General features: G+C 39.9%; 3 protein-coding genes across 3 annotated transcripts; 1 reads left to right on the top strand and 2 right to left on the bottom strand.

Moving 5' to 3' along the window:
• Positions 1 to 8,352: 8,352 nt before the first annotated feature.
• On the bottom strand, positions 8,353 to 21,122 carry LOC145866978 (uncharacterized). Its single transcript, XM_082971034.1, has 2 exons — positions 21,116 to 21,122; positions 8,353 to 9,415 (listed from the first exon to the last, which is right to left on the bottom strand). The coding sequence occupies exons 1-2, from the start codon at positions 21,120 to 21,122 to the stop codon at positions 8,484 to 8,486; spliced, it is 939 nt and encodes a 312-aa protein (XP_082827160.1). The 3' UTR covers positions 8,353 to 8,483.
• A 5,849-nt stretch (positions 21,123 to 26,971) lies between these two features.
• On the top strand, positions 26,972 to 31,555 carry LOC145867029 (uncharacterized). The gene is made up of 2 exons (XM_082971075.1): positions 26,972 to 27,628; positions 30,194 to 31,555. The coding sequence occupies exons 1-2, from the start codon at positions 27,286 to 27,288 to the stop codon at positions 30,808 to 30,810; spliced, it is 960 nt and encodes a 319-aa protein (XP_082827201.1). The 5' UTR covers positions 26,972 to 27,285; the 3' UTR covers positions 30,811 to 31,555.
• Positions 31,556 to 47,049: 15,494 nt separating this feature from the next.
• Positions 47,050 to 56,931, bottom strand: LOC145866977 (uncharacterized). Its single transcript, XM_082971033.1, has 2 exons — positions 56,878 to 56,931; positions 47,050 to 48,593 (listed from the first exon to the last, which is right to left on the bottom strand). Exons 1-2 carry the CDS (start codon positions 56,929 to 56,931, stop codon positions 47,670 to 47,672), a joined length of 978 nt encoding a protein of 325 aa, XP_082827159.1. The 3' UTR covers positions 47,050 to 47,669.
• Positions 56,932 to 57,230: the final 299 nt, after the last annotated feature.

Here is a 57,230-nt window from a genome sequence, read left to right as displayed (position 1 = left end):
AATTTCTTACGTTTTATATGGATTCTGTGAATATATGAAAATATGATGAATTGTATGTGTGTATAATGATTAATAGAGATTTGATGAAGTAATACTGGGAATATAATTAGATACAATTTAAACAACCCATATGTAGATGAACGTAGGTTTTGAGTTGGAATCTTTAATGGATTATTTGATAAAGATGAGGTTTAAGCATTATTAAACTGTCTACAAAGTCTGGGCAGTTGTCTCAGAAACTGATGGGAGTGTGTCCACTTTAGGGTAAGTTGCCCTAAGGATGAAACTATAAAACGTCCGGGTACCTTAATTGAAATAAAACTGCCCTTAAGGCGTAGGGTTCTTCCCAGTATGAGAGGAGTTGCTAGATTTATTGAATAAACCTTTTTCCATAAAGTTAGAGTGAACCAAGGTGTCTGACTAGCTGTTGATGTTGAAGAAGTGTCCCGTAAAGGTTCCTGGAGTTTAGGGGTTCTTCAAATTGAACATTGAAACTGTGGGGGATATATATAAGTTCCTCAAAGAACATTTTGGGGTTAATTTTTTTAACTCTCGGTCCACCCTCCCTGCATTATAAAAACATATTTTAATAACAATATTGACAATATTGATTTAAATAATTCATTGTTTATTTAGTGGCACCACAAATGTGAATTCATATTTACAAAACACATAAACAAATTGCAACATTTCTGCAGACATGTCAGACCCTAATAAATAATACATTTACTTTGTATAGTGATTTTCATGCCATTTAAAATATATAAATAATAATGATGTACAATAAAAATAACATTAAAAATGAATCATAGGTCAACTAACAATATTGTAGACTTGATGCTAAATACAGATTTTTCAGCTTTAGTGTGTATATCGTATCCACTTAGTTATGTTAGGAAGTTTTCCATCTTTATGACCGGCCCTGGTAACTTCACCCCAACTTCTCTGATCCCCAGAACACAGTAACTTCACAACATAAGTGTTTTTCTGACATTTTTGGGAAATGTAAGGGAAAATAAAACATCCAGCCGTAGCAGAGCCCCAAGTCCCATGGGGACGTCCTCTAGGGCGTGGATGTTCTCCCCATCAAAGGCCAGCGGGATTTCACTCTCATGGTGAAATGGATTTCCACCGATGTGCAGTAAAGGAGTGAAGAGCGGTGAAATCTGTGTCAACAAAAGTAAGAAAAGATTAATACACAAACAATTAACAAAGAACATAACAAATGTTCAGCTGTAGTTTTATATAAGCATGCACACCTATGTTTATGAAGAAACAGATGATTGGTGCATAGACATACCTTGTCACGGACATAAAGGCCACTCGGGTCCTCATTGAAGAGGTAGGGCAAGAGCAGAATCGCTGCTGTGGTCTCCAGTCCTAGTAAAGTAAAGCAATGATCTTACTACACTTGCTAATTTTACTAGAAAATACATTAGAGAAAAGGAAGGAATAAGAGCAAATCCCTCTTCTGTATTGTCCTTCAGGGACTGTCAGAATAGCAGGATGATGTCCTCACCCCTGCCTCGCCTCTCTACCTCTGATAGTCCTTGAATTATCTTTTTGTCTATATCCATTCCATGGACTTGATTCATTTCTGAGAAGATCATTTGCACACATTTGTATGCTAATAGATTTCAGTTTGTATTGACTGCTATGTAGGTTAAATGTACACTTCAAATGCAGCTGTCCTACAACATATCTGTACCTTCTTCTTGATCCCAATTGCATTGTGTCCATGTTCTGTCCTATAAGAATTTCAAAGGAAGAGAAAATGTGTCAAAGAATAGTCTTACAAGCATTAAAAGATATGTATAAAATAAATATTGAAATATAAATATTGAAAGATATATGGCATCGACATACAATGTAATGTAAAATAGAAGAACATATTGGAGAAAGCACTAGCCAATACAGTACTGCCATACAGTAACAGTACTGCCATACAGGCATAATATCACATTTCAAGATAGCTAGGGTTTGACCAACTATTTGTTTGCATAACCTATATAATATAACAAAGAAGCTATGCTATAATATTAAGTTTATACTCTATATGATAAGAGCATACTGCTGTGTGAGAGGAAGGGTCTCATGGGATGTTGAGTCATATGGAAAGAATGCAGATGCTGTAAATCAGGGATGTGGAAGAGCTTGTTAAAAGATAAGGGCAGGATATGGGTGAAATGTATATGCAGAGGGGTGTCGGGGTTTTAGAGAACTGTGCATTGTGCAGTCACAAGATAAATCGACTGCCAAAGATAATAACTACGCCCGGCAACAGGAGGCGTCTCGAGGTTGGGACCAACCTGCACGCCAACAAAAGGATGAGTAACTTTAAACCACGCTCATCCTCCCTCTGACAGGCCAGCAGTGAGCGGGAACTATCTCTGTCAGAGTATTTAATGAAAAGCAAAGGATGTGTAACACAGTTCTCTGTTTTGCCCTGCGAGGTGTTACAGGGAGCCCGTATAGACGAACCACCTATTTACCCTTCAAGTGTTTGCATTAATTAAAGTACAAAGAAATCAGAAGTTACTATGTGCTGACTATTTTGTTCTGATACCAGATTCGAATTGACGTGACCCGACACAAGATATCTTTGTACACAAATTGTTCAATATTTTATCAGGCTGACTTGAAAGATTATACGCAACATTTTGCTGCGTGGCAATACTGTGTTTGGATTCTGAAGGGCATTCATACAAGAGAGGTAGTCTAGACACTGTATTAATACCATTATGCATTTGAATCCCATCTACAGCTACCATCTAAGATATTAATTTCCCTCCACAAGGGGGCGGACATGTAACGTTTCCCAAATGGGATAGTATTGTACATGTAACGTTTCCAAAATGGGATAGTATTGTACATGTAATGTTTCCAAAATGGGATAGTATTGTCCATGTAACGTTTCAAAATGGGATAGTATTGTACATGTAACGTTTCCAAAATGGTATAGTATTGTACATGTAATGTTTCCAAAATGGTATAGTATTGTACATGTAACGTTTCCTGAATGGGATAGTATTGTCCATGTAACGTTTCCAAAATGGGATAGTATTGTACATGTAACGTTTCCAAAATGGGATAGTATTGTACATGTAACGTTTCCAAAATGGGATAGTATTGTACATGTAATGTTTCCAAAATGGGATAGTATTGTCCATGTAACGTTTCCAAAATGGGATAGTATTGTACATGTAACGTTTCCAAAATGGGATAGTATTGTACATGTAACGTTTCCAAAATGGGATAGTATTGTACATGTAACGTTTCCAAAATGGGATAGTATTGTACATGTAACGTTTCCTAAATGGGATAGTATTGTACATGTAATGTTTCCAAAATGGTATAGTATTGTACATGTAACGTTTCCAAAATGGGATAGTATTATCCATGTAACGTTTCCAAAATGGGATAGTATTGTACATGTAACGTTATGCCCCCTTGTGAGTTAATAGTATTGCATGCTGTAGCAGCCTATATAAAGAGGAAGACCTCCATTGACGATTCAGTTCGTTGTAACATCTCGTCTGGACAGGTCACCGTCCTTAGTTAGTTAGTTAACGAAGCTAACGTTAGTAGAAGCTGCTGCAGCTCCAATACAGTATGAGTTGAGACGGTGAACTGATGTTGAATTACACCTCTGTTGCTAGGCAGAACTTTAGTCACATGAGTTCTTCCTCACTTGACCTGACCTGACCTCAGCCTAAATTCCTCACTCCTCCCCACCTCACGGCTGTCCTGTTGACTTGTTCCAGACTGTGGCCCTTCTCCTCCCCACCTCACGGCTGTCCTGTTGACTTGTTCCAGACTGTGGTCCTTCTCCTCCCCACCTCACGGCTGTCCTGTTGACTTGTTCCAGACTGTGGTCCTTCTCCTCCCCACCTCACGGCTGCCCTGTTGACTTGTTCCAGACTGTGGTCCTTCTCCTCCCCACCTCACGGCTGTCCTGTTGACTTGTTCCAGACTGTGGCCCTTCTCCTCCCCACCTCACGGCTGTCCTGTTGACTTGTTCCAGACTGTGGCCCTTCTCCTCCCCACCTCACGGCTGTCCTGTTGACTTGTTCCAGACTGTGGCCCTTCTTCTTCCATAGGATCCCTGACGTCTAACAATAACACATTCTGACAGAATGTAAACGTTCTACATTCCCCTCAAACATTGACATGAATAAGGATATTTCATATTTTCAAGTTCAGAACCCATCACCTGCTATGTAAAAGAGAGAAGAATGCACAATGGTCAATGCTATCTGGGATCCTTGGGACATCCCTATCCTAAACCCTAACCTTAACCCCCTACCTTAACCATTTTAAATGTCAACTTCAATGGGCTAGGGACGTCCCTCTACCTGAAAATACATGATCTAAGTGATTGATATTTGGTATTCAGCCGTCATAAAGCTTTATTTACTTTAATGAACTACTAAAATAGTGACTTTGTCAGACAGCATAGACAGCAGCTCTACACTTTATTGACTGACTGATCCATTCATCCTTCCATCCCTCCTCAGCCTTCCTCTCCTCTGAAGACCCAGTGAGGGTGGAGCTCAGTCAGAGAGCTGTTGAGGGACTGGTTAGGCAGAACACTTCTACAGCCAGAGAGGTGAGAGGTCACACATGGTTTAGATGGTAAATATTTATGTCCCCTTAGCGATTCATCACGTCAGCAAAAGGGAATATGTTCCATCATCTATATTTATTTACATTAGTGCAAATTGTCCACTGATATGGGTGTAATTTCTCACCCCTTTTGGCTGTATGAAAGTTAATTTCCCCTCAGACACACACATTTGTTCTTTGATATTATGAAGGTCATTTGTGTCAAATGTACTTTTCCCCTCATTCACCCCATCTCTTTACATTGCTTATGTATATTCAGTGGCCTAACTGCGTCCAGACTATGTCAAAGGCCCATCCTGGTAGATCTGAACCTAATGCAGCTTGGAGTGATCGGATGACAGAAGTCACATTTAGGTGCCAGGTGTAACTGAGGCCATAGATGCTCCATATCCATTACTTTGAGTGTTTTATATAATATAACTAAATGTGTTTCTGTGTTGCAGGGGCAGTCAAGAAATGGAACAGCAAGGCCACAGAACATGACATAAGCAGAGCTGTGGGAGACCACCTCAAGCCCCTGGTAGAGCCGGGGGTGGTGTTTACCACTCCACCACACCTTCAGCAGGCTGGAAAAGTGGGATTGATACGGTTTTTCATACTAAGATGGACCAAGAGTCTGTTGATTGGTCAGTCATTGGGTTAATTTGTTGAAATCAAATCAAGCTTGATGCAATATCCAACCCAAAATATAACTTGTTTTTTAGGAGGGGCTCTGAAAGACACTATGGGGGTGTCCACTGAAAGTTGACTAGTAACAACAACTGGGACCTAAAAGACACCCACCATGAGACCCACTAAATCTGCCCAAGAGGCAAACAAAAGAAAAACCCACACCAAACTTAAAGACAGGAAGTAAACCAAAAAGGTGGAGCAACTAAAGGTGTTGACTCTCCACATGTATCAAGACAACTGGAGCACTGGGCCAGACACTCTTAAATAGAACCTGGACCAGCTCAGGTGAAACACCTTCCCACTAACGAGATGGACAAGCCAGCACAGGTGTAACACATACTGACTAACGAGGTGACACCAATCAGTGCGTCCTACGTGCTAACGAGCTAGACGTGCTAACGAGCTAGACGGGCTAACGAGCTAGACGAGCTAACGAGCTAACGAGCTAGACGAGCTAACGAGCTAGACGGGCTAACGAGCTAGACGAGCTAACGAGCTAGACGTGCTGACGGAGCTAGACGGGCTAACGAGCTAGACGAGCTAACGAGCTAGACGTGCTAACGAGCTAGACGTGCTAACGAGCTAGACGTGATAACAAGCTAAAGTCCAACCTCAAAACATAAATGGAAAAACCAAAGCCTGTAACACCTTCTCCCTTTAAGACAACAAATATATCCTATATTTTGTTGGAAAAGTTTGCTCACCACCAAAAGAAAACAACTTCCATTTCACATTATAATCAACTACAATGCTTCACCTTCTACAATATAATCATGGTGTCTACTGGCTGTCAACAATTAAAAACAAGAAAAAACACGTATTTCTAAATAATAATATACAATCGTACTATTTTTTTCTCCTTTTTCTGTCTATAGAATCCTAAAAGTCACTAGCTTCTAGAACTCTCGTCTTCCTAATACTCACTAGCTTCTAGAACTCTCGTCTTCCTAAAACTCACTAGCTTCTAGAACTCTCGTCTTCCTAAAACTCACTAGCTTCTAGAACACTCGTCTTCCTAAAACTCACTAGCTTCTAGAACTCTCGTCTTCCTAAAACTCACTAGCTTCTAGAACACTCGTCTTCCTAAAACTCACTAGCTTCTAGAACACTCGTCTTCCTAAAACTCACTAGCTTCTAGAACACTCGTCTTCCTAAAACTCACTAGCTTCTAGAACACTCGTCTTCCTAAAACTCACTAGCTTCTAGAACACTCGTCTTCCTAAAACCCACTAGCTTCTAGAACTCTCATGTTCCTAAAACTCACTAGCATCTAGAACTCTCGTCTTCCTAAAACCCACTAGCTTCTAGAACTCTCGTCTTCCTAAAACTCACTAGCTTCTAGAACACTCGTCTTCCTAAAACTCACTAGCTTCTAGAACACTCGTCTTCCTAAAACTCACTAGCTTCTAGAACTCTCGTCTTCCTAAAACTCACTAGCTTCTAGAACACTCGTCTTCCTAAAACTCACTAGCTTCTAGAACACTCGTCTTCCTAAAACTCACTAGCTTCTAGAACACTCGTCTTCCTAAAACTCACTAGCTTCTAGAACACTCGTCTTCCTAAAACCCACTAGCTTCTAGAACTCTCATGTTCCTAAAACTCACTAGCATCTAGAACTCTCGTCTTCCTAAAACCCACTAGCTTCTAGAACTCTCGTCTTCCTAAAACTCACTAGCTTCTAGAACTCTCGTCTTCCTAAAACTCACTAGCTTCTAGAACTCTCGTCCCCTTGGAACGAGCCCAAACAAAAATCATCTCAAATACGGAAAAACATGCCGTATAACAAAACTCAAATCAAATTGTACTGCGCCGAATACAACAGACCTAACAGTGAAATGCTGACTTACGAGCCCCTAACCAACAGTGCAGTTTCAAAAACATACAGAAAAGAATAAGAGATAAAACTCATCTCCAACACGGAAAAACGTGTCAAAATAATATGTGATCCATGGTAACACACTGGTTAAACGCAAAACACAAATCTTTTTGACTGCCCACCCTTGAGACAATCAGCAACCAAGTTGTCCTTACCACGGACATGTCTGATTTCAAGAGGAAACTCCTGCAAACATCCGTAGTAACTTTCCACCTCACTGCGGAGCTTCTCTCTCTTTTCAGGGTTCACTAGATAGGCATGTTGTTGGATCGGGGCCCAGTCCCCAATGTCATGCTCTAGTACATTTGGGTTGGCACATCTGAGAATGAACCCTGATATTCTAAAAACAGGGCAACAATGTCAATATAATTGTACCAAAAAAATTGTCAGTTGGTTGCACAAATAATTATGATTACTAAATGTTACATGAAATGTAAATATGAAATAGCCCCAATGTCAAAACACAGTTTTAACGTGTCCAAATCAATAACCAATATGCAGAAACAGTTTGGGATAAAGTGAAAACCTAAACATAACATGTGCTATTTACACAAACATCTGCCACAATAATCATATTACTTGTATTTTTTTAAACAAGCACCTTATAAACTGTACAAGCAGCAATAAATCACTGATATCCATTAGGGGGGAAATCAGGTTGAATCTGCTCTTCAAACTAACACAACAAAACAAAAACACATGGAAATGGGAGATATATTTTACCTCACTGGTTAGAGGACAACCTGCAGAAGACAGTCAGCTACATTTTGGAGTGATGCATTTAAATTTAGGGTCCCTAAACAAAGGAACGCAACACTTATTTTTCATAACTCATCGATATCACGATGAGATCAATTGTGTGACAGAAGGGAGATGAAGTTGCACGTCCTGTTAAAACTAACAGCTCAAAAACCACACGGAATCTGGGAATAATGTGTACATCCCTGGTTAGAGGACAATTTGTAGAAAACAGCTAGCTACATTTTGAAGTGTTGCATTTTGATTCCAGTGGGTCACCAACATGGTAAGTGTAACACAACTCTTTTTTTGTTAGTCACTTTTTGTTAAATCTCATAAATAGTACTCTTCCATTTCAGAGCCTGGATTTTCCCTCTGAGGCTAATATCCATATCATGTTGAAATCAATAGAACAGGGGACACACGTTTAGGGTTCTACATTGTGACATTATTAAAATACTCCTTCTACAATGTTAAAACATTCTACATTGTGACATTAATTCATTGATATCATGAAACAACTCCTTCATGTATGTATTTTCTGATATTTGATCAGAGATCTTTTATCAGATTATCTCTGGTCACAGCTATGAGGTTTCTCTCCTGTGTGTGTTCTCTGGTGTTGAGTCAGAGAGCCAGAATCAGCAAAACTCTTCCCACACTGATCACAGCTATAAGATTTCTCTCCTGTGTGTGTTCTCTTGTGTGATGTCAGATTGCTAGATTTACCAAAACTCTTCCCACATTGATCACAGCTATAAGGTTTCTCTCCTGTGTGTCTTCTCTGGTGTAATATCAGACCCCCAGACTCAGTAAAACTCTTCCCACATTGATCACAGCTATAAGGTTTCTCTCCTGTGTGTCTTCTCTGGTGTAATATCAGACCCCCAGACTCAGTAAAACTCTTCCCACATTGATCACAGCTATAAGGTTTCTCTCCTGTGTGTCTTCTCTGGTGTAATATCAGACCCCCAGACTCAGTAAAACTCTTCCCACATTGATCACAGCTATATGGTTTCTCTCCTGTGTGTGTTCTCTGGTGCACTGTCAGATTGCTAGATTGACCAAAACTCTTCCCACATTGATCACAGCTATAAGGTTTCTCTCCTGTGTGTCTTCTCTGGTGTAATATCAGACCCCCAGACTCAGTAAAACTCTTCCCACATTGATCACAGCTATATGGTTTCTCTCCTGTGTGTGTTCTCTGGTGCACTGTCAGATTGCTAGATTGACCAAAACTCTTCCCACATTGATCACAGCTATAAGGTTTCTCTCCTGTGTGTCTTCTCTGGTGTAATATCAGACCCCCAGACTCAGTAAAACTCTTCCCACATTGATCACAGCTATATGGTTTCTCTCCTGTGTGTGTTCTCTGATGAATTTTAATGCCTGTTGATGAGGTGAATCTCTTCCCACAGTCAGAGCAGCAGTGAGTTCTCTTCCCTGTGGATGTCTGCAGGTGTTTCTTGAGGTGTTCTGATCTGGAGAGACTCTTCTCTGCCTCTTCAGCATCATGATGTTGTTGAGGCTCCCCAGAGGATCCACGATAGTCACGTCTCTCTCCTGTGTGAACAACAAAGTCAGACAGATGATTAAAGGCCCACAACAGCGGTAATCCACTGTAAAAGGTGATGCCAACAGCGTAGCCATGATGTTGGACAACAATTGACGTCTGTAATGAATGTTACAATTATTTGATATTTGCCTTAAAATGAGCAAGAATAGTCATATTTTGTCTTGTTTTCACATTCGTAGTAACATCAATGATTGTAGGCTAGAAATAAGTTATTCATGTTGTTGAAACTCTAAGCAGTGTGCCAGACGACTTTTGGTCTCCAATATAGGCCCCTTTCTGTATTTGCTAAAATTGCGGCACGAGGGCAATTTGATTGCAGAAACTCCTCCCTGCTAATGAGGAAACCACTAGTTATGGATGTAGTATATCTGGTAATGAGGAAACCACTAGTTATGGATGTAGTATATCTGGTAATGAGGAAACCACTAGTTATGGATGTAGTATATCTGGTAATGAGGAAACCACTAGTTATGGATGTAGTATATCTGGTAATAAGGAAACCACTAGTTATGGATGTAGTATATCTGGTAATGAGGAAACCACTAGTTATGGATGTAGTATATCTGGTAATGAGGAAACCACTAGTTATGGATGTAGTATATCTGGTAATGAGGAAACCACTAGTTATGGATGTAGTATATCTGGTAATGAGGAAACCACTAGTTATGGATGTAGTATATCTGGTAATGAGGAAACCACTAGTTATGGATGTAGTATATCTGGTAATGAGGAGACCACTAGTTATGGATGTAGTATATCTGCTAATGAGGAAACCGATAGTTATGGATGTACTATATCTGCCTGGAGCAAAAATGGTGAGCAAAGATTTTAGTTTTTCACAATGTATTCTGAATGTGAATGGGGGAGACTCAGGGGAGTAACCTCCATTTCCAGGTTGCTTATGAGTACATTTCACACTACTTTGGATTATAATTGTAAGGCTCATTTGAATGTCCTGTTTAATAAAATGTTTGCTAAAGCATTAATAATTATGTGTAATTATTGAAGAACTGCGTTAATGACAGTATCCATTTGGGTGTTGTCAATAAAGTTCAGATTTTATTGATTTATTTAACCAGGTAGGCCAGTTGAGAACAAGTTCTCATTTACAACTGTGACCTGGCCAAGATAAAGCAAAGCAGTGCGACACAAACAACACAGAGTTACACATGGGATAAACAAGCATACAGTCAATAACACAATAGAAAAATCTATATACAGTTGTGCAAATGGAGTAAGGAGGTAAGGCAATAAATAGGCCATAGTAGCAGAGTAATTACAATTTAGCAAATTAACACTGGAGTGATAGATGTGCAGATGATGATGTGCAAGTAGAAATACTGGGGTGCAAAAGAGCAGAGAAAGTAAATAAAAACATGGGGATGAGGTAGGCAGTTGGATGGACTATTTACAGATGGGCTGTGTACAGCTGCAGCGATCGGTAAGCTGCTCAGATAGCTGATGCTTAAAGTTAGTGAGGAAGATATATGTCTCCAACTTCAGCGATTTTTGCAATTCGTTCAAGTCATTGGCAGCAGAGAACTGGAAAGAAATGTGTCCAAAGTAGGTGTTGGCTTTGGTGATGACCAGTGAGATATACCTCTTTGAGTGCGTGCTATGGGTGGGTGTTGCTATGGTGACCTGTGAGCTGAGTGAATGCGGCCTAGCAAAGACCTATAGATGACCTGGAGCCAGTGGGTTTGGCGACGAATATGTAGAGAAGGCCAGCCAACGAGAGCATACAGGTCGCAGTGGTGGGTGGTATATGGGGATTTGGTGACAAAACGGATGGCACTGTGATAGACTGCATCCAGTTTGCTGAGTAGAGTGTTGGAGGCTATTTTGAAAATGACATCGCCGAAGTCAAGGATCGGCAGGAAAGTCAGTTTAACAAGGGTATGTTTGGCAGCGTGAGTGAAGGAGGCTTTGTTGCGAAATATGAAGCTGATTCTAGATTTCATTTTGGATTGGAAATGCTTAACCTGTTGGGGCTAGGGGGCAGTATTTGCACGGCTGGATAAAAAAATGTACCCGATTTAATCTGGTTACTAATCCTACCCAGTAACTAGAATATGCATATACTTATTATATATGGACAGACAACACCCTAAAGTTTCTAAAACTGTTTGAATGGTGTCTGAGTATAACAGAACTCATTTGGCAGGCAAAACCCTGAGACATTTTCTGACAGGAAGTGGATACCTGATGTGTTGTATTACCTTTAAACCTATGCCATTGAAAAACACAGGGGCTGAGGAATATTTTGGCACTTCCTATTGCTTCCACTAGATGTCACCAGCCTTTACAAAGTGTTTTGAGTCTTCTGGAGGGAGATCTGACCGAACAAGAGCCATGGAACGATGATGGCCCATTAGACACCTGGCGCGCGAGTTCATGTTGGGTACCCTCGTTCCAATACGTTATAAAAGAGAATGCATTCGTCCACCTTGAATATTATTCATGTTCTGGTTAAAAAAGGCCCTAATGATTTATGCTATACAACGTTTGACATGTTTGAACGAACGTAAATATATTTTTTCCCCTCGTTCATGAAGTGAAGTCCGGCGGGCTTAGATCATGTGCTAACAAGACGGAGATTTTTGGACATAAATGATGAGCTTTTTTGAACAAAAATACATTCGTTATGGACGTGTGATACCTGGAAGTGACATCTGATGAAGAGAATCAAAGGTAATGGATTATTTACATAGTATTTTTGATTTTAGATCTCCCCAACATGACGGCTAGTCTGTATCGCAACGCGTATTTTTCTGGGCGCAGTGCTCAGATTATTGCAAAGTGTGATTTCCCAGTAAGGTTATTTTTAAATCTGGCAAGTTGATTGCGTTCAACAGATGTAAATCTATAATTCTTTAAATGACAATATAATATTTTACCAATGTTTTCTAATTTTAATTATTTAATTTGTGGTGCTGACTTGACTGCCGGTTATTGGAGGGAAACGATTTCCTCAACATCAATGCCATAGTAAAACGCTGTTTTTGGATATAAATATGAACTTGATAGAACTAAAAATGCATGCATTGTCTAACATAATGTCCTAGGAGTGTCATCTGATGGAGATTGTAAAAGGTTAGTGCATCATTTTAGCTGGTTTTATGGTTTTGGTGACCCTGTCTTTGAATTGACAAAACATTACACACAACTCTTGTAAATGTACTGTCCTAACATACTCTAAATTTATGCTTTCGCCGTAAAACCTTTTTGAAATCGTAAAACGTGGTTAGATTAAGGAGATGTTTATCTTTCAAAGGGTGTAAAATAGTTGTATGTTTGAAAAATTTGAATTTTGACATTTATTTGGATTCAAATTTGCCGCTCTTGAAATACACCTGCAGTTGATGGAGTGCACCACGGGTGGGACGCTTGCGTCCCACCTAGCCCATAGAGGTTAACTTCATCGGGGTAGGGGGCAGTATTTTCACGTCCGGATGAAAAGCGTGCCCAGAGTAAACTGCCTGCTACTCAGGCCCAAAAGCTAGAATATGCATATAATTAGTAGATTTGGATAGAAAACACTGAAGTGTCTAAAACGGTTTGAATAATGTCTGTGAGTATAACAGAACTCATATGGCAGGCAAACCTTAGAAAAATCCAACCAGGAAGTGTGGAAATCTGAGGTTTGTAGTTTTTCAAGTGATTGCCTATCTAACACCCAATATACAGTGTCTATGGGGTCATATTGCACTTCCTAAGGCTTCCACTAGATGTCAACAGTCTTTAGAATGTTGTTTCAGGCTTCTACTGTGAATGGGGAAAGAATAAGAGCTGATTGAGTCAGGTGTCTGGCCGTCAGCCATTATTTTAGTTACGCACGCAGCCATGAGCACAAGCTCAGTTCTCTTTCCTTTATGAAGACAAAGGAATTATCCGGTTGGAATATTTTTGAAGATTTATGATAAAAACATCCTAAAGATTGATTCTACACATCGTTTGACGTGTTTCTACAAACTGTAATATAACTTTTTTGACTTTTCGTCTGGACTTTAGTGCGCGCGCCTTCTGCATTTGGAATAGTGAACCTAACGCGCGAACAAAATGGAGGTATTTGGACATAAACATGAACTTTATCGAACAAAACGTACATGTATTGTGGAACTGGGATTCCTGGGAGTGCATTCCGATGAAAATCATCAAAGGTAAGTGAATATTTATAATGGTATTTCTGACTTCTGTTGACTCCACAACATGGCGGGTATCTGTATGGCTTGTTTTGGTGTCTGAGCGCTGTACTCAGATTATTGCAAAGTGTGCTTTCGCCGTAAAGCTTTTTTGAAATCTGACACAGCGGTTGCATTAAGGAGAAGTATATCTTTAATTCTATGCATAACAGTTGTATATTTTATCAACGTTTATGATGAGTATTTCTGTAAATTGATGTGCTCATTCATCGGGGGTTTTGGAGGCAAAACATTTCTGAACATTACATGCCAATGTAAAATGGGGTTTTTGGATATAAATATGAACTTTATCGAGCAAAACATACATATATTGTGTAACATGAAGTCCTATGAGTGCCATCTGATGAAGATCATCAAAGGTTAGTGATTAATTTTAGCTGTATTTCTGGTTTTTGTGACGCCTCTCCTTGCTTGGAAAATGGCTGTGTGGTTTTTCTTGTCTAGTTGGTGTCCTAACATAATCTTTCGCCGTAAAGTGTTTTTGAAATCGGACACTGTGGTTGGATTAATGAGAAGTGTACCTTTACAATGGTGTATAATACTTGTATGTGTGAGAAATTTGAATTATGAGATTTTTGTTGTTTTGAATTTGGCGCCCTGCTATTTCAATGGCTGTTGGCGAGGTGTGACGGTAGCGTCCCACCTACCCCAGAGAGGTTTTAACATGCCGGTACATACTGCTGTAATAACATGCAAGCAAATTGTCAGCCAAAATATCGTGTACGGTAACTTACTTGAAAAGAAATGTCTTTATTACATTGCTTAACATGTTCTTAACATTTGTCATAATTAGTTAAAGCAATGAATTTGTTTCGGCTCTCGTTGGACTTCGGCTGCATATTTTCCGCCATTTTCTTCAAATCTGAAAATGATGTGAAGCTACGTCCATTTCCTGAAGAATTGCATTATGGGCCCTAAAGTACTGCGTGTATACGTCATATTTTGGCGAATTTAGTACGACATCCGGGAACTTTTGGCATACTAACTACATCAACGACATCATAACCGCCATCGATAAGAGACATTACTGTGCAGCCGTATTCATCGACCTGGCCAAGGCTTTCGACTCTGTCAATCACCACATTCTTATTGGCAAACTCGACAGCCTTGGTTTCTCAAATGATTGCCTCGCCTGGTTTACCTACTACTTCTCTGATAGAGTTCAGTGTGTCAAATCGGAGGGCCTGTTGTCCGGGCCTCTGGCAGTCTATGGGGGTGCCACAGGGTTCAATTCTCAGGCCGACTCTCTTCTCTGTATACATCAATGATGTCGCTCTTGCTGCTGGTGAGTCTCTGATCCACCTCTACGCAGATGACACCATTCTGTATACTTCTGGCCCCTCTTTGGACACTGTGTTAACCTGTTAGTGCTAGGGGGCAGTATTTACACGGCCGGATAAAAAACGTACCCGATTTAATCTGGTTATTACTACTGCCCAGAAACTAGAATATGCATATAATTATTGGCTTTGGATAGAAAACACCCTACAGTTTCTAAAACTGTTTGAATGGTGTCTGTGAGTATAACAGAACTCATATGGCAGGCAAAAACCTGAGAAGATTGCAAACAGGAAGTACCCTCTCTGACCATTCCTTGGGCTTCTTGGCTCTGTTTAAAGAAAATGTAGGATATTTGCTGTAACGTGACACTTCCTACGGCTCCCATAGGCTCTCAGAACCCGGGAAAAAGCTGAATGATGTAATTCCAGCCGCTGGCTGAAAAACTTTAGCGCGTTTGGATGGAAGTCGATCAGAGGGCCATCAGACTGAGGCTCGTGCACGAGGGGATCCCATGCTTTTACTTTCTCTCTCTTTGAACGTAAACACGCTTTCCCTGTCGGAATATTATCGCTTTTTTACGAGAAAAATTACATAAAAATTGATTTTAAACAGCGGTTGACATGCTTCGAAGTACGGTAATGGAATATTTAGAATTTTTTTGTCACAAAACGCGTCGGGCGCGTAACCCTTATTTACCCTTTCAGATAGTGTCTTGAACGCACGAACAAAACGCCGCTATTTGGATATAACTATGGATTATTTGGGACCAAACCAACATTTGTTATTGAAGTAGAAGTCCTGGGAGTGCATTCTGACGAAGAACAGCAAAGGTAATAACATTTTTCTTATAGTAAATCTGAGTTTGGTGAGTGCTAAACTTGCTGGGTGTCTAAATAGCTAGCCCTGTGATGCCGGGCTATCTACTTAGAATATTGCAAAATGTGCTTTCACCGAAAAGCTATTTTAAAATCGGACATATCGAGTGCATAGAGGAGTTCTGTATCTATAATTCTTAAAATAATTGTTATGCTTTTTGTGAACGTTTATCGTGAGTAATTTAGTACATTTTTAGTAAATTCACCGGAAGTTTGCTAGTATGCTAGTTCTGAACGTCACATGCTAATGTAAAAAGCTGTTTTTTGATATAAATATGAACTTGATTGAACAAAACATGCATGTATTGTATAACATAATGTCCTAGGGTTGTCATCTGATGAAGATCATCAAAGGTTAGTGCTGCATTTAGCTGTCTTTTGGGTTTATGTGACATTATATGCTAGCTTGAAAAATGGGTGTCTGATTATTTCTGGCTGGGTACTCTGCTGACATAATCTAATGTTTTGCTTTCGTTGTAAAGCCTTTTTGAAATCGGACAGTGTGGTTAGATTAACGAGAGTCTTGTCTTTAAAATGGTGTAAAATAGTCATATGTTTGAGAAATTGAAGTAATAGCATTTCTAAGGTATTTGAATAACGCGCCACTGGCTGTTACGTAGGTGGGACGAAATCGTCCCACTGGCCCTAGAGAAGTTAACTAACCTCCAAACGAGCTTCAATACCATACAACTCTCCTTCCGTGGCCTCCAACTGCTCTTAAACGCAGGTAAAACTAAATGCATGCTATTCAATCGATCACTGCCCGCACCTGCTCGCCCGTCCAGTATCACTACTCTGGACGGCTCTGACTTAGAATACGTGGACAACTACAAATACCTGGGTGTCTGGTTAGACTGTAAACTCTCCTTCCAGACTCACATTAAGCATCTCCAATCCAAAATTAAATCTAGAATCGGCTTCCTATATCTCAACAAAGCATCCTTCATACCCTCGTAAAACTGACCATCCTACCGATCCTCGACTTCGGTGATGTCATCTATAAAATAGCCTCCAAAACTCTACTCAACAAACTGGATGCAGTCTATCACAGTGCCATCCGTTTTGTCACCAAAGTCCCATATACCACCCACCATTGCGACCTGTACGCTCTCGTTGGTTGGCCCTCGTTTCATACTCGTCGCCAAACCCACTGGCTACAGGTTATCTACAAGTCTCTGCTAGGTAAAGCCCCGTCTTATCTCAACTCACTGGTCACCATAGCACCACCCACTCGTAGCATGCGCTCCAGCAGGTATATCTCACTGGTCACCCCCAAAGCCAACACCTCCTTTGGTCGTCTTTCCTCACAGTTCTCTGCTGCCAATGACTGGAACGAACTGCAAAAATCTCTGAAGCTGGAGACTCATATCTCCCTCACTAGCTTTAAGCACCAGCTGTCAGAGCAGCTCACAGATCACTGCACCTGTACATAGCCCATCTGTAAACAGCCCATCTATCTACCTACCTCATCCCCATACTGTATTTATTTATCTTGCTCCTTTGCACCCTAGTATCTCTACTTGCACATTCGTCTTCTGCACATCTACCATTCCAGTGTTTAATTGCTTTATTGTAATTATTTGACCACCATGGTCTATTTATTGCCTTAACTTACCTCATTTGCACTCACTGTATATAGACTTTTTGTTTTCTTTTGTTCTACTGTATTATTGACTGTATGTTTTGTTTATTGCATGTGTTGTTGTATGCGTCGAATTGCTACGCTTTATCTTGGCCAGGTCGCAGTTGCAAATGAGAACTTGTTCTCAACTAGCCTACCTGGTTAACAATTTGACCCCCACAGGAAATCTTCACTGGCAGTTATAGAAAGACCCATTTACTATATAACCATTGATTCTTGAAGAATATAACTTATAAATGCCTCAAACTGTATTACCCCACCAGAAACCAAAACATAAGCTTGTATAACGCCACTGTTTGTTAACAAGCACTGTATAGCTGTGAAATCTTGTTTAAAATGATAATTTTGACCTTATGGATGTCATGGATGGCCAGTGCTTGTATTTATAGTGTAGTCAATTCAGGGGGTAGTCCTGAGCTAGACTCAAACCTGGGTCCAGTAACTGTCAAGCCAACACCTTATAACTGTTATGTCAAGATGTCTGAACTTCTTGAAGAGGTCTCTAGGTGTTGGGTTACGGTTTCTACAATAGCTTCCTCTATGAATTTGAGAGTGATTACATTTCTCCAGCCCCCATCCCTCAGCTGTTTACCAAACCAAGCCTCTGGGCAGCCATTTTGTTTCTGTTTAAAAACTAGGTTGTCCCTTTAAACAAGCCACACAATCAACCAATTAATCTGCAGTTCAAACAATAACAAAGCTGTAATTCCACCACTGATTTGGTAATAAGATGATGATGGGGCTGGAGAAATGTAACTAATCTCAAATTCATAGACAGACCTGCGGATGCAAAGACTGACCATCCATGATATCAACATTATAGTTTTAACCATGTTGAGGCTATACAGTATTGATTTACATTGTTTCTAAACATTGGAGTAAAAAAAGCTTATTTGGGGTTCTGATGGGGTACAACAGTTGAACTAAGCTCATGAGACGTGTGTTATATTCTTCAAGAATACATGGCTATAAAAAAATCATTAAAAAGTCTAAATATGGATGTAGCTATTGCATATTTCCCCTTTAACACCAAACATCAGTTCAACAACTGCAGAGTTTGTACCTCTGTTTTTAAGACAGTACTTACTAGTGTTAATCAGGGAACGGTTTCTCAAAACCATCTTATGGCTAAGTTCACCGTTAGAACCATTGGACGCCTTAAGATGCGTTTGGGAAACCGGGCCCAGATGTCCAGTTTCCTCCTCTTCATCTTCTTCCAATGTGACAGTCATCTCCCCCTCCTCCTCTTTCACCCCATAAACTGCATCCTCCTCTTTCTCTTCCTCCTCGTCTTTTACTGTAACATCCTCCTCGTCTTTCACTCTGAATGCGACTTCCTCTTCTTTCACTGAAACGTCTTTCTCTTCTTCTTTCACAGTTACAGCCTCACCCTCTACTTGTTTTTGTATTGAAACAGCCTCCTCTTCCTTCTCCTCTTTCACGAAAACGTTCAGCCACAGTCCCTCTTTCTCCGTCCAGCAGACCTCTTCTTTAGCAGGAGGAGAGTAGCTTGGTGAGCTCATGGTCGGGGATGTTAGCTAAGCTAATGCTAACTTAACCAGCCCGCTAGCTGATCAATAACAAAAACACCGTAAATATGAAATTAAAACGGATAACTAACTAGACGACAGAAGTGGGTTTAAAACACAGTGGCTAATATACACTAAAGCATCTAAAGAGCTTTATTGGTTCGGCTATTTTGTCTAGCAAGCTACCGTGGTGGCTGAATAACTGTTGTTGCTGTTGAAAGAAGCGTTCCGTCCACTACATTATACGTCACACCAACAGCATCGCCTTAAATTCCCAGACCGCCATCTGCTGACTGGAGTGGGTAACGCAGTAGAGTAAAATGTATACTTTATTTTCAGACAAGTTTGATTGTAGGAAGATTTTTTTACTCACCAGTGTAACAACACAGTGTGGTTAAAGACTTAGTAAGCTAGTTGTAGTCACGATCTGGTTCCCTATAAGGACAAACAGTTATGTTTTTTGCGTTATTACAAATGTATTGTAATGAAACAGCAGGGAGCAGGTCTCGAACCCTCGACCTTCAAGCCCGAAGTCCAGCGCGCTATCGACTGTGCCGCAAAAGCTCGAACGGCAGAGTCAATATCCGTGCTTATAAACCCAGGGTCGTTACAGTATTAACTTATTTAGGGACATCTTCTAAACTACCCACAATGCACTATTTTCCAACGTCATATGTATTATCAACTCTATGCTACCGGGTTTGTATGCCAGTGTAACGGTGTAATGAAGTTACATTTAAAACATTTATTTAACCTTTATTTAACAAGGCAAACCAGCTAAGGACAAATTCTTATTTACAATAACGGACCCGTGTCTGTAGTTTTGATCCCGGGTCTGTAGTGATGCCTCTACCACTGAGATGCAGGACCTTAGACTGCTGCTCGTGTGTTTACATTACATTCAGTGATAAAGGTATGGGATTCTGGGTAATCCACAGCAGATTTATGGAGAATTTGAAAATTGGGTGGTCCTGGGATAGAAATGTATAAAGTTGACATTAGATCATAAAATCCACCTTTTAAATCATAAATTAGCAATTTATGTTTTAGTAACTTCTGTTGTTGGTTTGGCCTCTCTTTATATGTTATTTGCCGAATCTCAGTTTTCCATGTGGGTTTTATGCTGAAGTTCCCTCTATCAAGTTGGTAGCAAACTGGAAAATGCATCTTCTTCAGGAGTGCTATTTATATCCTGATCATTCATCCACACTGCATCTTCTTTAGGAGTGCTATTTATATCCTGATCATTCATCCACACTGCATCTTCTATAGGAGTGCTATTTATATCCTGATCATTCATCCACACTGCATCTTCTATAGGAGTGCTATTTATATCCTGATCATTCATCCTCACTGCATCTTCTTTAGGAGTGCTATTTATATCCTGATCATTCATCCACACTGCATCTTCTTTAGGAGTGCTATTTATATCCTGTCGACTACTGATCATTCATCCACACTGCATCTTCTTTAGGAGTGCTATTTATATCCTGATCATTCATCCACACTGCATCTTCTTTAGGAGTGCTATTTATATCCTGATCATTCATCCACACTGTGTGTCTCATCAATGCAGGTAATTTATGACATGTATAAAGTATGTGTTTTATAAACTCATGAACACCAGCCAGTTTATCAGCCCGGTTCTGTTAGTTTAGGTGGATTATACTTCTTCACCACCAGAGGGGGACGTTGAGTAATATTTCAGGTTAATTTGATATATTTTGATACTAAAATGGATGACAGTTTATTCTGATGTTGTGAATATGAGATTACACATGGAAACTATGTATTTATTTTATTATAGTAAATTAGGAATTATTAGGAACTGTTAAATCCACTATATGATCATAATAACTTTGACAGACATCTTGATAGTTTTTTGTTAGTATATTATAGGGCAGATTTATGGAGAATTACTATGGGATTGCTATTTATATCCCGTCACTACTGATCATTCATCCATACTGTGTGTGTCCCATCATTGCAGCTTTGGAAATAAATGAACTATCCATCCATTGCTCCTTCCTGTGTTGACTCACTGACTTGAGGGACGGGAACAGGAAGGTCGATATCTAGCTCAAGCTTCACCTCATACCTTTCATGAACTGTGTGGTTGTGTTATCTAGAGGGAAGCCGTTAGCACGGTAGGCTCTGGTGCCTTCTTGCTGTGGGCTCAAATCGACAGAGGAAATCAACCTGCTTGCTCCTTTTTGTTTTGACAACTTTTCATTAGGGATGTTATGTTTGATACCGGAGCTACGAGGCCTGCGTCCAAATCGCTAAGCAGTAAACTTCAAAGCAGTGTACCGATGCCTGTATCACTTTATCAGCAGCATGTCATCAATGACGTCTGAAGCTTCATTTGATCAAACAACCACCTGATTGGTTTGGTATTGGGCCTGTTCGACATTGCAGGCGACTGCCGACTGACTGATCTACAAATCCCATTACATCATAAATAACTACTCATTATTATTTATAAATCAGTCACCATTTACCCACAATGCAGCATGGATTTTATGCTCTCGAGCACGGTGAGTGGTTTAGTAGATGACATAAAGGCTATGCTGCTACGGTGTGGGATACCATCTATAATAATGACATAAAGGCTATGCTGCTACGGTGTGGGATACCATCTATAATAATGACATAAAGGCTATGCTGCTACGGTGTGGGATGTCATCTATAATAATGACATAAAGGCTATGCTGCTACGGTGTGGGACGTCATCTATAATAATGACATAAAGGCTATGCTGCTACGGTGTGGGACATCATCTATAATAATGACATAAAGGCTATGCTGCTACGGTGTGGGATACCATCTATAATAATGACATAAAGGCTATGCTGCTACGGTGTGGGATGTCATCTATAATAATGACATAAAGGCTATGCTGCTACGGTGTGGGACGTCATCTATAATAATGACATAAAGGCTATGCTGCTACGGTGTGGGACATCATCTATAATAATGACATAAAGGCTATGCTGCTACGGTGTGGGATACCATCTATAATAATGACATAAAGGCTATGCTGCTACGGTGTGGGATACCATCTATAATAATGACATAAAGGCTATGCTGCTACGGTGTGGGATACCATCTATAATAATGACATAAAGGCTATGCTGCTACGGTGTGGGATACCATCTATAATAATGACATAAAGGCTATGCTGCTACGGTGTGGGATGTCATCTATAATAATGACATAAAGGCTATGCTGCTACGGTGTGGGACATCATCTATAATAATGACATAAAGGCTATGCTGCTACGGTGTGGGATACCATCTATAATAATGACATAAAGGCTATGCTGCTACGGTGTGGGATGTCATCTATAATAATGACATAAAGGCTATGCTGCTACGGTGTGGGATACCATCTATAATAATGACATAAAGGCTATGCTGCTACGGTGTGGGATGTCATCTATAATAATGACATAAAGGCTATGCTGCTACGGTGTGGGATACCATCTATAATAATGACATAAAGGCTATGCTGCTACGGTGTGGGATACCATCTATAATAATGACATAAAGGCTATGCTGCTACGGTGTGGGATGTCATCTATAATAATGACATAAAGGCTATGCTGCTACGGTGTGGGATACCATCTATAATAATGACATAAAGGCTATGCTGCTACGGTGTGTCATCTATAATAATGACATAAAGGCTATGCTGCTACGGTGTGGGACACCATCTATAATAATGACATAAAGGCTATGCTGCTACGGTGTGGGATACCATCTATAATAATGACATAAAGGCTATGCTGCTACGGTGTGGGATGTCATCTATAATAATGACATAAAGGCTATGCTGCTACGGTGTGGGATACCATCTATAATAATGACATAAAGGCTGTGCTGCTACGGTGTGGGATACCATCTATAATAATGACATAAAGGCTATGCTGCTACGGTGTGGGATACCATCTATAATAATGACATAAAGGCTATGCTGCTACGGTGTGGGATACCATCTATAATAATGACATAAAGGCTATGCTGCTACGGTGTGGGATACCATCTATAATAATGACATAAAGGCTATGCTGCTACGGTGTGGGATACCATCTATAATAATGACATAAAGGCTATGCTGCTACGGTGTGGGATACCATCTATAATAATGACATAAAGGCTGTGCTGCTACGGTGTGGGACATCATCTATAATAATGACATAAAAGCTGTGCTGCTACGGTGTGGGATACCATCTATAATAATGACATAAAGGCTATGCTGCTACGGTGTGGGATGTCATCTATAATAATGACATAAAGGCTATGCTGCTACGGTGTGGGACGTCATCTATAATAATGACATAAAGGCTATGCTGCTACGGTGTGGGATGTCATCTATAATAATGACATAAAGGCTATGCTGCTACGGTGTGGGATACCATCTATAATAATGACATAAAGGCTGTGCTGCTACGGTGTGGGATACCATCTATAATAATGACATAAAGGCTATGCTGCTACGGTGTGGGATACCATCTATAATAATGACATAAAGGCTATGCTGCTACGGTGTGGGATGTCATCTATAATAATGACATAAAGGCTATGCTGCTACGGTGTGGGATGTCATCTATAATAATGACATAAAGGCTATGCTGCTACGGTGTGGGATGTCATCTATAATAATGACATAAAGGCTATGCTGCTACGGTGTGGTATACCATCTATAATAATGACATAAAGGCTATGCTGCTACGGTGTGGGATACCATCTATAATAATGACATAAAGGCTATGCTGCTACGGTGTGGGATGTCATCTATAATAATGACATAAAGGCTATGCTGCTACGGTGTGGGATACCATCTATAATAATGACATAAAGGCTATGCTGCTACGGTGTGGGATACCATCTATAATAATGACATAAAGGCTATGCTGCTACGGTGTGGGATACCATCTATAATAATGACATAAAGGCTGTGCTGCTACGGTGTGGGATACCATCTATAATAATGACATAAAGGCTATGCTGCTACGGTGTGGGATACCATCTATAATAATGACATAAAGGCTATGCTGCTACGGTGTGGGATACCATCTATAATAATGACATAAAGGCTGTGCTGCTACGGTGTGGGATGTCATCTATAATAATGACATAAAGGCTATGCTGCTACGGTGTGGGATGTCATCTATAATAATGACATAAAGGCTATGCTGCTACGGTGTGGGATACCATCTATAATAATGACATAAAGGCTATGCTGCTACGGTGTGGGATGTCATCTATAATAATGACATAAAGGCTATGCTGCTACGGTGTGGGATACCATCTATAATAATGACATAAAGGCTATGCTGCTACGGTGTGGGATGTCATCTATAATAATGACATAAAGGCTATGCTGCTACGGTGTGGGATGTCATCTATAATAATGACATAAAGGCTATGCTGCTACGGTGTGGGATGTCATCTATAATAATGACATAAAGGCTATGCTGCTACGGTGTGGGATACCATCTATAATAATGACATAAAGGCTATGCTGCTACGGTGTGGGATACCATCTATAATAATGACATAAAGGCTATGCTGCTACGGTGTGGGATGTCATCTATAATAATGACATAAAGGCTATGCTGCTACGGTGTGGGATACCATCTATAATAATGACATAAAGGCTATGCTGCTACGTATAAAATGTGTCTGTTCTAAATGCTGTGATTTTCCCAGCCATCATTCTGTATGTCTCTTCTGATCTGCAGTCATGTTTTAGTTGGGTTTTGTTAGTTGGGTTCTAACTGGTCTCCATTAGTTGGGCTCCAGCTCGCTGACCATAGCCGTGCTGATTGGCTGCGCTGGTTAGGCTAATAGCTCCAGCTCACTGACCATAGTGTCACGAACCGGCTCGAAGACCGTAACAAAAAGTGAGACAACGTGGAGATAAAGAATAACTAAATATATTTATTAACTTAAGTAAAGTAAATACAATGAACAATGGTGTGTGTTTAGTCAGTAGTGTAAGTGAGTGGTCGCGTGTATACATGTGATAATGAGGGGTGTTGAAAGGTGCCAACGCAGACACCCAAAATCTGTCTGTGTCTGCATGGAGAGAGTCTCCTCAATGAACGGGGAAGAGGTGCATTTATCCTGGGACACACCCATTATGTATGTATGTAGTCTGGTGATATACCAGGGACTGGGGATGCAGTTAGGTTTGTATGCAGTCTGGTGATATACCAGGGACTGGGGATGTAGTTAGGTTTGTACAGTCTGGTGATATACCAGGGTCTGGGGATGTAGTTAGGTTTGTATGTAGTCTGGTGATATACCAGGGACTGGGGTTGTAGTTAGGTTTGTACAGTCTGGTGATATACCAGGGACTGGGGATGTAGTTAGGTTTGTACAGTCTGGTGATATACCAGGGACTGGGGATGTAGTTAGGTTTGTACAGTCTGGTGATATACCAGGGACTGGGGATGTAGTTAGGTTTGTATGTAGTCTGGTGATATACCAGGGACTGGGGATGTAGTTAGGTTTGTATGCAGTCTGGTGATATACCAGGGACTGGGGATGTAGTTAGGTTTGTACAGTCTGGTGATATACCAGGGACTGGGGATGCAGTTAGGTTTGTACAGTCTGGTGATATACCAGGGACTGGGGATGTAGTTAGGTTTGTACAGTCTGGTGATATACCAGGGACTGGGGATGCAGTTAGGTTTGTATGTAGTCTGGTGATATACCAGGGACTGGGGATGCAGTTAGGTTTGTATGTAGTCTGGTGATATACCAGGGACTGGGGATGCAGTTAGGTTTGTATGTAGTCTGGTGATATACCAGGGACTGGGGATGCAGTTAGGTTTGTATGTAGTCTGGTGATATACCAGGGACTGGGGATGTAGTTAGGTTTGTATGTAGTCTGGTGATATACCAGGGACTGGGGTTGTAGTTAGGTTTGTACAGTCTGGTGATATACCAGGGACTGGGGATGTAGTTAGGTTTGTACAGTCTGGTGATATACCAGGGACTGGGGATGTAGTTAGGTTTGTACAGTCTGGTGATATACCAGGGACTGGGGATGTAGTTAGGTTTGTATGTAGTCTGGTGATATACCAGGGACTGGGGATGTAGTTAGGTTTGTACAGTCTGGTGATATACCAGGGACTGGGGATGCAGTTAGGTTTGTACAGTCTGGTGATATACCAGGGACTGGGGATGTAGTTAGGTTTGTATGTAGTCTGGTGATATACCAGGGACTGGGGATGCAGTTAGGTTTGTATGTAGTCTGGTGATATACCAGGGACTGGGGATGTAGTTAGGTTTGTATGTAGTCTGGTGATATACCAGGGACTGGGGATGTAGTTAGGTTTGTACAGTCTGATGATATACCAGGGACTGGGGATGCAGTTAGGTTTGTATGTAGTCTGGTGATATACCAGGGACTGGGGATGTAGTTAGGTTTGTACAGTCTGATGATATACCAGGGACTGGGGATGTAGTTAGGTTTGTACAGTCTGATGATATACCAGGGACTGGGGATGTAGTTAGGTTTGTACAGTCTGATGATATACCAGGGACTGGGGATGTAGTTAGGTTTGTACAGTCTGATGATATACCAGGGACTGGGGATGCCGTTAGGTTTGTTTTCCTCTAGCTACTCTCCAGTTTGCTCCCAGCAGCGTTCATAGAACATAGATCCCTGTTCAACTAGGCTGCAGAGTTCCTAGTTTGACAGATAATTCAACCAGTGTGACCAGTGGGTTTCTTTAAATGAATGAATATGAAACTGCCTTAAATACAGATGTGAAGCACAGTATGTTTTAAATTCTCACTCAAAATATGCACTGCTCTATTTGAACGTCTCAATATAATATTATTATTTAATGAAAGGAATAAAAATACATTTGTATGCAAATAAAAATGTATCTTAACTGCGTTTCCCTCCAGTCCGCAGACGGCGATGTGCGTCTTTAAGGCGATGCTGCAGCGTGACGTATAATCTAGTGGACGGAACGGATCAACAACAACGAGTCAGCCACCTTGGTAGCCAACAGCCGAAACATTTAGACTGTTTCTGTGCATATTTGCCTCTGTGTTTTAAATATACTTCTGACATCTAGTTAATAGACACCATTTAAATGTTATAGGTACATTGTTAGTCAACTAGCTGGCTTGATAAGTTAGCCTAGCACTAAACTAGTCGCTCATGCTAACTAGCTAGCTAGCTAACATCCCCGACCATGAACTCACTGATGTATTCCTCGCCTGCTAAAGAAGAGGTCTGAACATGAGCTCCCTAAACTACTCCCCTCCTGTTAAAGAAGAGGAGGTCTGCTGGACGGAGAAAGAAGCTCTGGGGCTGAACATTGTCGTGAAAGAGGAGAAGGAAGAGGAGGATGTCACAGTAAAACAAGAAGTAGAGGGTGAGACTGTTACTGTGAAAGAAGAAGAGAAAGACGTTTCAGTGAAAGAAGAGGAAGACGCGTTCAGAGTGAAAGAGGAGGAGGATGTTACAGTAAAAGAAGAGGAGGAAGAGAAAGAGGAGGATGTAGTTTTTGTAGTGAAGGAGGAGAAAGAGGGAGAGATAACGGTCATATTGACAGAGGAGTCAGGAGATCTGATTACCACCAGTAAGTACTGTCTTAAAAACGGGCTCTAACTCTCCAAAGGTTTTGAACGAACGTGTTGTTTTAAAGCAGCATGCTACTGAAATTCTATACTTGAAGATGTTGTTCTGTACTATAGGAATTCATGTTATAATATAATGTTAAAGCTACATTTTAAAATTGATGATTAAAGCCCTGAATGCTGATTGGCTGACAGCCGTGGTATATCAGGCCGTATACCACGGGTATGTCATGTATTTTTACTGTTCTAATTATGTTGGTAACATGTTTATAATAGCAATAAGACACCTCAGGGGTTTGTGATAGATGGCCAATATACCACGGCTAAGTTCTGTATCCGGGCACTCTGTGTTGAGTCGTGCTTAAGAACAGTCTTTAACCGTGCTATATTGGCCATATACCACACTTCCTCTGGCCTTATTACTTAACTGTAACATGTGTATACCATCAGAGTCCCCCCACCACAAAATCACAACTTAATTGTCTCACAGAATGGCAAACATGTTATAAATGAAATTTTTGACGTGTGTCCATTGTAGGCCTTGCGTAGAGTGTGTATACCCGCAAAAAGCAGATTTCTAAATAATGTTGGAGAAATACATAAAATAAGTGTCACGTCCTGACCATAGTAACTGGTTATTTTCTATGGTAGAGTAGGTCAGGGTTTGACAGGCGGTGTTTTGTGTTTTTCTATGTTTTCTATTTCTATGTGTTAGTTCTAGGTTTTCTATTTCTATGTTTTTTTGGGGGGTTGATCTCCAATTGGAGGCAGCTGGTCCTCGTTGCCTCTGATTGGAGATCATATTTAAGTAGGGGTTTTTCTTCCTGGGTTTTTGTGGGCAGTTGCATTCTGTTTAGTCTCTGTACCTGACAGAACTGTAAGTTGATAATATCCTTTTGTTATTTTGTCATTAGTGTTTTGAGTAAATAAATATAATAATGAACACTCAACACGCTGCGTTTTGGTCCCCTCTATACGACGCCCGTTACAATAAGAAGCATTATTGAAATGAAATGGACACGTGTTATGGGGAGACTGAACATATTAGCAAAAGGACAAGCGTTTTGGGGAGACTGAAAATATTAGCAAAAGGACAAGTGTTTTGGGGAGACTGAACATAATAGCAAAAGGACAGTTTGTAAGTCTTCAAAATAACAATTTTGAAGGAAAGGTGTGGCTAAACAAAAAAATATAATTTAGAGAGATAGTAATGTCCATTATTACTTTAGAGATGAAGTGGGACACCAACAAAACGTTATTAACAATGGATCAACTGCAGCCTATAACACTGACTGGAATAGTAATATATATTATTATAGAGCTCTGATCAGCCTATAAACATGATCTATTATTATAGAGCTCTGATCAGCCTATAACATGACATTATCTATTATTATAGAGCTCTGATCAGCCTATAACATGACATTATCTATTATTATAGAGCTCTGATCAGCCTATAAACATGACATTATCTATTATTATAGAGCTCTGATCAGCCTATAACATGACATTATCTATTATTATAGAGCTCTGATCAGCCTATAAACATGACATTATCTATTATTATAGAGCTCTGATCAGCCTATAAACATGACATTATCTATTATTATAGAGCTCTGATCAGCCTATAAACATGACATTATCTATTATTATAGAGCTCTGATCAGCCTATAAACATGACATTATTTATTATTATAGAGCTCTGCTCAGCCTATAAACATGACATTATCTATTATTATAGAGTTCTGCTCAGCCTATAAACATGATCTATTATTATAGAGGTCTGATCAGCCTATAAACATGACATTATCTATTATTATAGAGCTCTGTTCAGCCTATAAACATGACATTATCTATTATTATAGAGCTCTGTTCAGCCTATAAACATGACATTATCTATTATTATAGAGTTCTGCTCAGCCTATAAACATGATCTATTATTATAGAGGTCTGATCAGCCTATAAACATGACATTATCTATTATTATAGAGCTCTGATCAGCCTATACACATGACATTATCTATTATTATAGAGCTCTGATCAGCCTGTAAACATGACATTATCTATTATTAAAGAGCTCTGCTCAGCCTATAAACATGATCTATTATTATAGAGCTCTGCTCAGCCTATAAACATGACATTATCTATTATTATAGAGCTCTGCTCAGCCTATAAACATGACATTATCTATTATTATAGAGCTCTGCTCAGCCTATAAACATGACATTATCTATTATTATAGAGCTCTGCTCAGCCTATAAACATGACATTATCTATTATTATAGAGCTCTGATCAGCCTATAAACATGACATTATGTATTATTATAGAGCTCTGATCAGCCTATAAACATGACATTCCCTGAGAGATTAGATTTGGAGCTCTTCATCATTTGTTTTTAAATCTCACCGTCACCAAGTTTATTATTAATGATGTAATGTTGTGAAAACTGACCTCAGGGTATTGAGGGATCTAGTCTAGATTAAACCTCATAGGAAGACATTTTTATTTAATGCAGGTTTCATTCAGGTCTCTCTGTTTAACTAGATACTCTGTTTGTCTTTTGCAGGAGAGAGACCAGACTCTGACAGCAGGAAGAGTTCCTCAGGGGAAACAGACCCAGAGACACCTAACCAACACCACTGCTCCCACTGTGGAAAGAGTTTTAGGTGGTTAGGGAGCCTGAAAATGCATGAGAGAACACATACAGGAGAAAAGCCCTACCACTGTTCCCACTGTGGAAAGAATTTTACTCAGTTAGGAGCCCTGGTTGGGCATGAGAGAACACACACGGGAGAGAAGCCTTACCACTGTTCCCACTGTGGAAAGAGTTTTAGGTGGTTATGGGTCCTGAAAAAGCATGAGAGAATACACACGGGAGAGAAACCTTATCACTGTTCTCACTGTGGAAACAGTTTTAGGTGGTTAGTGAGCCTGAAAACGCATGAGAGAATACACACAGGAGAAAAGCCTTTCCAATGTTCCCAGTGTGAAAAGAGTTTTAGGTGGTCGGGGAGCTTGAAAAAGCATGTGAGAAAACACACAGGAGAAAAGCCTTTCCAACATACTAATACACAGGAGGAGAAGACATACCACTGCTCTCATTGTGAAAAGACATTTTCCCAGTCAGAGGACCTGAAATCACACGAGAGAATAGAGAGGCTGTGTTCTGACTTGTGTTTCTGACTGAGAATTTGTCCACGGCCAGGATTCATAGGGCCAGGGTGTCCGCTATGGACGCCTGGAAAAAATCAGCAGTGGACATTTCTGAACGTTTATCCAACAGACCTGTACATCCATGAATGGATCTCTATAATGTGTAACTATTTCTGATGTATGTGTTGTGATGAATTGTTTAATAGATGTACTATGTTAGGTATATTTATCTGTGGTTTAATTTCAACAGATTTTACTGATGCTATTAGATTGCTGTGTGGGGGGAGTTTTATATATACAGTGCCTTCAGAAAGTATTCACACCCCTTGACTTGTCCCACATTTCGTTGTGTTACAGCCTAAATGTAAAAAATATTTTTATTTATTTTTATTTCACCTTTATTTAACCAGGTAGGCCAGTTGAGAACAAGTTCTCATTTGCAACTGCGACCTGGCCAAGATAAAGCATAGCAATTCGACACATACAACAACACAGAGTTACACATGGAGTAAAACAAACATACAATCAATTATACAGTAGAAAAATCTATATACAGCATGTGTAAATGAGGTAGGATAAGAGAGGTTAGGCAATAAATAGGCCATGGTGGCTAAGTAATTACAATATAGCAATTAAACACTGGAATGGTAGGATGTGCAGAAGATGAATGTGCAAGTAGAGATACTGGGGTTAAATGGATTCAATACCCCATAATGTCAAAGTGGAATTATGTTTTTGGAAATGTTTACACATTTAATTAAAAGCCTAAATAAGTTCAGGAGTAAAGATTTTGCTTAACAAGTCACATAAGTTGCATGGACTCACTGTGTGCAATAATAGTGTTTAACATGATATTTGAATGAATACCTCATCTCTGTTCCCCACACATACAATTATCTGTATTGTCTCTCAGTTGAGCAGTGAATTTCAAACACAGATTCAACCACAAAGACCAGGGAGGTTTTCCAACGCCTCGCAAAGAAGGGCATGTATTGGTGGATGGGTAAAAAAAAGCAGACATTGAATATCCCTTTGAGCATGGTGAAGTTATTAATTACACTTTAGATGGTGTATCAATATACCCAGTCACTAACTCAGTTGCTGGAGAGGAAGGAAACCGCTCAGGGATTTCACCATGAGGCCAATGGTGACTTTAAAATAGTTAGTGTTTAATGATTGTGATATGAGAAAACTGCGGATGGATCAACAACATTGTAGTTACTCCACAATACTAACCTAAATGACAGAGTGAAAAGAAGGAAGCATTCCCAGTCAGAGGACCTGAAATCACATGAGAGAATAGAGAGGCTGTTGGCACTAAAGTAATACTACAAAAGAATGTGGCAAAGAAACAAACTTTATATCCTGAATACAAAGCGTTATGTTTGGGGAGGGTTTGGAGGGTTTGGCTGGCCGGGACGTCCTTGTCCCATTGTGCTCTAGCGACTCCTTGTGGTGGTCAGCATGCACGCTGACTTCGGTCGCCAGCTGGACAGTGTTTCCTCCGACGCATTGGTGTGGCTGTCTTCCGGGTTAAACGAGCAGTGTGTCAAGATGTGCAGTGCGGCTTGGCAGGGTCGTGTTTCAGAGGACACATGGCTCGACCTTCGCCTCTCCCCGGAGTCCGTAGGGGAGTTGCAATTGGATATCATGAAATTGGTGAGAAAAAGGTGTAAAAGTACCCAAAAAATATATATATATATACACTCGTACTGAAATTTGATTTTTCGATGACCTGGCAGATGTGAAAACCATGTAAACACCTGCAAGACTTCGGTTAGAAGTGAATCACCTGCCTGGACATCCTAAGAAGCACCAGAGACCTGCATTTTGAAGTGGGTTTAATAATACTTGTGAAAACTGACTTCAGGTGATTGAGGGATCTAGTCGAGATTAAACATCATAGGAAGTTTTATCATGTGGAGGTTTCATTCAGGTCTCTGTTTAATTAATTATATAATCTGTTTGTCTTTGACAGGAGAGAGACCAGACTCTCCTTCTGACAGCAGGAAGAGTTCCTCAGAGAAACCAGACCCTGAGATGTCCAAACCAGCAGGACGACATCACTGCTCCCATTGTGGAAAGAGTTTTACTCAGTTAGGGAGCCTGAGAACACATAAGAGAATACACACTGGAGAGAAGCCTTACCACTGCTCCTTGTGCGGAAAGAGTTTTAGGTGGTTAGGGAGCGTGGAAAGGCATGAGAGGACACACACAGGAGAAAAGCCTTTCCAATGTTCCCATTGTGGAAAGAGTTGTACACAGTTAGGGAGCATGAGAGAATACACACAGGAGAAAAGCCTTACCAATGTTCCCATTGTGGAAAGCATTTTGCCCAGTTAGGAAACCTGAACCAGCATGAGAGGATACACACAGGAAAAAAGACGCACCACTGCTCCCACTGTGGAAAGAGATTTACCCGGTTAAGGTACCTGAAAGAGCATGAAAGAATACATACAAATACACAAGAGGAGAAGACATACCACTGCTCTCATTGTGGAAAGACATTTTCCCAGTCAGAGGACCTGAAATCACATGAGAGAATAGAGAGGCTGTGTTCTGACTTGTGTTTTTGACTGAGAATTTGTGATTTTGTTTGGACTGTCAGACTTGAGTTCACTTTGTGTAATGTTAGTGCACAATTTTTTTATTGCGATTAATCCATTGTCTGAAAGCGTTGAAAATACAGTGAAAACATCCAAAATACATCCTGTATACCGCTAAAATCTACAATGCCATGTAAAAACAAGATGACATTGAGGTTAAATAAAGGGTGCTTTACCAATGTAACATATTTTGACACGTCCACTGTGGGGCTCTGCAGAGTCATAATATCCATAACAACTACAGGTCAAACAGGGAAATGGTTTGCATCGTTTTTCCACCATTCATTTTCCCCTTAGGGCTGTGTTTTGTTTAGGCTCACCGTGGTGTGACGTTTTGATAACCATGTAAATCTCTCTAGGTCACGGTGACTGATGACACACAGTGTGTTGTGAATTTATTGTAATGTTTTTAAAATGGTATAACTGCTTTTATTTTAGCTGGACCCCAGGCAGGAACTAATGGGGATCCATAATAAACCCCAGGAAGAGTAGCTGCTGCCTTGGCAGGAGCTAATGGGGATCCATAATAAACCCCAGGAAGAGTAGCTGCTGCCTTGGCAGGAACTAATGGGGATCCATAATAAACCCCAGGAAGAGTAGCTGCTGCCTTGGCAGGAACTAATGGGGATCCATAATAAACCCCAGGAAGAGTATCTGCTGCCTTGGCAGGAACTAATGGGGATCCATAATAAACCCCAGGAAGAGTAGCTGCTGCCTTGGCAGGAACTAATGGGGATCCATAATAAACCCCAGGAAGAGTGGAAGAGTAGCTGTTGCCTATATTTGTCTCTCTTTACTCTCGGATTCTAAAATGCTAATTAGCGTCAAAGTAGACGACATGCAAGACTACAAATCTCTGCAAGCTCCTGCATGTCATCTCTAGTGTGCTGCAGAGATGGTTGTCCTAGAAGGTTCTCCCATCTCCACAGAGTAACTCTGGAGCTCTGTCAGAGTGAACATCGGGTTCTTGTTCACCTCCTTGACCAAGGCCCTTCTCCCCCGATTGCTCAGTTTGTCCAGGCAGCCAGCTCTAGGAAGAGTCTTGGTGGTTCCAAACTTCTTCCATTTAAGAATGATGGAGGCCTCTTTGTTCTTGGGGACCTTCAGTGCTGCAGACATTTTTTGGAACCCTTCCCCAGATCTGTGCCTCGACACAATCCTGTCTCAGAGCTCTATGGACAATTCCTTTGGACCTCATGGCTTGGTTTTTGCTCTGACATGCACTGTTAACTGTGGGACCTTACATAGACAGATGTCTGCCTTTCAAATCATGTCTAATCAATTGCATTTACCACAAGTGGACTCCAATCAAGAAACATCTCAAGGATAATCAATGGAATCAGGATGCATATGAGCTCAATTTTGAGTCTCATAGCAAAAGGTCTGAATACCTAAGTAAATACATTTGCAAAAATCTCTAAAAACCTGTTTTCACTTTGTCATTATGGGGTATTGTGATGTCATTATGGGGCATTGTGATGTCATTATGGGGTATTGTGATGTCATTATGGGGTATCGTGTGTAGATTGATGAGGGGGGGGAAAGTACATTTTAGAATAAGGCTGTAACAAAATGTGGAAAATGTGAAGGGGTCTGAATACTTTACTTTTCTACCACAGTTTTGTACATGATCAAATCAAAGTTTATACACTGTCATGTGATACGTGATATAGAAAAGTCCAATCTTAGGAGAGTACATGGGAGGCACTATACTGTGTGTCTGCAGGTGTCTATCTGGTCAAAACCACTGATACAGGTGCCCCTCCACCCTCTGGTGGGATGGATCATGTCTACAGAGAAACCTAGATTCAAATACTTAGATTTGTGTTTATTGGGTATATGTTGTGAAATTGTTAGATATTACTTGTTAGATATTACTGTACTGTCGGAGCTAGAAACACAAGCATTTCGCTACACCGGCAATAATATCTGCTAAACATGTGTATGTGACCAATAAAGTGTATGATAAAATGTGATTCGATTTTTATTTGAAATAAACGTCCTATTTATCAAAGGTGCTTTTGGCTGGGGTCAAAATGACTCCAAAGGATTTGAATTTGTTAAAAGTCCATATTGATACAGAAACACTAAACCATGATTTAGATTTATTAAGAACAAGTTGATTGACAAAGTCATGAAAAATTTAATAGAATTGAATAAACCACATTTTGGCTATGATAAACCACATTTTGGCTATGATAAAAGATATGCCTCTGGGGTCAAAATGAACTATGTCAGAAGTATGGTTCAATGCAAATTTGTAGTGGGTGTAAAGTTTGTTTTAAATTCTCACTCATTAAACACGAATCAATCAACACATGCTTCTCTTTGAACGACTTAATATAATATTAAACTTTCCTGAAATAAATGAAAAATAAACGTTTGGTTCCTCAACTGCGTTGCCCAGTCCAGTCAGCAGATGGCGATGTGCGTCTTTTAGGTTCAGGCGATGCTGCCAGTGTGACGTATAATCTAGTGGACGGGACGCTCCTTCAACAACAACAGCTAGTCAGACACCTCGGTAGCTTTCTAGCAAACATAGCTACAACATTCACGCTCTTTACACTGGTTTTGGTGTATATTAGTCGCAGTGTTTTAAACACACTTCTGTCGTATGTACTTGTTGGACCATTTAATTATATATTTACGTTGTTTGTCAGCTAGCTGGTTTGCTAAGTTAGCTTAGAACTAGGCTAGTCGCTATTGCTAGCTAGCTAACATCCCCGACCATGAGTTCACTAAGCTACTCTCCTCCTGTTAAAGAGGAGGAGGAAGCAGTTTTTGGAGTGAAAGAGGAGGAGGGGGAGATGACTGTCACATTGGAGGAAGAAGAGGAGGTTGGAGATGTGTTTAACACCAGTAAGTACCGTCTCTGCAGTCGTTGAACCAATATGCAGTAAAGGGGTTCTACACTTTAATGTTGTTCTGTAGGAATGGCTGAAGCTTCACTGTAACGTGTAGAACATCAAGAGTGGACCATCAACAAAACGTTAAAATTGATCAAATGCATCCAATGACAATGCCTGAAATACTGTAGTCCTCAATATCTCCTATTAGATTAGCCCAAGATGTTCTCTTAAAGGGGCAATCAGCAGTTGTTACATCCATTTAGGGACTTATACATTAATGATATGTACCCATCTGTTTCTTGAAGAAATCACTTATAAATGCCTCATGAGCTTAGTTCAACTGTCGTACCCCATCAGAACCCAAAATAAGCTTTTTTTACTCCAATGTTTGTCAGTAAATATAAACAAACACTGTATATCCTCAAAACATGGTTAAAACTAAAATGTTGATATCATGAATGGTTACATTTCTCCAGCCCCATCCCTCAGCTTTTTACTGAAACGGGCAGGGAGTACGCTTTGTTATTGTTTCTACTGCTGATTGCCGCCCCTGTTACTCCTCAAGGTCCAAGGACTGTATGTTATTTTCAGAGGTAGACTGGCTCTGTTCAGGTAAAATAGCCAAATATTCCATCAAGATGTGAATCGATTCTCAATTGCAATACGTTTCTAGAAACATAAATTGCTGTACTTTCATATCACATCAAAATAATTTCACATATACTTTCATATCAATTCAGACACAAGCTTGTCCTGGAGCTCTACGGACAGTTCCTTCGACCTCATGGCTTGGTTTTTGCTCTGACATGCACTGTCAACTCTGGGACGTTATATAGACAGGTGTGTGCCTTCCAAATCATATCCAATCAATTGAATTTACCACAGGTGGACTCCGAACAACTTGTAGATACATCTCAAGGATGATTAATGGAAACAAGATGCACCTGAAAGCAATTTTGAGTCTCATAGCAAATGGTCTGAATACTTCAGTAAATAAGGTATTTCTGTTTTTTACCTGTTTTAACTTTGTCATTATGTCATTATGGGCTATTGATGACACCCCTCAGATACAAGAGCCTAACCATCAGAAAAAAACCTCTTCCTTAGCCTACTCCTCCCGCTGCTGCTGGCCTTCGTACATTCTGATGTTCTGCTCCTAAAGTTTCTGGTAATAGGCTACACCAGCAGTCGTTATGCTCCTATAGTTTCTGGTAATAGGCTACACCAGCAGTCGTTAAGCTATAGTTTCTGGTAATAGTCTACACCAGCAGTCGTTATGCTCCTATAGTTTCTGGTAATAGTCTACACCAGCAGTCGTTATGCTCCTATAGTTTCTGGTAATAGGCTACACCAGCAGTTGTTATGCTCCTATAGTTTCTGGTAATAGGCTACACCAGCAGTCGTTATGCTCCTATAGTTTCTGGTAATAGGCTACACCAGCAGTCGTTATGCTCCTATAGTTTCTGGTAATAGGCTACACCAGCAGTCATTATGCTCCTATAGTTTCTGGTAATAGGCTACACCAGCAGTCGTTGTGCTCCAATAGTTTCTGGTAATAGACTACACCAGCAGTCGTTATGCTCCTATAGTTTCTGGTAATAGGCTACACCAGCAGTCGTTGTGCTCCAATAGTTTCTGGTAATAGACTACACCAGCAGTCGTTATGCTCCTATAGTTTCTGGTAATAGGCTACACCAGCAGTCGTTATGCTCCTATAGTTTCTGGTAATAGACTACAGTCGTTATGCTCCTATAGTTTCTGGTAATAGGCTACACCAGCAGTCGTTAAGCTATAGTTTCTGGTAATAGTCTACACCAGCAGTCGTTATGCTCCTATAGTTTCTGGTAATAGTCTACACCAGCAGTCGTTATGCTCCTATAGTTTCTGGTAATAGGCTACACCAGCAGTTGTTATGCTCCTATAGTTTCTGGTAATAGGCTACACCAGCAGTCGTTATGCTCCTATAGTTTCTGGTAATAGGCTACACCAGCAGTCGTTATGCTCCTATAGTTTCTGGTAATAGGCTACACCAGCAGTCATTATGCTCCTATAGTTTCTGGTAATAGGCTACACCAGCAGTCGTTGTGCTCCAATAGTTTCTGGTAATAGACTACACCAGCAGTCGTTATGCTCCTATAGTTTCTGGTAATAGGCTACACCAGCAGTCGTTGTGCTCCAATAGTTTCTGGTAATAGACTACACCAGCAGTCGTTATGCTCCTATAGTTTCTGGTAATAGGCTACACCAGCAGTCGTTATGCTCCTATAGTTTCTGGTAATAGACTACAGTCGTTATGCTCCTATAGTTTCTGGTAATAGGCTACACCAGCAGTCGTTATGCTCCTATAGTTTCTGGTAATAGGCTACACCAGCAGTCGTTGTGCTCCAATAGTTTCTGGTAATAGGCTACACCAGCAGTCGTTATGCTCCTATAGTTTCTGGTAATAGACTACAGTCGTTATGCTCCTATAGTTTCTGGTAATAGGCTACACCAGCAGTCGTTATGCTCCTATAGTTTCTGGTAATAGACTACACCAGCAGTCGTTATGCTCCTATAGTTTCTGGTAATAGACTACACCAGCAGTCGTTATGCTCCTATAGTTTCTGGTAATAGGCTACACCAGCAGTCGTTATGCTCCTATAGTTTCTGGTAATAGACTACACCAGCAGTCAGCAACCTTTTCCATTTGGTGCCAATTTATCTGACCATTTCTACTGATCTGGTGCCAGTTATGATTTTCATATTTTCATTTTCGTGGAACAGTTTCATTTTAATTCCTAATAGTATCTCAAAATCATTGTCTGTGATTAATCTACATTCTATCTAAATCTAAATATAAATTATACAAATCTAAAAGTAACTTTTATTGCCAACTATGTAAAAATAGCCAACAAATAAAAACATTGCAGACTGCAGTTAGAAAATATCCTGATCAAAATAAATACCTTATAAATCACATTGGCTGCACATGGCCTGTCTACAATGATTTTGAAACATTGTATCTACTATCAACTGGGTAGCCTGAAACTGAAGAAGGCAAGCTTGCAACATTGTATCAAATATTCTGGGCCCACAGAGTTTCCTGCACCAGTGAGTTTGGGACAGACACAGCTGTAGGCTATTAGACTAATCCTACTTCTATATGGGTAACCAGGTAGACTAGTCCTACTTCTATATGGGTAACCAGGTAGACTAGTCCTACTTCTATATGTGTAACCAGGTAGACTAGTCCTACTTCTATATGTGTAACCAGGTAGACTAGTCCTACTTCTATATGGGTAACCAGGTAGACTAGTCCTACTTCTATATGTGTAATTAGGTAGACTAGTCCTACTTCTATATGTGTAACCAGGTAGACTAGTCCTACTTCTATATGTGTAACCAGGTAGACTAGTCCTACTTCTATATGGGTAACCAGGTAGACTAGTCCTACTTCTATATGGGTAACCAGGTAGACTAGTCCTACTTCTATATGGGTAACCAGGTAGACTAGTCCTACTTCTATATGTGTAATTAGGTAGACTAGTCCTACTTCTATATGTGTAATTAGGTAGACTAGTCCTACTTCTATATGTGTAACCAGGTAGACTAGTCCTACTTCTATATGTGTAACCAGGTAGACTAGTCCTACTCTATATGTGTAACCAGATAGACTAGTCCTACTTCTATATGTGTAACCAGGTAGACTAGTCCTACTTCTATATGTGTAACCAGGTAGACTAGTCCTACTTCTATATGCGTAATCAGGTGTGCGTCCTTACTCAACATTGACAGGAGTGTTTCAAACAAAAGACAATTAATAAATTGACAACAATCTTGCGGGGTCAGGTCTGGGTGGTCTGCCAGGGGCCGTTTCATTTAGTATCCGTTTGGGTCAGTTGGGGAATGATTGTATTTCCCCATAGTATGTTGTACCGAAGTTGACCGACTGAAAGGGAGTGTAACTTTATGACTATAATTACTGTTCCCTGAAGGAGGGAAATGAGGTACAACACCTGTTTGGCTCCACCCCTTCCTGGGTCTTTGAAGAGCGATATTAAATTGAATATGACCTAAGGCTCGTATTTCTGTGTTTATTATATTATAATTAAGTCTATGATTTGATATTTGATAGAGCAGTCTGACTGAGCTGTGACTGAGTGGTGGTAGGCAGCAGCAGGCTCGTAAGCATTCATTCAAACTTTACTGCGTTTGCCAGCAGCTCTTAGCAATGCTTGAAGCACAGCGCTGTTTATGACATCAAGCCTATCAACTCCTGAGATTATGCTGGCAATACTAAAGTGCCTATAAGAACATCCAATAGTCAAAGGTATATGAAATACAAATGTATGGAGAGAAATAGTAATATAATTCTTATAATAACTACAACCTAAAACTTCTTACCTGGGAATATTGAAGACTCATGTTAAAAGGAACCACCAGCTTTCATATGTTCTCATGTTCTGAGCAAGGAACTTAAACGTTAGCTTTTTTACATGGCACATATTGCACTTTTACTTTCTTCTCCAACACTGTGTTTTTGCTTTATTTAAACCAAATGGAACATGTTTCATTATTTATTTGAGACTAAATTGATTTTATTGATGTATTATATTAAGTTAAAATAAATGTGTTCATTCAGTATTGTTGTAATTGTCATTATTACAAATATATATATTTAAAATCGGCCGATTTAATCGGTATGTTTTTTGGGGGGGGTCATCCAATAATCGGTATCGGCGTTGAAAAATCATAATCGGTCGACCTCTACTATGTTATTGTTTGTTAAACACTTAGTGTACAAACCCTCATTGTCAGGCTGATGTTAAAGCTAGCCAAAGATAATTTTACTGGTTGAAGTGTTTTTTAAGTATAAAGCACTTGATTTGCGACAATAACACAAACATATTAAGCAGGAGATTCAAGCGAGCCTTACAATTATAATCCAAAAGTAATGTGAAATGCACTCATAAGCAACCTGTAAATGGAGGCTATTTTTGCTGTCAGCCTATGAGAACTCCCCTGAGTTTTCCCCCACAGTGCTGAATTAGTGAATAGACACAGAGCTTAATGTGAGTTTCCTTGAGTAGCACTCCTGATCTTGTGCTGTAATATTCAGAATACATTGTGAATATCTAAAATCTTTGCGCACTATTTTTTGCTCCAGGCAGATATACTACATCCATAACTAGTGGTTTCCTCATTAGCAGATATACTACATCCGTAACTAGTGGTTTCCTCATTAGCAGATATACTACATCCATAACTAGTGGTTTCCTCATTACCAGATATACTACATCCATAACTAGTGGTTTCCTCATTAGCAGATATACTACATCCATAACTAGTGGTTTCCTCATTACCAGATATACTACATCCATAACTAGTGGTTTCCTCATTACCAGATATACTACATCCATAACTAGTGGTTTCCTCATGACCAGATATACTACATCCATAACTAGTGGTTTCCTCATTACCAGATATACTACATCCATAACTAGTGGTTTCCTCATTACCAGATATACTACATCCATAACTAGTGGTTTCCTCATTACCAGATATACTACATCCATAACTAGTGGTTTCCTCATTACCAGATATACTACATCCATAACTAGTGGTTTCCTCATTACCAGATATACTACATCCATAACTAGTGGTTTCCTCATTACCAGATATACTACATCCATAACTAGTGGTTTCCTCATTACCAGATATACTACATCCATAACTAGTGGTTTCCTCATTAGCAGATATACTACATCCATAACTAGTGGTTTCCTCATTACCAGATACACTACATCCATAACTAGTGGTTTCCTCATTACCAGATATACTACATCCATAACTAGTGGTTTCCTCATTACCAGATATACTACATCCATAACTAGTGGTTTCCTCATTACCAGATATACTACATCCATAACTAGTGGTTTCCTCATTAGCAGGGAGGTGTTTCTGCAATCAAATTGTGTGCGCATTGCCCTCGTGCCGTAATTTTAGCAAACACAGAAAGGGGCCTATATTGGAGACCAAAAGTCGTCTGGCACACTGCTTAGAGTTTCAACAACATGAATAACTTATTTCTAGTTACTACTAATGTGAAAACAAGACAAAATATGATTGTTGCTAAGTTGACTGTGGTAATGGTCAAATAATTTAACAGAAGTCAATTGTTGTACAACCTCATGGGTATGATCTGACAAATACATTTGATTTGATTTCGTCATCCCTTTTTACCTAAAATAAACAATGGATTTCTGCTGTTGTGGGCCTTTAACCGTCTGTCTGACTTTGTTGTTCACACAGGAGAGAGACGGGACTATCGTGGATCCTCTGAGGAGCCTCAACAACCTCATGATGCTGACGAGGCAGAGAAGAGTCTCTCCAGATCAGAACTCCTCTAGAAACACCAGCAGAGACCCACAGGGAAGAAATCTAACTGCTGCTCAGACTGTGGGAAGAGATTCACCTCATCAGGCATTAATATTCATCAGAGAACACACACAGGAGAGAAACCCTATAGCTGTGATCAATGTGGGAAGAGTTTTGGTAAATCTAGCAATCTGACATCACACCAGAGAACACACACAGGAGAGAAACCATATAGCTGTGATCAGTGTGGGAAGAGTTTTACTGAGTCTGGGGGTCTGATATTACACCAGAGAAGACACACAGGAGAGAAACCTTATAGCTGTGATCAATGTGGGAAGAGTTTTGGTAGATCTGGCAATCTGACAGTGCACCAGAGAATACACACAGGAGAGAAATCCTATAGCAGTGATCAATGTGGGAAGAGTTTTGGTAGATCTGGCCAGCTGACAGTGCACCAGAGAATACACACAGGAGAGAAATCTTATAGCTGTGATCAATGTGGGAAGAGTTTTGCTGATTCTGGCTCTCTGACTCAACACCAGAGAACACACACAGGAGAGAAACCTCATAGCTGTGACCAGAGATAATCTGATAAAAGATCTCTGATCAAATATCAGAAAATACATACATGAAGGAGTTGTTTCATGATATCAATGAATTAATGTCACAATGTAGAATGTTTTAACATTGTAGGAGTATTTTAATAATGTCACAATGTAGAACCCTAAACGTTTGTCCCCTGTTCTATTGATTTCAGCATGATATGGATATTAGCCTCAGAGGGAAAATCCAGGCTCTGAAATGGAAGAGTACTATTTATGTGATATAACAAAAAGTGACTAACAAAAAAAGAGTTGTGTTACACTTACCACGTTGGTGACCCACTGGAATCAAAATGCAACACTTCAAAATGTAGATAGCTGTTTTCTACAAATTGTCCTCTAACTAGTGATGTACACATTATTCCCAGATTCCGTGTGGTTTTTGAGCTGTTAGTTTTAACAGGACGTGCAACTTCATCTCCCTTCTGTCACACAATTGATCTCATCGTGATATCGATGAGTTATGAAAAATAAGTGTTGCGTTCCTTTGTTTAGGGACCCTACATTTAAATGCATCATTCCAAAATGTAGCTAACTGTTTTCTGCAGGTTGTCCTCTAACCAGTGAGGTAAAATATATCTCCATTTCCATGTGTTTTTTTAGTTGTGTTAGTTTCAACAGCACGAACAACCTGATTTCCCCCCTAATTGATATCAGTGATTTATTGCTACTTGTCAAAACAACAGTGTTTCTGGTGCTTGTGCAGTTTATAAGGAGCTTGTTTAAAAAATACAAGTAATATGATTATTGTGGCAGATGTTTGTGTATATAGCACATGTTATGTTTAGGTTTTCAATTCATCCCAAACTGTTTCTGCATATTGGTTATTGATTTGGACACTTAAAACTGTGTTTTGACATTGGGGCTATTTCATATTTTCATTTCATGTAACATTTAGTAATCATGATTATTCAACCAACTGACAATTTTTTGGTACAATTATATTGACATTGTTGCCCTGCTTTTAGAATATCAGGGTTCATTCTCAGATGTGCCAACCCAAATGTACTAGAGCATGACATTGGGGACTGGGCCCCGATCCAACAACATGCCTATCTAGTGAACCCTGAAAAGAGAGAGAAGCTCTGCAGTGAGGTGGAAAGTTACTATGGATATTGCAGGAGTTTCCTCTTGAAATCAGACATGTCCGTGGTAAGGACAACTTGGTTGCTGATTGTCTCAAGGGTGGGCAGTCAAAAAGATTTGTGTTTTGCGTTTAGCCAGTGTGTTACCATGGATCACATATTATTTTGACACGTTTTTCCGTGTTGGAGATGAGTTTTATCTCTTATTCTTTTCTGTATGTTTTTGAAACTGCACTGTTGGTTAGGGGCTCAGTAAGTCAGCATTTCACTGTTAGGTCTACAGGTCTACACCTGTTGTATTCGGCGCAGTACAATTTGATTTGAGTTTTGTTATACGGCATGTTTTTCCGTATTTGAGATGATTTTTGTTTGGGCTCGTTCCAAGGGGACGAGAGTTCTAGAAGCTAGTGAGTTTTAGGAAGACGAGAGTTCTAGGAAGACGAGAGTTCTAGAAGCTAGTGAGTTTTAGGAAGACGAGTGTTCTAGAAGCTAGTGAGTTTTAGGAAGACGAGTGTTCTAGAAGCTAGTGAGTTTTAGGAAGACGAGAGTTCTAGAAGCTAGTGAGTTTTAGGATTCTATAGACAGAAAAAGGAGAAAAAAATAGTACTATTGTATATTATTATTTAGAAATACGTGTTTTTTTCTTGTTTTTAATTGTTGAAAGCCAGTAGACACCATGTTTATATTGGTGAAGGTGAAGCATTGTAGTTGATTATGTGAAATGGAAGTTGTTTTCTTTTGGTGGTGAGCAAACTTTTCTCAGATACTGTTGCCCTCTTACATTCTGCATAGAAATTATCCCCAGCATCCTATCTGAATGTTTGGCTGTTCCTTTTCAGTTGAAAGATGGTGCAACAACAATAGAAACCAGAAAACGTATGTTTGTTTCCTTGTATTTTCTTCTACCAGATCTATTGTGTTATATTCTCCTACATTCAATTCACATTTCCACAAACTTCAGAGTGTTTCCTCTCAAATGAAACCAAGAAAATGCATATCCTTGCTACTGGGCCTGAGCTACAGACAGTTAGATTTGGGTATGTCTTCAGGCGGAAATTAAGAGAAGTGGGGGGGTAGCCCTAACGGGTTTAAGACTCATTTCCACAGTCACACAATGCTATTCCCAAACATACCTAATCAATTAGTTGTTTTTCAACAATATTTTAACCTGCAGGAATATTTCCACATTTCTATCTAATGGTTAGTTCCTAGGATAATGCAACTCATACATTTACATCTTTCAATACTTCTAAAATGGTGTCCAGGTTTAAAAAAATTACAGGTGCACCATACTATACCATAAATGGTCTTAACTAGTAAACACAGATTCTAGTTTTCATCCAGTTCATAGATAGCTGACAGCCTCAGAGCCTACTGACTGGGCCCTGTTTACACCTCCACACAGGAATACACACTCTTTTCTAAAAACTCCACTTTGCCTGTTTCGCTCACCTCTTTCTTAAAACTACATTTGAGATGTGGTATCCACTCGGCTGGCTGCCTCTCAGAACAAAGGTGGGTCCATTTGCCCCGTTCCCGCAGTGTGGTCTCCCTGAGATCCCTCGTGCATCATTTACCCAGGTCACCAGGAGCGGTCACCAAGTCAAGATTCACATCCCCAAATGTGGTTGTTATTTTCTTTAATATCAATTGAGGAGAGACAAACTTATCACAAGTCAGAGTTATTCTTAAACTAAATCTTTATTCACTTATAAGGGAGCAGGTCAATATAACGTACACATATAAAGTGAATCAATTGAGTGCCCTACAATAATGATGGCTGGTGGACCCAGGGGACAAAAGTACAAAGGTCTTTTATAGCCCTTTCAACCTACATGACCAACAACAGATGTATAGAACGGGTCACAAGGTTAAGATTTGTATGAAAGATACTTATAATTCTCAGCAGACAGTATCTGCTGTAAAAACAGTACTCTTTGTGTAGAGACCAGGGTCTGGCCCTGGGGTCATCGCTCCCTGGTACCATATAGAACAGAAACATTAACTCATGTTCTGGAATGCGGTCTCTTTAGGTTTTATCACCCAAAAGACATTGTAAATCTCCTGACAGTGTTTTCTCCCAGAGGCCCATCCTCAGTAGAACACAGACACAATAGTTATAAGAACCCTCTATTCTGTTGCATAAAACAACCATTTGATGCAATAAAAGTATTATAACATAATCTTGCAGTTTTGCTCTCAGTGTCCACTGAAAGTTGACTAGTAACAACAACTGGGACATAAAAGACACCCACCATGAGACCCACTAAATCTGCCCAAGAAGAGGCAAACAGAAGAAAAACCCACAAGGTGGAGCAACTAAAGGTGTTGACTGGAGCACTCAATTTATTAGGATTGTTAATAAAATGTATTATAGACATCCATGTGTATAAGCTGCAAGTACATTGAAATTAAATAGTTTTCTTTTCAACTAAAAACAAACTTATATTGTACGTCGGGCATAGTCTTAGTTTCAATTACATTTTGCTAGGTGGGATATCCCCAATGTCACAGTTTTAACGTGTCCAAATCAATAGTCCAAATGCAGAAACAGTTTGTGATAAATTGAAAACGATATCGATGAGTGATGACAAATAAGTTTTGTGTTCCTTTGTTTAGCGACCCCTACATTTAAATGCATCACTCCAAAATGTAGCTGACTGTCTTCTGCAGGTTGTCCTCTAATCAGTGAGGTAAAATATATCTCCATTTCCATGTGTTTTTTTAGTTATGTTAGTTTCAACAGCACGTACAACCTGATTTCCCCCCTAATGGATATCAGTGATTTATTGCTACTTGTCAAAATAGCGTTTTTGGCACAACCAAAAAAAACACATGGAAATGGGAGATATATTTTACCTCACTGGTTAGAGGACAACCTGCAGAAGACAGTCAGCTACATTTTGGAGTGATGCATTTAAATTTAGGGGTCGCTAAACAAAGGAACACAACACTTATTTGTCATAACTCATTGATATCATGCTAAAATCATTTGTGTGACAGAAGGGAGATGAGGTTGCACGTCCTGTTAAAACTAACAGCTCAAAAAGCACACGGAATCTGGGAATAATGTGTACATCCCTGGTTAGAGGACAACTGGTAGAAAACAGCTCGCTACATTTTGAAGTGTTGCATTTTGATTCAAGTGGGTCACCAACATGGTAAGTGTAACACAACTCTTTTTTTGTTAGTACTTTTTGTTAAATCACATAAATAGTAACTCTTTCAATTCAGAGCCTGGATTTTTCCCAAGGCTAATATCCATATCACGCTGAAATCAATTGAATGGGGCAAACGTTTAGGGTTCTAAATTGTGAAATTCCCAAAAATACTCCTACTACAATGTTAAAAACATTGACATTTTTTCATTGATGTCATGAAACAACTCCTTCATGTATGTATTTTCTGATGTTTGATCAGAGATCTTTTATCAGAGTATCTCTTCCAACATAGATCACAGCTATAAAGTTTCTCTCCTGTGTGTGTTCTCTGGTGTCGAGTCAGAGAGCCAGATGTAGTAAAACTCTTCCCACATTGATTACAGCAAGGTTTCTCTCCTGTGTGTGTTCTCTGGTGTATTGATAGATAGCCAGATGTAGAAAAACTCTTCCCACATTGATTACAGCAAGGTTTCTCTCCTGTGTGTGTTCTCTGGTGTATTGATAGATAGCCAGATGTAGAAAAACTCTTCCCACATTGATTACAGCAAGGTTTCTCTCCTGTGTGTGTTCTCTGGTGTATTGCTAGATAGCTAGATGTAGTAAAACTCTTCCCACATTGATTACAGCAAGGATTCTCTCCTGTGTGTGTTCTCTGGTGTTCAGTCAGAGAGCCAGATGTAGTAAAACTCTTACCACATTGACCACAGATAAAAGGTTTCTCTCCAGTGTGTGTTCTCTGGTGTGATATCAGGTTGCTTGACTGAGTAAAACTCTTCCCACATTGACCACAGCTATAAGGTTTCTCTCCTGTGTGTGTTCTCTGGTGTGATATCAGGTTGCTTGACTGAGTAAAACTCTTCCCACATTGACCACAGCTATAAGGTTTCTCTCCTGTGTGTGTTCTCTGGTGTGATTTCAGTTTGCCTGACTCAGTAAAACTCTTCCCACATTGACCACAGCTATAAGGTTTCTCTCCTGTGTGTGTTCTTTGGTGTACAATAAGATTGCTAGATGAATTATAACTCTTCCCACATTGATCACAGCCGTAAGGTTTCTCTCCTGTGTGGATTCTCTGATGAATTTGAATGCCTGTTGATGAGGTGAATCTCTTCCCACAGTCAGAGCAGCAGTGAGTTCTCTTCCCTGTGGATGTCTGCAGGTGTTTATTGAGGTGTTCTGATCTGGAGAGACTCTTCTCTGCCTCTTCAGCATCATGATGTTGTTGAGGCTCCCCAGAGGATCCACGATAGTCACATCTCTCTCCTGTGTGAACAACAAAGTCAGACAGATGGTTAAAGGCCCACAACAGCGGTAATCCACTGTAAAAGGTGATGCCAACAGCGTTGCCATGATGTTGTACAACAATTGACGTCTGTAATGAACGTTAAAATTACTTGACAATTGTCTTAAAATGAGCAAGAACAGTCATATTTGTCTTGTTTTCACATTAGTAGTAACATCGATGATTGTAGGCTAGAGATAAGTTATTCATGTTGTTGAAACTCTTAAGCACTGTGCCAGATGACTAATTGGTCTCCAATGTAGGGCCCTTTCTGTGTTTCCTAAAATTGTGGCATGAGGGCGATGCACATGCAATTTGATTGCAGAAACTCCTCCCTGCTAATGAGGAAACCACTAGTTATGGATGTAGTATATCTGCCTGGAGCAAAAATGGTGAGCAAAGATTTTAGTTTTTCACAATGTATTCTGAATGTGAATGGGGGAAACTCAGGGGAGTAACCTCCATTACCAGGTTGCTTATGAGTTCATTTCACACTACTTTGGATTATAATTGTAAGGCTCGCTTGAATGTCCTGCTTAATATAATGTTTGCTACAGTATTAAGAACAGCGTTATCCATTTGGGTGTTGTTAACCTGTTGGGGATAGGGGGCAGTATTTGCACGGCCGGATAAAAAAACGTACCCAATTTAATCTGATTATTACTCCTGCCCAGAAACTAGAACATGCATATAATTATTAGCTTTGGATAGAAAACACTCCAAAGTTTCTAAAACTGTTTGAATGGTGTCTGTGAGTATAACAGAACTCATTTGGCAGGCCGAAACCTGAGAAGATTCCAAACAGGAAGCGCTCTCTCTGACCATTTCATGGCCTTCTTTGATCATCTCTAACCAAAACAGGGGATCTCTGGCATGACGTGACATTTTCTAACGCTCCCATAGGCTCTCAGAAGGCGCCAGAAATTTGAATCTTGGCTTTGGAGCCCCAGGCTGAAACACATTAGCGCCTTCAGTAAGTGGTCGATCTGAGAACAATGAGAATGGAGGGGCGTGCAAGGGGCGACTCCATTTTTACTTTCTCTCTCTTTGAGCGTATACAGGGTTTCCCGGTCGGAATATTATCGCTTTTTTACGAGAAAAATCGCATAAAAATTGATTTTAAACAGCGGTTGACATGCTTCGAAGTACGGTAATGGAATATTTAGAATTTTTTTGTCACGAAACGCGTCGGGCGCGTGACCCTTATTTACCTTTCAGATAGTGTCTTGAACGCACGAACAAAACGCCGCTATTTGGATATAACTATGGATTATTTTGAACCAAACCAACATTTGTTATTGAAGTAGAAGTCCTGGGAGTGCATTCTGACGAAGAACAGCAAAGGTAATAACATTTTTCTTATAGTAAATCTGACTTTGGTGAGTGCTAAACTTGCTGGGTGTCAAAATAGCTAGCCTGTGATGGCCGGGCTATGTACTCAGAATATTGCAAAATGTGCTTTCACCGAAAAGCTATTTTAAAATCGGACATAGCGAGTGCATAGAGGAGTTCTGTATCTATAATTCTTAAAATAATTATGTTTTTTGTGAACGTTTATCGTGAGTAATTTAGTAAATTCACCGGAAGTTTGCGGGGGTTATGCTAGTTCTGAACGTCACATGCTAATGTAAAAAGCTGGTTTTTGATATATAAATATGAACTTGATTGAACAAAACATGCATGTATTGTATAACATAATGTCCTAGGGGTGTCATCTGATGAAGATCATCAAAGGTTAGTGCTGCATTTAGCTGTGGTTTGGGTTTATGTGACATTATATGCTAGCTTGAAAAATGGGTGTCTGATTATTTCTGGCTGGGTACTCTGCTGACATAATCTAATGTTAGTCCATAGAGGTTAACTGACTTGTATAGTTAAATAAAGGTTACATTTAAATACATTTAAAAAAAATAGAGTTTCATGACAAACCTTTTTTTACAAATCCGGCAAGGCACCAATTTTGAGAAGGGTTTAAAACAAAGGTTTCAAACCAATTCATGAATGTAATTGAATCTAGGTATGTCTTGCCTTTAATGTAATGACATGAAAAACAATTGGCTGAATATTATACAATGACTTATCAACAGCTCTAATAATTTGCCTCCAAAGGAAATCTACACTGGCAGTTATAGAATATACTATATAGCCTAGAAACCTGGTTAAACTATCATTATGACATCATGGATGAATTCCAGAATATACTATATAGCCTAGAAACCTGGTTAAACTATCATTATGACATCATGGATGAATTCTAGAATATACTATATAGCCTAGAAACCTGGTTAAACTATCATTATGACATCATGGATGAATTCCAGAATATACTATATAGCCTAGAAACCTGGTTAAACTATCATTGTGACATCATGGATGAATTCTAGAATATACTATATAGCCTAGAAACCTGGTTAAACTATCATTATGACATCATGGATGAATTCTAGAATATACTATATAGCCTAGAAACCTGGTTAAACTATCATTATGACATCATGGATGAATTCTAGAATATACTATATAGCCTAGAAACCTGGTTAAACTATCATTATGACATCCTGGATGAATTCCAGAATATACTATATAGCCTAGAAACCTGGTTAAACTATCATTATGACATCATGGATGAATTCTAGAATATACTATATATCCTAGAAACCTGGTTAAACTATCATTATGACATCCTGGATGAATAAATTTGAGTGGTTACACTCCTCCTTCCCCCATCCCTCAGCTGTTTACCAAACCAAGCCTCTGGGCAGCCATTTTGTTACTGTTGAAATAACTCACACAACCCAGCAATCTGCCGTTCATACAACAACAAAGCTGTCATTCCACCACTGTTTTGGTTATAAGATGATTATGGGGTTGGAGAAATGTAACTACTTTCAAATTCATAGACAGACCTATGGATGCAAGGACTGACCATCCATGATATCAACATTATAGTTTTAACTAAGTCACAATATGGATGTAGCTATTGCATATTTCCGCTTTAACACCACACATCAGTTCAACAACTGCAGAGTTTGTGCCTCTGTATTTAAGACAGTACTTACTAGTGTTAATCAGGGAACGGTTTCTCAAAACCATCTTATGGCTAAGTTCACCGTTAGAACCATTGGACGCCTTAAGATGCGTTTGGGAAACCGGGCCCAGATGTCCAGTTTCCTCCTCTATCGATGTAACAGTCATCTCTTCCTCTTTCACTCCATAAACTGCATCCTCCTCTTCTTTTACTGTAACATCCTCCTCCTCTTTCACTCTGAACGCGTCTTTTTCTTCTTTCACAGTAACGGCCTCACCCTCTACTTCTTGTTTTACTGTGATGTCCTCATCTTCTTTAGCAGGAGGAGAGTAGCTCAGTGACCGCATGGTCGGAGATGTTAGCTAGCTAGGCTAATGCTAACTTAACCAGCCCGCTAGCTGAATAATAACAACAACACCGTAAATATGAAATTAAATCGGATAACTAACTAGACGACAGTAGTGGGTTTAAAACACAGAGGCTAATATACACTAACGCGTCTAAAGAGCTTTATCGGTTCGGCTATTTTGTCTAGCAAACTACCGTGGTGTCTGACTAACTGTTGCTGATGTTGAAAGAAGAGTTCCGTCCACTACATTATACGTCACACCAACAGCATCGCCTTAAATTCCCAGACCGCCATCTGCTGACTGGAGTGGGTAACGCAGTTGAGTAAAATGTATATTTTATTGTCAGACAAAAAGTTAAAGTGTAGGAATAAGGGACATCGCTGGTCCTAAAATATTCATTAGCCCCCCCCACCCTAAATAAATCAATATCGGTCAATATATTTTTTCTGTGATTTTTTTTTTTTCGTCAACCGTTCCATCGCATCTTAAACTCCTAGGACCGGGGGAGGCTGCTGCTGCACCAGTGACTGTTAGACTTTCTTCAGAAATACTAGGAGAGAGGGGTACCCCTACACAGAACTGAACTGGATCAAAGATGGCGGACAGAAATACTAGGAGAGAGGCGTAACCCTACACAGAACTGATCTGGATCAAAGATGGTGGACAGAAATACTAGGAGAGAGGGGTACCCCTACACAGAACTGAACTGGATCAAAGATGGCGGACAGAAATACTAGGAGAGAGGGATACCCCTACACAGAACTGAACTGGATCAAAGATGGAGGACAGAAATACTAGGAGAGAGGCGTAACCCTACACAGAACTGAACTGGATCAAAGATGGCGGACAGAAACACTAGGAGAGAGGGGTACCCCTACACAGAACTGAACTGGATCAAAGATGGCGGACAGAAATACTAGGATGGAAGCAAATGTAAGGGATTATAACGTCATAACGAATCATGCAGAAACATGTACAGTTGACAGAAATGTTAGTTAATGTAGAGACAAACGATTATGCTTTTTCTTATCGTAAAGTTTATTTACGAAAATCGCGATTTAGCCAGCTAGCTGAATAGCTAACATTAGCCAGCTAACGGACTAGCTAACATTAAACAGCTAGCTGACTAGCTAACATTAACCAGCTAGCTGACTAGCTAACATTAACCAGCTAGCTGACTAGCTAACATTAGCCAGCTAGCTGACTAGCTAACATTAACCAGCTAGCTGACTAGCTAACAATAACCAGCTAGCTGACTAGCTAACATTAACCAACTAGCTGACTAGCTAACATTAGCCAGCTAGCTGACTAGCATTATGGGTGTTGTGACATGAGTATGTAATTGTCATTCTGGTTGTTTTAGGGACTCCTGAAACAACCAGCAAACCAGGCTGTTGTTTTGTGAAACAGTGAATGTATAGAATCTAGCCAGCTGAAGAATTTACTGAAAATTGAATGTACAATTGTGTTAGCTTGCCTTGCTGATATTTGCCATGCAGATAGATGAAATAACGTAGCTAGCTATGTTCTTGCTTATTGTGCAGTGGATGATTAAAATACCTGTATGCCTATGGATGTGTAGCTAGCTATCTAGCCGATCTGTGTATGGACCCAAACGTTTGGTATACATATTAGTTCAGAACCTATGAACCTCAGCTATCATAGCCAGTTGTATCAACTTCAAAACAGCCTGAATGACATTAATGAAGCCTATGGATTGAGTAGAATATAATATCATGTTGTGCCAAGGATGCAAGTCGTATATACATGTAGTTATTACCATGCATGAGATCCCCACATTGTAGCCTGTACATTTAACATATTCACTGATCATGTACTCTACCTTGGCAAATAAAGGTGCAGTTTAGGTATGAATGTCTTTGAGATTATTTTTCAGTCATATCCAATACCAGGAGTATCAAATTCCAGTCTTTGAATGACGCTGTGTCTGCATGTATGGATTACAATTATACACTTCAACAGTGTTTACCAATCTTGGTCCTGGGACATCAATGGTTACACATTGTAACTAATAGACAAGAAACATGATTTAACTAGTTAATTCATATATACAGAAATATCATGTTAAAAAACAGAACACTACACTTCCTATGCATCATGTAAATACTCTAACACTGGTTCATCTCAACATCTAATGCCCTTCATCTGCATTGATCTGATAAACACAGGATAGGTGGAGTATTTAATCACATTACACTTCATTTCAACCAGTAGAGAATGTGAAATGCTTTATTGAAAAGCTCATTATCCAAGTGTTATAAATACAAGTTTAATCTGTACTTCAATGCACATCTGTTGTGCATTATAAAAACAGAGGAAGAAAGAGGAGGTGGTGAGAGAGGTGTAAAAGACAGAAAGGGAAAGAGGTAAGCACATAGGAGCAGGGAAGGCAGCACATGATTAATGAATCACAGTGCTACATAAATATTCTCTCAGTTCATCACAATTACATAGTGTCTCTAGTCGACCCAAAGGTTCTTAAAAGCAAGTGAGGTGGTGATGACGGGACTGGGGGTTGGCATCCTCTCACATCAAAACATACCTGCAGACAAGAGACAGATGGTGAGAGAGAGAGCATGTTTAAACCTTGTGTTTTTATTTTTTATTCTAACATTGTTAGTCATCAATCAGGAGGTGAAATGCAAAACTGACCTGGGATCATTAACTCTGGGACTACTGCATCTCTATCTGTATTTCAATGTAAAGCATCTCTTTAATAATACTTCCTGTATAATATAAACTGACCTGGGATCATTAACTCTGGGACTACTGCATCTCTATCTGTATTTCAATGTAAAGAATCTCTTTAATAATACTTCCTGTTGACCTGACCAAGTGACCTCTCACCTCTGATCATGCTGTGCCCTCTATGTAGCCAGTTCAGATGCAGGAGGGGTTCACCGACACAGCTGATATAACCTAGAGGATTTAGGGAGAAGGGGAGAGAGGGATGAAGTGAAGGAGAGAGACTGTTATTGAGAAAATAAGGTAGTTAAAGCGACAGTGTTCACAGGAATCTGTGTGTGGCCTCACCTGGTGTCCACACCACACTAAGTGGTTGCAGAGGACTTTATGCTGAAAAACATGAACGGACACACGAGGACAAACAATATAGCGTAGTTATAGAAATAATGAAGTGTCTTACTATTCTCCATGGTTGGCCCTCTTGCCTATTCTTTGAAGGTGGAAGGAGCCACAGTTATACACCTGAGCCTGTTTACTGCACAACACAATCCATCAGATTGATACATGAGTGTGTAGGTGTGGGTTATAGGGTGTCTAATTGTTCTACATTTTTTCAATATGGGTGATTTAAAATAGCCTGTTTTTGTTTTTGTACAGAAATCACACCCTTACCTAAACAGCACCCTCACCTGAGAAGTAGAAATCAAAGGGAGAGAAACTGTGAATTGAATAACTGCAGTTGACATAGCTCAGTAAATGGAAGAATACTCTTATTGCAATGTGAATGGCTCTTAAAAGAGCCTTTGGTTGTGCATAGTGACGTCTATGGTGTTGCCAGGGAACAGCACCCTCTTTGAAGAAGTAGGAGGTGAAGATCTCCTGCACACGGATTGCCTCTCTTGCTGCGTTGTTGGACCCCATCCTTGAAACATCCTGCAGAGCAGCAGACTCCTCCTCTGGCACACGGCGGCGAGCTGCAGATCCCCTCCTGGTCCTCGTGTCCATCCTCATGAAGTTACGCAGGACACAGGTAGCCTTCACACACCTGAATTCCTCCAGGAGGCAGTCCCAGATGGCCCTGATCACCCAACCTTGCAGTGCCCTACACGGTAACTGTAGGCAATCGTTTTGAAGGAATCTCCAGTTACAAGGTATCTGTAGGAATATGGAAGACAATGTAATTATTAGACTGTTACATCACCAGGTCATTGTGGATTACTAAAGTATAATATCCCTGATAACAAATCATGATAACATTGGATTGATAGATGCATGGGCACACATATGTACATGTGTAGCATGTGACAATAACAGGATCATATCAAGGATGGCATCACAAATGAATACATAAATACCACTTGAAGCTTGATGATGAGTTTGAATCATTTGAATCAGCTGTGCAGTGTGAAGGCAAAAACAACAATGTGCCCCTCTGAGTCCCCAGGACTGAGAACCACTGCTCTTCATTGGGACCTCTTCATATGTAGACTGGCTTTCATAGAGCTCTTTATCTGAGGACAGAAATCCTCACAAGAAACAGACTTCATTATAGTCAGATTACACCACACTGAATATTATGTTACTATTATCTCCGTCCTCACTTCTAGGGACAGGAACTACACAAAAGTACCTGCCCTATCCAGAATAGCCTCCTCTCTCACTGACAGTTGGGGCTGCTATCCTTTCACCCTCTTCCATGGCTGTTAGCTAGCTACCTACAAATGCATTTGAAGTTTGCTTTTTACAGTGATAAATAGATAGCTAGCTAATATGAAGTTCGCTAGCTAAGTGAATTAAATATCACCAGCTACCTATCTATCTATACTGTATGTGAAGTTGGCTAGATCGCTAGCTCATTTAGCAGCTCATTTGAGTTAGCCTGCACTGTAGCTAGTTAGCTAATAATACATCGGTTTTTTTTACATTTTCATAATCTATTTACTTACTTACTTGAATAGGTTCTCCCAGCCATGTGGACAATTGGAAACAGGGCAGCAAAGTTTGTCACCAGAGCGTTTTAGAGGATATTACTATTGAACTATGTACCCATTTAATAACCAGACCTTCATACAAACTTGCTCTGCTGAATTCTTGACGGAGTCACAATGGGTGGCCTAAGAGGCATCTAGTCCATCTGCTGACTGGACGCAGTTCAGTAAAATGTACACTTTATCTTCAGACAACAAGTTAAAGTGTAGGAAGCATGAGTTTTTACTCAGCAGTGTAACAACACAGTGTGGTTAAAGACTTAGTAACTGAGTTCTAGTCACGATCTGGTTCCCTATAAGTACAAACAGTTATGTTTCTGTTTTAAATTTACAAAATTAAAAGGACATTTTAAATGTTTTCTTTACTCAAGTATGACAATTGGGTACTTTTTCCACCACTGTATTTTTATAAAGATCCCTTGCGTCATCCAGCCAT

The sequence above is a fragment of the Salmo salar genome, unplaced genomic scaffold, assembly GCF_965601325.2.
Source record: "Salmo salar unplaced genomic scaffold, fSalSal1 ptg000152l, whole genome shotgun sequence".
NCBI lineage: Eukaryota > Metazoa > Chordata > Actinopteri > Salmoniformes > Salmonidae > Salmo > Salmo salar.
This window is presented reverse-complemented; position numbering and strand designations above follow the sequence as displayed.

Excerpts from the sequence above, each read along its gene's own strand:
- LOC145867029 (XM_082971075.1), top strand. The coding sequence starts at position 27,286 with ATGAGCTCCCTAAACTACTCCCCTCCTGTTAAAGAAGAGGAGGTCTGC. Across the intron at positions 27,629-30,193 it reads AGGAGATCTGATTACCACCA|GAGAGAGACCAGACTCTGAC; the intron begins GTAAGTACTGTC and ends TGTCTTTTGCAG.
- LOC145866977 (XM_082971033.1), bottom strand. The coding sequence starts at position 56,931 with ATGCCTCTTAGGCCACCCATTGTGACTCCGTCAAGAATTCAGCAGAGC. Across the intron at positions 48,594-56,877 it reads GAATTCAGCAGAGCAAGTTT|ACATCCACAGGGAAGAGAAC; the intron begins GTATGAAGGTCT and ends AAACACCTGCAG.